The sequence below is a fragment of the Malania oleifera genome, chromosome 9 (genome assembly GCF_029873635.1).
Source record: "Malania oleifera isolate guangnan ecotype guangnan chromosome 9, ASM2987363v1, whole genome shotgun sequence".
In the NCBI taxonomy this organism is placed as follows: Eukaryota; Viridiplantae; Streptophyta; class Magnoliopsida; order Santalales; family Ximeniaceae; genus Malania; species Malania oleifera.
Genome location: NC_080425.1, coordinates 2,906,652 through 2,978,740, shown reverse-complemented (window position 1 = coordinate 2,978,740; position 72,089 = coordinate 2,906,652). Strand labels below are relative to the sequence as shown.

Genomic DNA, 72,089 nt, shown 5'->3' with positions numbered 1-72,089 from the left:
TTACTCAAGTCAATATAAATGAAAATGGGTGGTGTAAAATGCTTTGATTTAGAAAGAAAATCTCCCTTTTGTTTTTATTGAAAACATAAAAAGATAAGAATATGACATTCAAATGACCTTTTGTAAATAAAACAAAATGATTTGGAGGTTGAGCTTATTTTAGGCCCCTACCTTCATCCCATGGTTTATGCTTACGGACTAAGCAAAACCTCAAGTTTAGCGTCTCTTCCACTTTGGTAAATACATCTTTTATTGAAACCATGAAAAAGGTTTTGACCCCCTTTCTAGTCATCTATCTTTGAAAAATTGAGGTGTTGAAATTTTTAAGTGATTAATTATTACTTTGATCAAGATCTATGTTAAAAAAAAGGTTTTAAACAAATCTTCCATTTAAGAAAGGAGATTACTCCCTTCAACCCTATCTTAGTACCAAACCAACAAATTCATAATCTCAAAGTTAAAGGTAAAGGCCAAAACATTAACTTATTTAGAAAAGGACATAAACTTTATTTGAACAACTTATGCTCAATAGTCAATAACTTCCTCCACAAATCTTCAATTTAGGCAACAGTACCACCACTTGAGCATAGACTCATGGGGCTTCAAAATGATAGGTGGTAAGTCACATGGTTCAATTATATGAATTCATAATATGAGTCCAAATTTGAGTCTAAAAAATTGTCCATGAGAGGTGCTGTCCATGCTGCTAATTTGGATAGAAATGACCGTAACTTTACTTATAAGTGTCCAAATTATGCACAAAAAAAAATGATAAAAATGTATACTCTTAGAGATTTAAAATGATATATTAGTAAAATAACTCTAAGAAATGAGAAAATGGGATATGATCAAAGTCTAGTCAAGCTAGGAGATGGTCATGCATATTTTAGTTAGGTGGGAATAATTTCCCTTACAAAGTAAGTCCAAGTGCATAAAATGTAAGCTTAAAAATAAGGCCGTAGTGCCCTTTCAAAAAATCATCTTGGACTCCAAAATTCAAGCACATGGATCCAATGCAAAACTATAAAGTGATTGATTAAAAATATTATTTTTATGTAACAAACAGGTTTGTTTCATAAAGATGTTTTTTAATCACTTCGTGGACATTTTCACATAAAAAAGGTGATAATATTTAAAAATAAAAGACAAACAGGAGTGTAGAAGGACAACCACCAAGATAAAGGAAGAAATAAATAAATAAGAAAGAGGGAAAAAAAGCACAATACCTTCAATTCTCTTTATTTCTCCTTTTTGTGGAGAATTGGTTTCTTAGTATGTAAAATGAGGTTGGAACGAGTGGAAGAATGAGAACTTCACGTATGAATAAATTCTCCTTATACCACTCAATCTTTCTCTCACCTTTTTTTTTTTTTAACTTTTCCCTTGTTTCTTGCATGAAAACAATGATGTTCTTATCCATGGAAAATAAGATTAGAAAGGGTGGAAGAGTGAGAACTTCAAGTACTCTCTGGGGTATCGACACATGGAAATATGTGTGGTCACCTCCAAATACGAAAACAATGGGCAAAAGAGAGGAACAAACATAAATGAGATACGAAGTCACCACCTTGTTTTTTTTTAAAATATGGAAAATATATTAAGCCTTAAATCTATGAAAATTAGAGATTGAGTTCAAGAGTACATTTGTGCATTGGGAAGGTGAATGCTTAACCATCTTAACGATGGTTAACCGATCAGTACCCCTAACAGTATCTTTTCTAGAACAGTAACCGCAATTTCATGTGTGTATGTTTCTCCCAATTTTAAAAGTTATAAAAATGATAGAAAAAAAGCCCCTTTTGATCATCCAATAAAAACTATTGTCTATGAGAAGTCCAATATGGCTTCTAAAAGCCTAGAGTATAGCTCGTAAAGGGGGTTTGGCTTCAGAACCCTAATTTTGAAGAAAATATGATGATGATGATGATAAATATTTGGTTTGAAAAATATCAAGGTTATATTACTAATTTAAAAGCCAAAGTTTAGAAGCAGAGCACCAGGTTCATATTACCGGTCTTTGAAGAAAGTTAGTGAAAAATGTGAGTTTAAAAAAAAAAAAAATGCATGATGTTTATGAAAATCTAGGGCTTCATCATTGGCCTTTTTGCTTAAAATGAAGAAGACTTTAGAAACTAATTTTTAGTTTTTTAGCAACAAACATCTAATTAGGTGTTCTTAGATTTAATCTAACTCATCTCCCTCGACCATACAATCTCTGTGAGTTAAAAAATCTCCACCATGCTTAGGGACAAAAGGAAGAAGACATTACACAGCAAAATCTTCCCCATATCTCATCATAATCAAAGACTAAATCTTAAGAACTAAAGTTACATAATTAAAGGTGTAGCACGCTAATAAAATAGCTTGGAGCCAATTAAGAATTATTTTTCCTTCTTTGAATTTTTTCAATGTTCCATTTTTTGAGTTTTTTAGAAAGTAATGACAATAAAAGTAATAAATAAAGATCAACAATAATACTAGTAATAATAACATACAAATAAATAGCAATAATGCAACTTGTGCAATACACTTACCAATACATGCATATACACAAATCACATAAACTCCACTGTACATCACATACATACTATCGTGACGTCCCGGGAGCGAGGTTGCCCCGGGGTGGGCGAATGAAAAATGATTTGATAATTTTCAGGAGAAATTGGATATGGAATCGCCACTAACCTTTTGGAATGTGGTTAGAACATGTGATTACCACCCAATTAAGGGTAGAATCGGTCTGTGTTATCATGATTGGGAGTTTGGTTATGTGAGGGGAAGCTACTAGTACCCCCTACACACTCGTTTTATAAACGGTACCAAATTAATTGAAGATTATCCCAAATTAAATCTAATAGCCCTTTATTTTACTCCATTTGAAAAATTAAAAAATGCACATAAATAGTCCACACAAATATTCACATATATATTTAACATAGAGTACATAGAGTATCCCTCAGAACTAGGACACGTGAAGTTTGAAAAGCTCATGCCCCTTTTTTGAAATCAAAGGGACCAAAAACCAAGAAAATTCAACCTGTAACGACCTCAAAATCCTAATATAAAATGTAACATAATAAATAGAAAAGTCAACCTGAACTCGTGGGTAACGGGGACACCTATCATTCACAGCGCAAACCTACGCAGCAGTAAATATAAATCACATTCTCAAACCGTAGTATACATAATACCAGAGTTTACTACATCACTAAAATATTGTATGTATATACAACCTCCAAAACATCAAAATAGATCTAGAATCTTACAACAAAAATCTCCTGATTCTAGATCAAAGCTTACCCTTCTACCAGGGAAGCTCAACACACTCAACGGTGGTCACGACCTGTCGGTCTCTCAGGGTCTCCTGAAAAATTAATTAAGTTTGGGGGTGAGACACTTCTCAGTAAGGAAAAAGAAACTAAATACAGTTGTGTGGTAACATGAACATTTAAGGCAGTTATACATAAATAGTACATTTCATATCTCTGTAAACATTCATCATACCGTACTGAATAATCATATATTTTCATATTTGCTAATAAATCATATCGTACATAAAACATCTATTATAACTGATAATACTGGAAATATACCCAGGATGAATAGCTAGCTGATGTCATGTATTACCCCCTATGATGAGTTGTGCAGCCCGAAGGCGAGACCCGACAATGGCTGGCTGACCACTGCCAAGTCAAAAAAAGTGTCTGTAAGTACGATGGGCCCGCCGCACCTTGGTCTGGACTACCAGGTGGACGTCTACAACTCTATACTGAAAGTCACATCGACTATCCATCTCCCACCCCCTCGTGGGGTGGTTAGCACAAGTCTGAACATAGATATCTGATCTATATAGTTACGGTACCGAGCTCCTAAACTGCACTAAACTAACATCCGGGTTCTGATAACATATAGTACATAATTATATAGCATCTTTCATAATTACGGCCTCGTGTCGAACATTTCATAATTACGGCCTCGTGCCGAACATATCATAATTACGGCCTCGTGCCGAACATATCATAATTACGGTCTCGTGCCGAACATATCATAATTACGACCTCGTACCGAACATATTATAATTACGGCCTCGCGCCAAACATATCATACATACCGTTCTGAAATTAAATCAATTACCATGCATTTCAAAATCATCATAATATACTATACTCTTTCATAATTTCACAAAAGATATTTCATTCGTATCATCGTAGTATCATGATATTCTTCCATGGAAAAAAATATTCATGCCACACATTTGCTGTATAAAACCATATATTATATTCTAAAAAACATAATTTCTGGCATTTCATACATATATATACGTTTCATCACATTAGCAGTATTTTCCTCAAACGTACATTTATTCCATAATATTCAAATATCGTAAATACTTTCAGGAAATCAAGTTACTCATAAATAATAATAATTTGAGTGAAAAGTAACTTTTTTAGTTTATTCCCTTACCTGACTCCTGAGAAAAGCTCCTATGAACTCTGGTCTCACACCCGTAGGATTTCCTAATCAATACCCTAAAAATGAAAACTCTCAGAATTAAACTTCAGTATTTCTGCGTGTATATCATTTCCCATAACTATCGTAAGATCAAATTTGGCTTAAAAGGCCTTACCTCAACTCAGGGATGATTTCCAACTTGCTTCCACCAACAATCCGCTCTAGTAGATTTGGAGAGAACTTCCCCAGGAGCGTTGTGGTGACTTCGGATTGTCGATCCGATGTAAATCCGGCCCAAAATCAATGAGAGATAGAGAGAGAGAGAGAGAGAACCAAAGGGGAGAGAGAGAGGAGAGAGTTAGCTTAATTATGAAGTTAAAACTTGGATTTTTGATATTTATAGAACAAGGGATTCATCGACGAGCCACGTCATTCGTCGACGAATCCTTTTCTAATTTCGTCCACAAAATTCAGTAGACTCAAAACCTCTCTCGGTATTTCCTCATTGACGAAATTCAGTCTTCGTTGATGAATTCTCTTATACTCTCATTAACGAATCTTGACTTCGTCGACGAGTCCTCTGATAATCTTCTTTCCTCTTTATTATTTAAATTTCATTTTTATTCAGGTTGTCACATTCTCCCCTCCTTATAAAATTTCGTTCTCGAAATTTGCTATTCATGTAATTCATCATCCCTTATTAGGCAAAATGGTCTACTTATTTTATTACTTACCCTCACTTATAGCGGAGGAATACTGTAGTTACATTTCAAGTCTTGGGAGATTACATATACTAAAAGAAAATATCCCCCAGACTAAAATACTTCTTACTACTAAAACATTACATGTACCTACAAGAGAAAACTACATATTTACTCACATTTTCTAATTACATTTAAATTTCCTGAAATAATTGTGGATATTTTTGTCTGATCTGCTCCTCGAGCTCTCAAGAAGCCTTTTCTATCACATGATTCCTCCATAGAACTTTTATCAAAGGAATCTTCTTACTACGTAATTCCCGTTCCCTTCTGTCCAGAATCTGCACTAGTACCTCCTTATAAACTAGTGAGTCACTGAGCTCTATCTCACCATAGCTGATAATATGAGAAGGATCTAGAACGTATTTCCTCAACATAGATACGTGGAATACGTCGTGTATTCTAGATAGTGTAGGTGGTAAAGTTAGCTTGTAGGCCATCGGTCCCACTTTCTCTAAAATCTCAAATGGACCGATAAATCTAGGGCTAAGTTTACCCTTCCTACCAAATCTCATAACTTCTTTTAACGGAGTTATCTTCAAAAATACGTGGCCACCCACAACAAACTCCAAATTCCTGCGGCGATGGTTGGCATAACTCTTTTGTCGACTCTGAGCTACACTGATTCTTTCCCTGATAAGTTGAACCTTATTGTACGCTTGTTGTACCAGCTTTGGACCCACAACTCTCCACTGTCCTATCTTATCCCAATACAAAGGAGATCGACATCTCTTACCGTATAGTGCCTCAAACGGTGTCATGCCAATACTGGACTGGTAATTGTTATTGTACGCGAACTCTACCAATGGCATGAATTGAGTCTAGTTACCCCCAAAATCTAATACACATGCACGGAACGTATCCTCTAATGCCTGTATCGTCCTCTCAGTCTGCCCGTCTGAATGAGGATAAAATGTCGTGCTAAACAATAATTGAGACCCCAAAGCCTCCTGCAAGCTCCTCCAAAATCGTGACGTGAAACACGGGTCTCGATCTGACACAATAGATACAGGCACCCTATGAGAACGAACTATCTCCTGAACATAAATCTCTGCCAATCGGCTGAGGGAATAGCTAATCTTGATAGGGAGAAAATGGGCAGACTTAGTCAACCGGTCTATTATCACCCAAATCGCATTCTGGCTGTGGGATGTCGACGGCAACCTTGAAATGAAGTCCATGGATATATTATCCCACTTCCACTCTGGGATAAATAGTTGCTGCAACTGACCCGCTGGCCTCTGGTGCTCAGCTTTTACCTGCTGGAACGTCAAACACTGGGCTACATACTCGATAATTTCTCTCTTTATACCACTCCACCAATAAAACTCTCGCACATCCCTGTACATTTTCGTACTTCTAGGATGAACTATATACAAAGATCTATGAGCTTCCTCTAAAATCGTCCTCCTAATGTCAGCATCAGCAGGAACACACAGTATGGAACGGAACTGCAAAGCTCAGTCATCTGAAATGCAAAATTCCTCTCCCTGACCACTCTGCACTCTGTCCATCACCTCTACTAATTCTGGGTCTTCTTTCTGAGCAGCTTTAATTCTTTCCTACAGAGTAGGTTGCACCACCAAACTGGCAATACATACTGGAGTATTACTCTCTATCAATTCAATGTTGAGTCTCTCTAGATCCATCATTATCAGACGCTGGATCTCCATAGCTGCTAACACTGGGCTCGCGGTCTTCCTGCTCAACGCATCAGCTACCACATTTGCTTTCCCGGGGTGGTAACTGATGGTACAATCAAAATATTTAATTAACTCTAACCACCTTCTTTACCACATGTTTAATTCCTTTTGGGTGAAGAAATACTTTCAGCTTTTATGGTCGGAGAAAATCTCGCACTACTCGCCGTATAGGTAATGCCTCCAAATTTTCAATACGTGTATCACTGCAGCCAATTCAAGATTGTGGTTAGGCTAGTTCTTCTCATATTCTTTCAACTGTCTAGATGCATATGCCACCACCCTACCATGCTGCATCAACACACAACCAAGTCCCTTTAAGGACGCATCATTGTAAATAGTACATCCCTCACCCCCAGACGGGATGATCAGTACTGGTGCTGTGACAAGCCTCTGCTTCAGCTCCTAAAAGCTCTACTCACAGCTGTCGTCCCATTCAAATCTAGTATTCTTCTTCGTCAGTCATGTCAAAGGCCCTGACAAAGCTAAGAACCCCTCGACAAAACGACGATAATAACTGGCTAACCCCAAGAAACTCCTAATCTCCTAGACGTTCCTCGGTCTAGCCCAGTTTACCACTGCCTCAATCTTACTGGGATCTATAGAAATTCCGTCTCCTAAAATAACATGCCCCAAAAACACAACTTTCTCGAGCCAGAATTCACATTTGCTGAACTTGGCATACAGCTTCTTCTCCCTGAGCATCTGCAAAACCTGCCTCAAATGTATCTCGTGCTCCTCATAGCTCCTCGAATAGACCAGTACATCGTCAATGAAAACAACCACAAACTAATCTAAATATGGATGAAAAATTCTATTCATCAAATCCGTAAATATCGCAGGAGCATTCGTCAGACCAAATGGCATAACCAGAAACTCATAATGCCCATATCTGGTCCTGAAAGTTGTCTTCGATACAGCTTCCGCTCTCACCTTTACCTGATGATAGCCCGACCTGAGATTGATCCTAGAATACACCCGTGTACCCTGAAGCTAGTCAAACAAATCATCGATACGGGGTAGAGGATACTTGTTCTTGATCGTCACCTTATTAATCTCTCTATAATCTATGCACATCCTCATAGACTCGTCCTTCTTCTTTACAAACAGCACTGGAGCTCCCCACGAAGATACACTAGGTCATATGAAGCCCTTATCAAGCAAATCCTGCAATTGATCTTTCAATTCTGCCAACTCTGCCAACACCATTCGATACGGTGCTTTAGAAATCGGCGCTGTACCTAGAAGTAGATCAATAGGGAAATCTACCTCACGATCCGACAGCAAACCTGGTAATTCATCTGGGAACATCCGTAAATTCTTTTACCACAGGTGTATTAATAAGTTTCAATTCATTTTCTGACATTTCCCTTACAAAAGCCACGAATCCCAGACAGTCATTCTGAAGTAGTCTCCGCACCTGAACAACTGAGACCATCTGAGGTAAAGATTGCACTCGTGACCCTATAAATCTGAATTTTGGTTTCCCTAGAGGTCTGAATATCACTTCCTTTACATGACAATCTATAATAGCAGAATTAGCTGCTAGCCAATCTATGCCGAAAATGATATCAAACTCGTGCATATCTAGCACCACCAAATTAGCAGATAAAATTCTCCCCTGAACATCAACAAGACAACTACGGAGCATCCTACTACATCTCACTGCTGACCCAGTCGGTGTCGCTACTAACAGTTCAACATCTAATGATTGCGTTTCCGCCCCACATAATTTAACACACCCCTAGGACACAAACGAATGTGTGGCACCAAAATCAAAAAGTGCAATAACTTTAAATGAAAATACATTAACCATATCTGTCACCACATCATCGGCCGCCTTAACATCACCCGGCGTCAAAGCGAAAACCCTAGTTGGGGCCATATTCCTCTACTGGCCCCCATGTGGCGCCTGGTAGCCTCCTCGAGCAGTTATAGGAGTAGGAGCAGCACCAATTTGAGCCTGGCAATCCCTCATCACATGCCTTGGCTCCCCACATCGATAACAAACACCTCGCCCGACACGACACTCCCCTAGGTGCCTCTTCCCACAAGTCGGGCAAACTGGTGGTGGCTGCACACCCTGAAAACCGTGGTTCCCTGTCTCTTGTCTCCGATCTCTATAGTAGCCACCCCTCTTCCATGAACCACGTCCAATCCCTTGCTAGTAACTATAAGGTGTGGGCCTCTTCTTCTGTCTATACTCCTCAGCTTCTAACCGATCACCAATTTCTGCTATAGTGGCTCGGTTAACTAACTCGGCGAAGTCCTACAACTTCAGTATCGATACTTGCTTGTATATTTCTCTCCTTAGGCCTCTTTCAAACTTTCGTACCTTCTTCGCCTCATCTAGAATGATGTACGGGGCAAAGCGAGGTAGCTCGATGAACCTCGCTGCGTACTGCTGCACTGATAGTTGTCCCTATTTCAAATTCAGGAACTCCTCAATCTTAGCCTCCTTGGAAGAGGCTAGAAAATACCTGTCGAAGAATATTTCTTTAAACCATTCCCACGTCATCTCCACAGGTATAGTCCTCTGCTGCTCTAAACGTGTCAGAATTGACCACCATCTCTCGGCCTCTCCAGTTAGTTTGTAGGTGGCAAACAGCACCTTCTGCTCCTCTGAACACTGCAGCACTGCAAATATTTTCTCTATCTCTTGCACCCAGTTTTTAGCAACTGCAGGATCTATCCCTCCTAAGAAAGCCAAAGGATTCATCTTTATAAATTTCTCGATCGAACTATCGTGGCCTGCCGATGGACCACCCTGTTCCTTCGAACTCCTGGCAATCTCCGTCATAACTTGTTGTGCTACGCTGCATAAGACTGCATCTGAATCACTACCCGCAGCGTCTGAGAGTCCAGAACCCTCACTCCCACTAGCGTGGGTACTATTGCTACCAAGGTCCATCTTGAAAACAAATAACTTAACACAAAACCCCTTCACTATACATATCACTCAACTCATATAGTATATTCTCCTAATTAACTCGTCACTCTTGATCTCAATTCAAGACTCAATCCTACAACCTAGATACCCAACCCGACGATAGTTTACCATGAATTTCCTAAAATCGTCACCCCAAGAAAATCACACAAACCACTACGGAAGTCCTGCATCTAGACTACAAAACCAGACCTCAAATCCCCTTATCCTATACTCTAGTATTATTACTATTGCACTCTAGAGTCTACAGAACCTAGACTCCTAGGCTCTGATATCAAACTGTAACAACCTCAAAATCTTAATATAAAATGTAACATAATAAATAGAAAAGTCAACCCGAACCCGTGGGTAACGGGAACACCTGTCATTCACAGCGCAAACCTATGCAGCAGTAAATATAAATCACATTGTCAAACCATAATATACATAATACCAAAATTTACTACATCACCAAAATACTGTATGTATATACAACCTCCAAAACATCAAAATAGATCTAGAATCTTATAACAAAAATCTCCTGATTCTAGATCAAAGCTTACCCTTCTACCAGGGAAGCTCAACTCACTCAACGACGGTCACGACCCACCGGTCTCTCAGGGTCTCCTGAAAAATTAATTAAGTTCGGGGGTGAGACACTTCTCAGTAAGGAAAAATAAACTAAATACAGTTGTGTGGCAACATGAACATTTAAGGCAGTTATACATATATAGTACATTTCATATCTCTGTAAACATTCATCATACCGTACAGAATAATCATATATTTTCATATTTGCTAATAAATCATATCGTACATAAAACATCTGTTATAACTGATAATTTTGAAAACATACCTAAGATGAATAGCTAGTTGATGTCATGTATTACCCCCCATGACGGGTTGTGCAGCCTGAAGGCGGGACCCGATAATGGCTGGCTGACCACTGCCGAGTAAAAAAAAGTGTCTGTAAGTACGATGGGCCCGCCGCACCCTGGTCCGGACTTTCAAGTGGACATCTACAACTCTACACTGAAAGTCACATCGACTATCCACCTCCCACCCCCTCGTGGGGTGGTTAGCACAAGTCTGAACATAGATATCTGATCTATATAGCTACGGTACCGAACTCCTAAACTGAGCTAAACTAACATCTGGGTTCTGATAATATATAGTACATAATTATATAGCATCTTCATAATTATGGCCTTGTGTCGAACATTTCATAATTACGGCCTCGTGTCGAACATATCATAATTACGACCTCGTGCCAAACATATCATAATTATGGCCTCGCGTCGAACATATTATAATTATGGCCTCGCTTCGAACATATCATACATACCGTTCTGAAATTAAATCAATTACCATGCATTTTAAAATCATCATAATATACTGTACTCTTTTATAATTTCACAAAACATATTTCATTCGTATCATCGTCGTATCATGATATTCTTCCATGAAAAATAATATTCATGTCACACATTTGCTGTATAAAACCATACATTATATTCTAAAAATCATAATTTCTGGCATTTCATACATATATATACGTTTCATCACATTAGTAGTATTTTCCTCAAACGTACATTTATTCCATAATATTCAAATATCGTAAATACTTTCAGGAAATCAAGTTACTCATAAATAATAATAATTTGTGTTAAAAGTAACTTTTTTAGTTTATTCCCTTACCTAACTACTGAGAAAAGTCCCTATGAACTCTGGTCTCACACCCGTAGGATTTCCTAATCAATACCCTAAAAATGAAAACTCTCAGAATTAAATTTCAGTATTTCTGCATGTATATCCTTTCCTATAACTACCGTAAGATCAAATTTGGCTTAAAAAGCCTTACCTCAACTCAGGGATGATTTCCAACTTGCTTTCACCAACGATCCGCTCCGGTAGACTTGGAAAGAACTTCCCCAGGAGCGTCGTGGTGACTTCGGATTGTCGATTTGGCATAAATCCGACCCAAAATCAATGAGAGAGAGAGAGAGAGAGAGAACCGAAGGGGAGAGAGAGAGAGGAGAGAGTTAGCTTAATTGTGAAGTTAAAACTCAGATTTTTGATATTTATAGAACAGGGGTTTCGTCGACGAGCCACATCATTCGTCGACGAATCATTTACTAATTTCGTCGATGAAATTCAATCCTCGTCGACGAAATTTAGTCGGCTCAAAACCTCTCTCATTATTTCCTCGTCGATGAAATTCAGTCTTCATCAACGAATTCTCTTATACCCTCGTCGACGAATCTTGACTTCGTCGATGAGTCCTCTGATAATCTCCTTTCCTCTTTATTATTTAAATTCCATTTTTATTCGAGTTGTCACTAAAAGTGTTAAACCATTTTCTAACCTCAAAAATATTTTTCAATTTTTTTCTCTAATTTTTATAATTTTTTTGTGATTTTTATTAAGCTTTTAAATAAATAAAATAATAAGAAAATAAATAATAAAATACAAAATGTTGGTTTAAAACCGGTTCAGTGGGTCAACCGGTTCATAAAGAAATGGATTGGGTTAAGGGTCTGGGCCACGTGTCATCTCCGAGTGAGGACACGTGGCCTGTATATATATATATATATATATATATATATATATATATATATATATGTATATCTTCTCATTAAATCTTGCAACGAGTGACGTCAAGATGAGGTAAAGAGGCCATGTGTAGGCCATCGGGTGGGGTGGATCAATGCGGCACGGATTGCTAACGTGGCACGATCGTGTTCGTTACCAAAAAACAAAAATCAAACTGTTATAGAGGAGCCGCATAATGCCCTGAACATGTGGAATATGGAGCGCCATGTGTCGTCCATCGAAGGTGTTGGAGTCGAACATATAAAAGACAAAAATTTTCTTTTCTTGCCATTTTTCAATTTGATCTCTCTCTCTTCTCTAAAACTCCCTTCTCTCTCTCTTCTAAAATTCTCCCCGAGCGATCTGAAACCCTTGATCTCTCTCTCTCTTCTCTGAAGCTCCCTTCTCTCTCTCTCTCTTCTTAAATTCTCCCCGAGCGATCTGAAACCCCAGGGTTTTAGATATTCTTCTTCCCTATCTCTAAAACTCTCTCTTCTCCTTTTCTGTTTCCCCGAACAATTTGAAAACTTCGGTTCAGATCTTCGACTCCCTGAAACTCTCTTTTCTTTCTCTTTCTTTCCCTTTAGACCCTCGTATCATACCCCACTGAAACCCTCTGTTCTTTTGAGATCAGAAAAACCCTAAGCTTCACACCTTTATGCTCATTCACCTATGAGAAATCCTAACCCCTATTTATAGCTCTTTTCTCATTGACTTATCAAAAACCCTAACCCCTATTATATAGCTCCTTTCTCTCGATTTAAACTGAAACCCCAATTTGTTCGCCTTTACAATGGTGAATGATTGAACACCCACGGATGATCGAAGTGGTGAAGCTCAATGTAAGACCCAAGAGGGGTTTATTCATGCCTTAAAGATGCAATTAGCTAAGTTTTATTCCCCCTTACTTGATCTTTTTATTCTTCTGTGTGTGATTGGGTGCTTGATCTACTGTTGTGTGCTCGTGTTCGAGCAATTCTAGGGTTTCAGATCTGTTAGGGTTCGGGGACGAGTTGACTCATCCAAACCTTAACTTGGTGAGTTGCAATAGGGTTGACTTGCATGAGTCAACCCATGGGGTTGTGTGGACTCGAAGGTAAGAGGAATTGGGTTTGAATTTTGGAGGAGTAGGGGGTTTTTGGCTAGCCTTTTGTAGGTGATGAAATGAAGATAGGGAGCCTATGAAACTTTTTTTGTGCAAGATTCTTTTTGTATTTTTGTATTTTTATGAAAGACCCGATTTTGTTACAATTTTGAAGAATGGGCTAAAAAAACCCCAAAAAAAAACACAAAGCTTACCTTCTATGATACGACACATTAGAATAAAAAATAATAAAAAAAACAAAACAAAACAAAAGCAAAAAACAAAAAAACAAAATGCAAGCTTAAAAATGGTTTAGGTAAAATGGACCATCAACAAACTCGAGCAACCCCATTCCATCTTGATTCATTTTAAGCCACTACCAGACTTAAAAATGATTAGAAAGAAATCATGAAAGAAATGTGACCACCCATGCCTTTTTTATTCACTTTAAGCCACAATCAAAGACATGAAAATGATTCAAATAGAAGGAAATCATGAAATAAATTTAGAGAGAGAGAGAGAGAGAGATTAGGGTTCTCTCAAGTTGACCTAGAAAAAAATTAACTGCTAATAAAATTTATAAAGAGCAAAAAAAGAAAAAGAAATATTGAATTTGAGAAATGTACTTAGTCTCGTTCAATTTAAGACTCCATTTAAGAAATAGTTCTTATCAAGGTCAAATTTCAAATCAAAAGAGATAAAATATGTTTTTTTTAATTTAAATAAATAAATAAGGGTTTTTAATTCCAAATAATTTTATAAATGACCATTCCATAAAACCCCTTCAAAATATGGAGAAGTATAGATTTTATGTCACATAGGGTGTAAAAGGTTTTGGAATACAGGAGATCCTACCCCAACTCACTACTATTGGGGAAAATATAGGGGTTCATAAATAGATTTGCGTTAATAATTGGAGAAATTTTGGATCCAAGATGAATTCAAGATAGTTGATGGGAGTTAAAAAAAAATTAGATTTACATGAAACGGTAAATATTATGTTGTGAAAAACCCAAATTGCACAGCGGAATATATTTGTATCTAGGATTAAACACGCAGTGCAGTAATTTATGATGAGAACAATCCACAACCATAGCAAGTATATGAAACCAATAACAGTAATAAGAACAAAGGGAATAACGTGGTTCGACAATGCCTACATCCACGGGAGCAAATGACAAAGATTCACTATCTTTTTATCCAAATTACATGAACAATACATCAACCCTCTCAACCAACCTTACATATACATATGAGACAACATATATATAAAGTTCTTGGAGGTTTTCCCTCCAAACCTCAACCATATGAACGTCTCCATTTCAAAATTTGAAATCTATACTTGGTATCCCGAGTCAAACCATCGAAGGTTTGGGCCAAACTATCGACGGTTTTAGACAAAATGCATATTGTCTGAAATACTGCTCCAAAACGTTGACGATTAGAGCCTTTGTGTCGACGATTTCCTCTACTATTGCTTGATTTCCTTCATGCTTTCTCTATATTCATGTTTTTCACTCAGTATGTGAGTCACATTTTACAACAAATTAAAAATGAAAAATCCTAGTAAAATTTTAAAACTAAAATTTAATTGAGTATTTGGTGCAAATTTAGGGCATCGAGTCAACATTTGGGAGGGGATTCAAGGTATTGAGTTAACATTCTGGAAGGTAATTAGAAACCCAAACAAGAGGTATAGTTCCAAATATCGAGCAAGAAATATTAGGGTTGTTTGGTATCAATGTCAAAAATTAGAAAAAAGAGAACTAGAAACGAAAACCAAAAATCAAAAACAAAAATTAAAAATTAGAAAACAACAACCTATTTGGTTAACAATTATAAAACGAATTCAAATTAAAAACTTCATTAAAAAAAATGCTCATTTTCATCTTTAGATCAAAATATTATGAAGATATGATTAAAATAGTAAAATTACAAATAATATACATGAAAACAATACTATAACAAAAATAAATTTTATTATAATTATTTTACTTAATTGCTTTACGTTCAAAATTTACTTTACAATAAAAAAAAAATATTTAGACATGGCAATAGAAAAATAGTAAAAGCATTTTGTAATTGACTTTATTATTATTATTATTTGAAATTTATGTATATATTTCTTATAATTATATTTAAATTCATATGATCATTTAATTTTTAACTTAATTTAAAAGTGTATAAAATGAATAATCGAATTCAAAAAACTATTTCTAGATATTAAAATTTCTAGTAACAGATTGTCAAAATAATTAAAAATCATAATTTAGTTTTCAATTTTTTGACAAACAACTAAAAATCAATAACAAAAAAGTAACAACAAAAATAAACATATTTTTATAATTTATTTTCGCACTATGAATAGGAAATCGAAAACAACAATACTAAATACACCTTTAGTTTTCTCCCTAAAATAGAATTGGGTAGCAATGGAATAAAATGTCAACTCTATTTAGTATTAATTGATTCACTGTGTGCCCACACACCTTTCTTTTCTATGGCCTTGTTTTGTGTTCCTAGGAAGTATCTTTTCATTTGGTCTAAAAAAATAAAAACTTGAGGCCATGGGGCACCCACTTTTATGTGTGACCACAATCAATATACATAATTCATAATTATATTGCTTATTCTTAATCATCTCACTAAAAAGTATAATATTAAATTCAATAATTTAATTATTTGATTATTTTTTAATGCAACAATTAAATTCCATTCCAGTCAAAAAATTTACTTAAGAAAAAAAAATCATTATATTTTTATATACACTAAAAATACTATTAAAATAATATATATATATATATATATATAATATGATCAATTTTTTTAAAGAAAATGTCTAAAATTAAAGTTTAATTCATTAATTTATTAGAATTTTTTTTAAATTAATTTTTAAAAAAAATTCACATTTTTTATTTATTTTGTAGACAAAAATAAATTTTATTTCTAAATTTTATATTTCTTTGGGGTGGGGTTTGCAATATGGATAGCTTTTTGAGCCTTTTAGGTCCAAACAGGTACAGGTGCAGGCACGAGCACGAGTGCTCGAATCCGAACCACCACTCTCAATTTTTAAAAGCCCCATAAGGGATAACGACACGTGGAGGGAGGTGATTGGCGGGAGGGATGACCCAAGCGCCCCAATTGACAAGGCTGTGTTGCAGGATGGTTCATGCCAGGCCACCACCCACCATCAGCAGCCCCACTACATCCTCCCTCAAACCCATTTGTTTATTAAAAAATAGAAATTGTTTTTGCTTCTTTGTTTTTTTCCTTAAAGCAGTGGGAGACAGGTAAAGATGTGGATCTCAAAATCCACATATTAAATTTCACATTATCTTCATCTTCTATTTACTCTTTTATTGCTAGACATAAAGCATTGTTTTGTTTGAGGTTTAAGGTTTCTGATGCAGTTACAAAAGTTACTATTGATGTCTTATATAATTTTCGTGAGTCACTCATAACCCCTTAAACATAATGACGAGTCACCCATAACCCCCTTAAGCATAATAACAAGTCATCCATAACCCCTCTAAGTATAATGACACACTCATAAATGTCAAGGTGAAGGGGAGTCTGCCTTCACTATAAAAATGGGATCTCAGGAGGAGGTAAGCGTCTCATTCTCACTCACTCTTCATTTACTGTTGCAATCTAAACCTCTCATTCCCTAACTTAAGCATCAAAGTGATACATCGGAATATGCCTGGGAGCTCTAAAACATTATTATTCGATTCATTTCAAGTGGTTACGATCGAAGGACGATTTAACAAAAGTCGTACGATTCTTGGCAGCAACAGTTGGCGTCGTCTGTAGAAACCCTTGGGAGGTTTTCTATTATTGACTATGACCACATCGCATAACTCCAAGTAAGAACCCACTGGAGGAAACCAATCACCTTGGTCAATTCATTCCACTCCAATAGATAACCCAAGTGTGCCACTCAGTAACTTTCTAACCTTCCCAGAAAGGGTAGAATGCATGTTCACTATGATCTTTGTGTCAAAAAAAATATTATGAGGAACATGATCTGGAGGCTAATTGGATAAAAGCAGTGTCTGACGGGAAGACAACTGCCCCACAAGAAGTTATTATGAAGGCCTTAGATCTAGTAAATAAGATAGAAGATGCAAATAATGTAGGCAACTAATAGACTTACGATGCACGAACCCTAATGGCACAAACCCCAATGGCACAAATCTCAATGATGACGTGAATCCCAGCAACACGCATCAACATGTGTAGACCAACAACAACCCATCTCATGAGCACCGCTTATGAGGCCCTAAAGACCTGCCCATTTGATGAGCACAGCTCATGAGGCAACAAAGGAGTGAGCATGACTCACCCATAATAGCCCATCTAATGAGCACACCTCATGAGGCAACAAAGGAGTGAGCATAACTCACCCATAATTGCCCATATGATGAGCATAGATTATGAGGCACAAAGAAGTGGGCACGACTCACCCATAATTGCCCACCTAATGAGCATGCCTCATGAAGCCTTGAAAACTTTCCCACTTGATGAGCACAACTTATGAGGTATAGAGGAGTGAGAATGACTCATTCTATTGGCCCATCTGATGAGTAGAACTCATGAGGCCCCGTCGACCGACCTACTTGATGAGCACGTCTCATGAGGCATAAAGGAGTAAGCACAACTCACTTGAATGGTCCATTTGGACCACTAGGTAGTTACAAACCTGCATGGCTTAGGTAATAAGCCCTATAACTAGCTCTCTAAGTCACTCGGGGACTGGTTCGAATTACTACTCTCGAATAAGAGAAATTTATTTCAAATACTCGAGAGTTTTTTTTAGGGGGGGGGGGGGAATGATACACCCAAAATTAGTACAACCAAAATTGATAGGTATTCTCATAGGGGCGGATAGTTGTAAGGCCAACATTAAATAGCATCTGATATCTCGCATAACCGCCTTCACGTTATCCATAACCCCCTATGCAGTTACAAGAGCTACTATTGATGTCCAACATAGCAGCCTTAAGTCACCCATAATCTACTTAAGCATAATGGCAAGTCACCTATAACCCCCCCTAAGTATAATGGCGAGTCACACATAACCCCTCTAAGCATAATGGCATGCTTATAAATGTCAAGTTGAAGGGGGTCTGCCTCACCACTATAAAAAAAGGGATCTTAGGAGAAGGGAAGCATCTCATTCTCACTCACTCTTCATTTACTGTTGCGATCTGAACCTCTCATTCCCTAATTTAGGCATCAGAGTAATCCACTGAAGTACACCCCGGGTCCTCCAAGCCATTATTATTTTATTCCTTTCAGGTGGTTAAGGTCGAAGGACGATTTAACAAAAGTCGTACAATTCTTGGCAACAACAATATTGTATTAAATCATTCTAAATTTTGTTCATACTAACACAAATTTGAGATTAAGATTCGAAACTCATGTTTTCAAGCACAACTTTGTCTCATGTTTGGAAGCTGGAAATGCAAATCTTGGATTTGGGATTGTGTGGACTTAGGTAAAATGTAAGTTGGACTGTGTTAAGTTTCATACAAAATTGAAACAAATTCAAATTTGAAGCAAAAAATTTATGCGCTAAAGAAAACATTATCTTACTTTTGGGTATGTAGAGTACAAAACCTCAATTTGAATTTTGACAGAGTGTAGTATAAAACTATGTTAAGTTTGTTTTAAGTTGACACAAGTCCAAATCTATACCCCTAAAGACTACCTTACCTTACCTTTGAAACATAAATTTTGGAGTTTAGATTCGGATTTGTATGAATTTGAAATAAAACATAATAGAAAATTGTATTCAATTTCTTTGAAATTCGCACATATTGAAATTCAAGATCTAAAATTTGTACTCCAAAATACTACCTTAATGTTTTTCCTAACTACAAAGTTTGAAATTTTACTTCAATTATGAATTGTGTCTATACCTCACGAGTTACATACTTGTTGTGATATGGTTGGGATAAATACTAAGCATAGAGGAATAAATACAACAAGTAAATGAAACACAACCATAAAATGATAAACAACAAGATTTACATGGTTCGGCAAAGCCTACATCCACGAAAGGAATGACACAAGAATTTCACTAAGAAAATCTCAAAGTACACAATACACTTCTCAAAATGAACACACTCCCTCAATACATGCCCAAATGACATATATAACAGTGTTTCAGAGGTTTCCCTCCAATTACCCAACCACCCCAACGTTTAAATTCAAAATTCAAAAAAGCTTTTAACAGCCCAAGCGCACTCATCGACGAGTACAGGGGATTCGTTGATGATCTAGAGAAGGACACTCGTCAATGAGAACATGACACTCGTCGACGAGCCCATTTTTTTGCTCTCGGTATTTCCAGAACTCTGAGATTTTTCTGCTCTCGAGATCTACTCATCGACGAGCATAGGGAACTCGTCGACGAGTCCCTGCTGTGCTACCCCTTTATGTTTTTCTTCCTTCTTTGCTTATGAAATCCAAAGTATAAGAGCCACACCATAAACAACAATCTCCACCTTGGCGATTATACGCCCCTTAGGAGAATCTAAAAAAATATATCTAACTGCTCCACCTTGAACTTGAACCACTCAGTTGGGTTTGTCTTCCTTCTATCAATTGGAGACATGAAGTAATTCCAAGCAATACTTGAACTTCTTAAAAGTAAATATCTGCTGCATTTTCAAACGTGTGAACTTTCTCCAGCATAAGTTCACCCGAAGAAATCAATTCCCAAACCCTGTTGAACCACACATTAATGTGCGTGGTTCTAGCATGGTATATCTACTTCTTTGCCAAGTAAATAACACTCTAACTATCACAGTGCAGCACCACTCCATCTTTTTGTAACCCCAGCTCTCTGATTAAATCGGTAAGCCATAAGGCTTCCTTTTCAATTTTGGAAAATGTCATATATTCTGCCTCAGTCGTGGATACGCTACTAGATACTATACCACGGATCTCCAACATACCGATCCTCCTACAAGGGTAAATACATATCCTGTTGTAAACTTTCTGTCATCCATATCTCCAGCATAATCAGCATCTACAAACCCCATAACTGAAGGACAATCCTGCTGCTTGCCGAATATGATGTCATATCCCGATGTACCTCGTAAATATCAGAGTATCCATTTGACGGCTTCCCAATGCTGCCTTCCTGGATTAAAGAGAAACTTATTTACCACACTCACTGCATAAGTCAAATCTGCTCTCATACACACCATGGCATACATTAAACTCCCCACAACATTAGCATAGGGGGCCTTCGACATGTCCCGGATTTCCTCATCCGTACTTGGGTAATTTGCAATAGACAACTTAAAATGATTCACTAGAGGTGTACTCACCGGTCTTGCACCAGTCATGCTAAACCTCTCCAACACCTTATACACAACCACCCTAAGATAGCCATAATCTCTCTGCAGTTCTATAACGGCAAATCTCCATCCCAAGTATTTTCTTGGCCGAGCCATGATCTTTCATGTCAAATTCCTTATACAACAGGTCATTTAATTGATTCACCTCAGTTAAATCTTTTTTAGCTATCAACATGTCATCGACGTACAATAACAAGAAAATAAGAGAACCATCCTCAAGCTTGTTTACATATACGCAGCAGTCATACTCACACCTTTTGTAGCCAATCTTAATCATGTAGGAATCAAATCGTTTATACTATTGCCTTGGAGACTGTTTCAACCCATAAAAGTATTTCTTCAACCTACAAACTAGATTTTCTTTTGCCGGATCAATGAATCCCTCCGGTTGTACCATGTAGATTTGTTCCTCCAAGTCACCGTGAAGAAACGTCATCTTTACATCCATTTGTTCCAAATGAAAATCATAACAAGCTACCAACCCCAACACAATTCTGATAGAAGTATGTCGGACCACTGGAGAAAAGATCTCATCATAATCTATCCTCTTCTTCTATGAGTATCCTTTTGGCAACCTATTGGTCTTTTCCCATCTGGAGCTCCACTAAATCCCAAGTTTGGTTCTTATGTAGTGATTCCATCTCCTCAATCATTGCACCCATCCACCTATTTTTCTCCTGGCCGTGCACTGCCTCTTGAAATGTAGTTGGATCACTGCAACTAGTAAGGAAAGCATAAGATATTAACTCTCCAAATCAATACCTTGGTGGAGGCGTGTTAGTGCATCTAGATCTTCGTATTGTAATATCATTAACTTGTTGGTTTCCCAAGGTAGAACTCCCTGCAACCATAGGACCATGATCATTTTCTTTGCCCTAAGCTTCTAACTCCACTTGAACAACATGTTCATTACTGCCCCAGGTTTTTGGCACCTAGTTATGTTCATCACACTTTTGGGTATGCTTCACCATAACCTTCTCATCGAAGACTACATCCTTATTGACCACTACCTTGTTTTCCAATGGTTCCCATAGCTCATAACCCTTTACACCCTCTGGATATCCCAAAAAAATGCAACGACGAAACTTTGGGTCAAGCTTATACCTCTCCTCACTAGATACATGAACATAGGCTGGACACCCGAATACCTTCAATTTAGAGTAGTCTACTACATTTCCCGTCCAAACCTCTTCTACCACTTTACCCTCTAGTGACGCCCTTGGTGATCGGTTTATCAGAAAACAAGCCACACTCACTGCCTCGGCCCAGAAGTTCTTCGACAGCCCTACATTTAATCTAAGACATTGAGCCCTTTCAGAAAGAGTCTGGTTCATTCGTTCTACCACACTATTTTGCTAAGGAGTCCGGCAAACTATAAAGTGTCTCTTGATACCCTACTCCACACAAAACTCCATAAACCGAGAATCAGTGTACTCGTTTCCATTATCCGACCATAAGTATTTGATTCTCCTCCCTGTCAGATTTTCCACTTCAACCTTCCAAATCCTAAACTTGGCAAACGTATTTGATTTGTGACGCATGAAGTAAACCTAGACCTTCCGGGAGTAATAATAAATGAAACTCACATAATATGCATGTCCACCCTTTGATGCAACTCTAACTGGGTCCCCAATATCTGAATGCACATAATCAAGAATACATTTTGTCTTGTGTATAGCTGATCTGAACTTTGCCCTGTTTTGTTTTCCAAGAACACAAATCCTGAAAAATTTTAGGTGACGTGATTTCAAGCCCTTCAAAAGTTTCCTCGTGTAGTTCCTTCATACCGTGTTCCCTCATATGCCCAAGATGCATATGCCACAAGACAGTCTCATCTGATTCAGCATCTACAGCTGCAGCTCCACCTACAATGTTAGTTCCCTGCAATGTGTAAATATTCCCATCCAATTTCTGCCCTTTCATTACAGTCAGATTACCTTTCCATACCATCAAAACTCCATCTTTGGACTTGTAATTAAAGTCATTACAATCCAAAGTACCGAGTGATATCAAACTCTTCCTCAACTCTAGTATATGTCTTACATTACACAACATTTTTACCACACCATCAAACATTTTTATCTTTATATTTCCTATGCCAATGATCTTACAAGAAGCATCATTACCCATGAGAACTGATCCAGAATTCACTAACATTAAGTGCTAAACCACTCCTTATTCAGAGTCATGTGATAAGAACATGCTGAGTCAAGTATCCAAGAGTCCATTAGATTTTTCGACCCCACTGAAATTGATAGAACATCACCATCACTACACGTTGAATCTCTTTCTTGAACAACATTCGTAGATTTTGAAGTACCCTCATGTTTTTTAGAATTTCCCTTCTTCCAATCTGGACACTCCGGTTTCGCATGCCCCTTTTTACTGCATTTATAACACCGAATTTCTTTCTTCTTCTTGGATTGATTTCGGGATTTCTGACTTGATCCATGTTTGGATTTTCCTTTGCGTCGCTCATTATTACCCTTTACCACAAGTCCTTCTCCTTCATCACATATTTTCAATCTTTGTTGAAAATTTACCAAAACACTTCTTACCTCTTCAAGATCAAGAGTTTCTTTTCCCCACGTAAGAGTGGTCATAAGATTTTCATAGGTATGAGTCAAGGGCAAAGATTTTAACAACATCAAAGCTTTGTCATCCTCATCAAATTTAACATCAACTCTCATCAAATCACTATTAATTTGATTGAAAACATTAATATGTTGATCTAAATTTGATCCTTCAACCATCTTAAGTCAATACAAATGTTGCTTATGAAACAATTTATTATTGAGAGATTTGGATATGTATCGGCTCTCTAACTTTCGCCGTATAGAAGTTGAAGAATCTTCCTCCATCACCCGATAGAGTACTTTGTCGGCCAAACTCAAGCGTATTGTAGAAGCGGCCTTTGCTTGCGATTCTCTCCATGTTGCCTCATCCATTCCATCTGGTTGAACACCAAGTATTGCCTTTCCCATTCCTTTTTGCACAAGAATATCTTTCACTCTCCTCTACCATGAACCAAAATTCCCAATACCATCAAATTTGACAATGTCAAATCTTGCAGAAGACGATCCCGATGCCATAACAACAATCGCTCTAATACCAATTTGTTGTGATATGGTTGGGATAAATACTAAGCATAGTGGAATAAACACAACAAGTAAATGAAATACAACCAGAAAATAATAAACAACAAGAACAATAACAAGATTTATGTGGTTCGGCAAAGCTTACATCCACAGAAGCAATAACACAAGAATTTCACTAAGGAAATCTCAAAGTACATAATACACTTCTCAAAATGATCACACTCCCTCAATACATGCCCAGAATGACATATATAACAGAGTTTCGGAGGTTTCCCTCCAATTACCGAACCACCCCAACGTTCAAATTCAAAATTCAAAAAAATTGTTGACAACCCAGGCGCACTTGTCGACGAGTACAGGGGATTCATCGACGATCCAAAGAAGGACACTCATCGACGAGAACAGGGCATTCGTCGACGAGCCCATTTTTCTGCTCTCGACATCTCCATATGTAACGACCTGAAATTTTCATCCATTTTTTTCTATATTAATATATAATTTCTGATACCTCACATGAGCATAGCTGACATCGTCACGGCCCGAAGTAGGACCGTGGTATCCTGTGCATTTTATATAACACCTAAGTAGCAGAAGTAAATACATATCCAACATATTCCAAAATACAATACCAGAGTACTATATACCTGACTGTACACATACACACATATATATAACACTTCCCAAAAATCTCAAAATACTGTGGGCTCCATAGACCAATCCAAAAGTCACCCCAAAACTACGCCGACTCTACACCACCTCTACCTCTAAGCCGGCCCTGCTCACCTCTCTGGATTACCTGAAATATTTAATAATATTGGGATGAGACACCTCTCAGTAAGGAGAAACATATTATTAGCAGCGTGTGGCATATGAGTTAGTTGGCAACATATCATTTAATTAATACTGCATACTTTATACATCAAGTAAAACATATGTATAATAACACAAGCTTATATCATTTAGAATATGAAAATTTTTGAGTTATCTATTCAAAAGTACTTCTATCTATAATAAGTAATCTTTGCTTTCTGTGCGTACTATACATAAACATAAATCTGTAAACTTCCCCCTAGATAGCTATATGTCATGACTTACCCCCTCATGACTGGGTTGTGCGGCTTGTAGGCGAGGCTAAACACTGGTTGGCCCTCCAGTGCTAGCCTAACTGTATGCATATCTAGATGCCTCTAGCACGAAAGGCCTACTCCACCTAAGGGCACAATCGACTGTACCATACTTTGTTTGAGACGTATGGTTGCACTGTCTATACTGTATCGCAACGGTACCGTGCTCTATAAAATATTGTGTTCCATCAGGGTCTGATACTGTATAATAATATTTCTATATAAATCTAGCTGTTTTACCTTGATTCTGTATTTTTGTAATAACCATGATTCTATATCAACTGTATAGCCATGATGCTATAATAATTGTATATCTCTATATTCAGTAGCTGTAATTCTGTATTCTGTATGTCATGACTCTATATTCTACATAATCTGCATTTCTATACATCACAGTTCTATGTTTTGTATATCATGGTTTTATAAAATTCTGTATACTCATGGTTCTGTATATTTTTGTATAATCATGGTAATAAAAACACCGTATAATCAACTCTGTAAAACACTGTATAATCTTGTTCTGAAATATACTACGTAATCATAATTCTGTAAAATACTGTATAAACATGATTTTGTAAAATACCGTATATCATATCAACTGTATTTTTGTATAATTTTGTATAGCCGTAGCTCTGTATATAAAACTGTATAAGTTATGTTTCATAACTCTGTAAGTTATCTAATCATGCCTCTGTAAAACTGTATAACATATTCTATAATATTTCAGTATTTCTCATGCCACACAATTCAATAAAACTCTATAAATATGTTCTGTAAAATTGTTTAATTTTCACACCCTGATCAAATACTTTATTATATTGGTAAAATGTCTAATAACATTGGCATAACATGTATTCCCCTTACCTGACTATCTAGCTCTAAATACTATTTAACAATCTTATGCGTGCGGCATTCATAATTTTCAACACCCTGAAATAACACTCATATAACCCCCAGTCACACAACTGAATTTACCATAATAATTATCACATTCATATTTTCCCCAACTCCACATATCTAGCATTTCTAAACTATAATTTATTTGAACTCCTGGAAAGATACCCGCTAGGGTCCTCAACCCATATCTACAGGGTCCCAAAAACAACTTAATCCTAAAAACATAATACCCTATCTTTACTCCAAAGAACACCAGTATATTCTCATACAACACAGAATCTAAACTTGGATAAGACTGGTAATACTGAAAATATCCAAATAATCAACTTACCCTATTTTTGGGATGGTGCCCAAGTTGGCCTAACCAATAATCTATTCTAGCAAACTTGAAGAGAATCTTCCCAAAAGTAGCGTGGCGGCTTCCAATCGTCGATCCGATGAAGAACGAAGCTGGAATCGTAGAGAGAAGGAGAGGGGAATGAATTTTATAGAGAGAGAGAGAGAGAGAGAGAGAGAGAGAGAGAGAGAGAGAGAGAGAGAGAGAGAGAGAGGGAGCCTGCATGCAATCTCTCGCAGAAAATGTAATTTTTGGCCTTATATAAAATGTTTGTCCACGTGACCTCGTCGACGAGCCACGTCATCTCCTCGATCAGTCCAATAAGGGAGTTCATCGACGAACACCTAACCCTCATCGACGAGTTTCAGGCCCTAAAATCAGCCCTCTCGGTAAGTTCTCGTAGACGAGACATGAGTCCACGTCAACGAGCCCAAGAAGGCTTCTCATCGACGAGCACTCTACGTCCGTCAACGAGACCCTGCTGAGTCCTTCTTGAAATTTTCCTTTTCTCTTTTTTCTTTTATTATTTAATTACTATAATTCTTCGGGTCTCTACACCAGAACTCTAAGATTTTTCTACTCTCGGATCTACTCATCGACGAGCACAGGGCACTCGTCGACGAGTCCCTACTGTGCTGCCCCTTTATATTTTTCTTCCTTCTTTGCTTATGAAATCCAATGTATAAGAGTCACACCATAAATAACAATACTATAGTTAATTTTCTAGTTCAAAAAATATTATTTGAATTTCTTACCCAACAAAAATTCTCTATTTTTTGTTGTCATTTTTTTTATTGTTCTTGATATTATTGTAGCAAGAAAGACTTGTATACTAGCCTCCACTAAAATTGTACCATGTAAGTAGTTTGTCTCTTCATATATATACATTACATAGTTTTAATGGAGGGTACACTGTTAACACCTAACTCCCCACCCCCCTACCCCTAATTGTAGCTACTATGTTATAATTAAGGAGGTGCAAATTAAATGCACTTTACAACTACAAAAAAAGAAAGTAATTAACCCTTAGACACTTGCATTTTGGATGACATTTCACTAGACGTAGATATGATATATATCTATACTCTTCTGTCTAGCTGGAATAGACCTAGAGAAAAATAATTAGCATCATGACAAATGCATTTTTAATAGTATCCAACTAACGCATAGGTAGGGAGCCCACTCATTTATGTACTCAGAATATCATCCGATATGCATTGACTTGAAGATTGTGGTGCAAAGAATGCTGAGAGTTTATAACATATCATTAATAAGGTTTTTTAGAAATATATATACAAGTTTTTAGGAGATATCCTGGTAGTAAAGTTTTGAACTTTTGTATTGTAGGCCTTGAACATTCGAAATTTAAGATTCAAAATGAATATAGGATCGCATATTGCCGAGCAGTCTCTTGTTGTGCAACTTAGATTTGCAAGTAGTTTTTGCACTATGTTTGGTTTATGGAATCGAGAGAATGAGAATTGAATATAATAAAATTTTGAATGGGACAAATAACGAAATTGATAAATTAAATTCCATTCTACCTGATTCCATGCTATTCCTATATATTAACAACATGTTTAATATAAAAAAAAAAAAAATGGACTGCAATCGATTGAAAATGGGATCATATTTATCATTTAATTTCATTATACTCTCCCTTCAAACTTTATTTCATTTTATTTTTTATCTCATTTCATTATGTTAACCAACTCATGTGTAATTAATGTATTTATGTGCATTAGTTATTCTTTATGACCTAAGTAAACTTGAAATCACTCTCTTAAATATTTACAGCAGGCATTCAATGCAAACAGTTGAGCTTGTATCTAATATTCAAAGTATGAAATACATATAATTTTTAGTTTATTTTGGATTTTTCTCATTTGAAACTTTATTTTCCATGCATGTCAATAATAGATCTCCTGTTATGAGGCTTTCAACTTGAATTCAATCACTTCTCCTTGTTAGCATAATTAAGAATGATTAAAATCATGGTGAGTTAAAAAGACATCCACACAAGTTAATTAGAACATGTAATTTTTCACTTCTTAAAATTACAAATGTGATAATAAGAATTGATTAAGAAGAAGAAAAAAATTTTAAGCAATTTTGGATTTTAGGATCTCAAACATATGCACTACAACAAAGCATATCTTTTACAATAAGTTATTTAATGTAATTCAAGAATAACCAGTAACTGTCATTTTAAAAACTGTATCGAGCTTATACTTAAACAATGCTACCATTGAATTACTTTAATTTTATCCAAATTCATATAAATTTAAATTCAAACTTTAGATTTCAAGCTTTTATACACAAGGTTAATGGTATTAAACCATCTCAAATGCTTATCACTAAAAGCTTTTAATTGGAAGTTAACCAAGTAAAATTTTCTTTCCTTTGTTTTTCTTCCCAAACCTATAGCTTGCGCCCACTCAAACTTGCTCTGTCTCTCCCTCTCTCTAACAACAATAGGATTTCATAGCGATTTGCTTTTTGCGGAGTATGTAATTACTAATAAAATAATTGATGACAATTATAAATGTGACTAAAGGGTAAAATGATCACTATAAAGACATATTTTATAGGCAAGCTTAGGAGAAATATGCAAAATATTTGTTAGTATTGATTGATGTGAAACAAATTACTAATTTGTAATATATATACTGAAGTGCTTCTAGCTTGAACCTTGGGTTACTAAAATAGTAATCCCTGTTATATTGAATTAAATCTAGAATTATGAATGTAGAAATTGCTTAACATACATATTTTAGTATTCTATAAGTTATTTTAGTTTCACATGATCCTAGTTATAATGAGTAAAGAAACTTTTGTTTTCATAAGAAACGATCTCACTTCTACACTCCCCATAATACAACATCATATGATTCATTATTCCCATTTGAAATCTTTTAAATGAATATTCCAATTAACATAGGAACAGTATCCTCACACATGGTTTCATTCATCGCTAATTTTATGCTTTTCCCACTAGAAAACAATTAGATCTTTTAGTTAATTGAGTTCTGCTTCAATCTAGAAAATATATAATACATTCAACAGTATTTAGTTAGTAAAGCATGTGGCATTAGTTGATCTTACACAAGATTTTAGCACAATAAATCTGTGTTAAAGCAAAATCTTAGTACCTTAGCTAAGAGCTCCACCTTTAGGATAACAATTTATAAAACTAATGGGTAAATATGAAATTATCGGACATAGTACAACCATCAAACTGCTAATAATTCATTACTATACATTTATCACATAGAAACATCGTCATTGTTATAAACTATAGAATAAAAAACATATACATTGATATGCCCTAAATATATCAGCTTATAAGAGGAAGTCAAAATCCTGCAATCACCTAAGTCAAATCCTTTGGTAAGAGCAATTAACTCTAATTCAATAATGAAGGAAGAAATCCACGTTGGTACCTTAAAACACCTAGAGTGATCCACGCTGGCGCTTTAAACCTTCGGAGTGATCCACGCCCCCGCGTCATAATGACGGATCACCCCGAGGGTCAAACCTCGCCACTATAAAAAAGGATGATGTAAACAAGTCAAGGTAACAAACTCTTAACCCAATCTTATTGTTGCATTCAACCTCTTGGAAGCATTCCTTGACTTAGGCATCATAGTGACCCCTCGGAGAACACCCCGAGTCTTCCAAGCCTGTTTTGTTTTCATCCTTTTCAGGTCATCGGAAGTCAGAGAGCAACATTGCAGGTCATCACCATTTTATCCCGCAACATACATCATTATACATGGTACAACAAAAATCATAGTAATATCACTAATTGTATACAAATTTACAAAATATCATACTCTAACCCATTTATTGAAAAGGAATTTTATTTTTGATTTTGTTTTTGTTTTTTTTTTTTAAGCAGTGCAAGATAGGTAAAGATGTAGATATCAAATATATATGTTGCGTTTGAGAGTATGGATTTTGAATCTTGAATTTGAATTTGAGTAGATTTAGACAAATTTTAATACAGTTTTATATTAATACAAATTCAAATTCAAGAGGTCCCTATGCATAGAAATATTAAATTGCAAATTATCTTGATCTTTTATGTACTCTTATATCATTGTTAGTAGCAGTGAATCATTGTATGACTTACTTGTTATCCCACCTTGTGTTTGATGGTTTGGGTTTTGGATTCCAAATTCAGGTTTGTGTAGTTTGCCTAAAATACATTATGAAATCATCTTTAGCTTTGTTTATAATACACATATTCAAATTTAAGACTTGAAATTCATGTTTTCAAGTACAATTTTTATGTCATGTTTGTGAGCTGGGAATGCTGACTTTTTGGATTTGAAATTATATAGATTTGAACAAAACATAATATAAAATTATATTCAGTTTCTTGCAAATTCACACTAGTATAAATTCAAAGCCCAAAATTTATATTCTTAAACACTTATCTTAATGCTTTTCCAAACCACATATTTTTATAATTTTATTTCAGTTGCGAATTGTGTTTGCACTTCATGAATTATATTTATATACTATAAATAATTTTGTAACTTAAAAAAATATATATATCCTTTAGATTTGTTACTCAATGAAACTTGTCTATTTGTTGTTGATATTATTGCAGTCACTACTATATTTTTTAGGAAGGTTCAAATTAAATGTACTTTACAACTACATAGAAGGAAAGTAATTAGCGTCTATAAAAATGCATTGGGGATGATATTTCAAGTAGGTGCAGATTGTGATATAATCTAATTAGAATAAAATAAGAGAATAATAATTAATATATCAATAAACACATTTTAAATAGTATGTCAAGGTAACACATAGGTGGGAGTGTAACAACCCGAACCCTTAAACCTGGGTTCGATGCGTTATACCTGATAAAATCCCTGATAATCCATAATCCATAATATATGATCATATCCTGATAAATCATAATCCATAACATACGCAGCGGAAAATATAACCATAATCTCCATATAACATAATACCAAAGTTTACTAATTCTAACTACTAACCATAATAAATTAATCTTCTACCAGTATTCAAATATATACATGTCTCCAAAACATTATCTACTAATATCAGTATGTTTCACAACTTTCTATTCATAACTGAGTTAAAACATAAGATATAAAACATAAAATATACATATTAGAATTAACATAAAAATATACCATTTTTCTTATATCTTCCAAAAATGTTATAAAATCTCAAACTCTCAAAGCTCGATCCTGAGAAATCTTGAAAAAAATGAATTCATATTCGGGTGAGACACGTCTCAGTATGAGAAGAAACAATATATTAAATTCATCGTGTGGCCATCATAAGATTATACATATCATTTTATAATATTTGTAAATCATTAACATAATTTCCTAAAACCATTTTCTGATCCTAATCAAACACATACAAATGTTTAACCCACGAGATTACCCAAGGATAGGGGTGATTACCCACCCATACAAGTAGCACCCCTCTGTTCTGATACTTAGGTAACCCTAAGGTCACAATTAAAACATACCAGAGCACTCACCTTACTCAGTAAGCCCTCAAGTGTTAAATTGATCTCGTATTTACGCATTCAACAATAGTTTACCGGCAAAGGCCTTAAGGATAGGGAATTCTACCCGCCCATACAAGTAGGTTCCCTCTGCCCTAGTACGTTATGCGGCTACTGCCACATCTGTAACTACTAGTGCACTCGCCTTACTCAGCAAGCCCTCAGGCGAAGAGTGTGCCCTGCCCAAACGTAACATGTTCTACATACATAAATACTTCTAATATTATAATACACCATTCTTTCTGTCATTATACATTCATACACATTCATTCATGTTCATAACTTAACTTTGCATTTTGTTTCACTTTAAGTGGCTCTTTCTCATTTACATCATTTACCTTTGTCATTTCATTTCATTGCCATTTCATCGTCATTTCATTGCATAACATTTCATTTCATTACTTCGTACTATAGCTGGTCTTTAGCCATCATCAGTTAGCCTACGTAGAAACGTGCTAGATCTACTAATACAGCTCCTTTTAGCTGTCATCAGTTAGTCTACACAGAAGTGTGCTAGATTTGCTAACATGGCTGTCTTTCAGCTGTCTTACATTTACATGGTTGCATTTAACATACACAGACAACATTGTCCATATCATATTTTATTTTCATTACTTTACTTATTTAGCCTGCATTTCATGCATTTAACATATATTTGCACAGAATCTCATGCCACACAAGTTAGCAATAAAATTCATACACTGCTTATAAAATAAGCCAACTAACATTTAATGTTTATATACTAAAAATACCTTTCATTTCTTACTTAATTATTCTGAAAATATTTCCCACTTTTATCAGTTCATTTTCGCATATACATATCTAATAAACAGTCTTAAACTCAAAAAAAATATAATTTTAACCATTGACATTTGACCCATACTGAAACATATACACGTACATATAACACAATTTATTTTTCATTTAATTCATAAAAATTCTGATTTAATATATATTTTTTCCCTTACTTGGTTTCTTGAACTATGCCAACATGGACTCCGAAAAATACCTGCGGCGCTCACCCGGACCCTGAATCAAAAATTCCTAACTCCAATAAATTATTCATGAATAAAATATTATTTAAATATTTACTAGGGTCATAATTCCTAAATAAATAAATATACCCTTAAATTTATCCAAATTGTCAAATTTCCCAAATCTCACTCTTACTTTGGAGTAGGGTCTAGAAAACCCCAATGGAAAAATTACCTACGCCAAAATAACGACAACGACGATTAGGAACTGGTGGTGGTGCCTGATCGTCGATTTAACAACAAATTTAACAAAAAATTGAGAAATTTGGGAAAAATTACCTTTCCCTAGGAGCAGTACTTAGGTCGTTCCCACGACAAATTTGCTCTAGTAGAAATGTCGGTGGTGGAGTTAGGAACCCAATGGCACCTTCCGTTTTCCGATCAATCGAGTATTTGTCGAGAAATGATGGGAGAAAAAGAGGCGGAGACGGAGGAGTGGAGAGAGACGGACTGAAAGAAGAAGTAAGTTTAGAGAGAGAGAAAGAGACGCAGGTCTCTGGACTTCAGGTTTTTTTTTAACTTACTTACTTTAACTTAACTTTTATATATATATATATATATATATATATATATATATATATATTTATACATTAACTTATACTTTAACTTTTATATACATATATATACATTAGCTTATATATATATCTTTATTCCATTTTTTTTACTATTTATTTTTATTTGTTTATTTAATTTAATAAGGTTTAATTAATTCATTAATTAATTAATAATTACTTTTTTTTTCATATTATTTCTTTTTATTTGTTTATTTAATACATTAATTTAATAGTGTTTAACCAATTAATTAATTAATTAATTTTTTTCTGGGTTATTATAGGGAGCACACTCTTCTGTATAGAATACCACCCGATATGTATTGAATTGAAGATTATGGTGAAAAAAATGTTAAAATAATTACGGAGAGCCATTAAAGTTAAAACATGGTAAAATGGTTTGGTTAAAAACCAAATTATCAACAATTTCAGGGAAACCGTCTACGGTTTTGCCCTGGGACAGCAGCCTATAAATAGATCTAAGTTCATTTTTTTTTTTGGAAAAATTTCTCTCTCTCCCTCTCCCTCTCTTTAGGGCTATGACTTTCTCTCTCTCTCTCTCTCCTCAATTTCTCACCAAATCTTTAGCCAAATTAATAAATAAACACCATTACAGGGTCCCAACTTCAATCCTTAGTATTTTAATCGAAGCTAATTCGTTGTTTGGACATCCTACGCACCACTCCAGGATTAAGGTAAGGTGAATAAATTATGTCAGTTTATTTTCAAAATTTAACCGATTAAAACTGAGATTATGAGTACAGAAATGTTGTACACGATTTTTCTGAATGATTTAGGCATATGGAAAATAAATTATTATATATGTGTTTAGGGAAAAACCAAGTGAGTAGGGTAATCATCTCATTTTTCCTGAAAAATGTATATTATGTGTTAAAGTAAAATTGCGAAAATGATCATACTCTTGTTTTCAATAAAAATATATTTTTCCTGGGCAGTCATTATAATACGAATTATCACTCAAATTGAGTGGCATGAGAAATGGTTATGTTACTGCGTAAATAAACCTGTTAGAATATGTTATGATGATATACAATAAAGTTATGGTTTTATACTGATCTTTGGGGAAATGTTGTGAATATTGTGGATTCATGATATGACTGAGTTATGATATGATGGTTTTTCACCTAACTATGAATATGACAGGTTTTATACTGATTGTGAATATGACGCTTTTATACCAAATTGTGGAAATAAGTCTATACTGAGGCCGATGGGGAGGGATGCTTAGAATGGAGATTATGTTGTGATGTATGTATTGAGGCTGATGGAGAGGAATGCTCAGTATGGAAATTATGTTGTCATGTCTGTACTGAGGCCCATGGGGAGGAATGGTCAGTATGGAAATTCGGTTGAGAAGTATGTATTTAGGCCGATGGGAAGGGATGCTATGTGAACCATGTGTTGAGAAAAAAATATGCATTTTGTTTAAATATATAGGTGTGAGTACATTTTTACATGATATCTCAGTTAGGTTAATTAATTAATGGATGTATTCATGCTATACTAAAACTCATTTGCCACACACTGATATTAATTTGTTCCATCTTACAGAGAAGTGTCTCACCATGAATATTATCTTAACATTTCAGGAAATATAAGAAATCAAGCTTAAAGAGCATTGGGGCGGGGACTTAGATAGTTTTGTTTAAAGTAAGTGCTTGTGAGACACTGATATGTCTGTAGTGATGTTTTTGCATACCATAGGTTGTATTAATGTTTTGTAGGAGATACCTATGGAAATGAGAGGGTTAGAACTCTAGTATAACTTTGAGGTTTAAAATATTTTCCGCTACTTTGTTTAAATTAAGTTATGGACAGGTGTTCCTAGGACCCCACTTTGGGTTCAGGTTGTTTTATTGTTATTGTATCAAAGATATATGTATGGAGAACAGTACTCTAGGCCCCACCAGGGTTCGGGGCCTTACAGTCAACATATAAAAAGACCTTGTTTGAACCGTGTTGAATGATTAACTCTGAGTTGCCAAGGACCTTGAGAATGAATGGTGTCTAGAATAAAATATAGACAGTGTAGGCTCAACAAATCCTCGAGGGTAAGGTAAGACCTTTTACTGCTTATGCTAACTACCAATGAAAAGTGAGCCTCAGAAGTTTCCATCCTAAACAAATGGCTCCTAAAAGAAAACAACACAAAAACATCTTTTACTCTTATTGGCTAAAGATCAAGAAAACCCTCCTTGAGCAAAATTTTGAATAATACACGAAGAACATACGAAGAACACATAAAGAACATACCAAAAGTGTTGAAAAGTGCGTAAGGTACAAAACAAAAAGTATGTTGAGCAAAAGTTTAAAAGGTAAAGAAGAAAGGAGAAAGGGGCGTACCTGATGCCTAGAATAAACATTCGTTAGAGACAAGGAGAGAATGAATAAAAGAAGGCGTTTTTATAGAACCAAATTGACGTGAAACTGAGAGTGGCGCGAATCCTAGAGTGGCGTGAATCCGAGAAGTGGTGTGAATCCCAAAATGGCACAGATCTCTAGACTAACCCAATTGATGAACAAAGCTCATGAGGCCCAAAGAACTGGTCCAACTGATGAGCCAAGCTCATGACACCCAAAGATTGACCCAATTGATATGCAAAACTCATGAGGCTCGAAGATTGACCCAACTAATGAGAAAAGCTCATGAGGCTCAAAGATTGACCCAACTAATGAGCAAAGTTTATGAGACCTAAAGAACTAATCCAACTAATGAGCCCAACTCATGAGATCCGAATGAGTTCAACTGATAAGCATAGCTCATGAGGCCCGAAGACTAGCCCAACTGATGAGAAAAGCTCATGAGATCCGAAGATTGACCCAATTGATAAGCAAAGCTCATTAGACCCAAAGATCAACCCAATTGATGAGCACAACTCATGAGGCAAACAATTAAGCATCGCTCACCAAAATAAGCCTAATAGATGAGTGCAGCTCATGAGGCTCAAAAGGGCCCTAACAAACAAAGTTATTGGCCTATAATGAAGATCCAATCGAACAACTACTCAAATTGTTTAAAAATAAGGAAGATCCAACCAAACAGCTGCTCGGATTGTTGAAAAACAAGCAAGATCCAGCCAAATAGCTGCTCGGATTATTTGAAAATAATAAAGACCCAATCGAACAACTGCTCGGATTGTTGAAAAACAAGGAAGATCCAACCAAACAGCTGCTTGAATTAATGGAAAACAACAAAACAACTGTTCGGATTGTTGAAAAATAACGAAGATCTAGCCGAACAACTACTCGATAGTTGGAAAACAACAAAGGTCTAGCCAAACAATTGCTCAGATTGTGCAAAGTAGTTCAAATACAGTTGAATAGCTGCTTGGATTGCGCCAATGATTTGACCAGACAATCGCTCATATATAGACAAAAAATGGCTCGACAGAAGCCAAAATGGCTCAAACAGAGAAGGGTAAAAGGCTTGGCATAAGCCCAATCAGCTCAGATGATCCGACAATGACACGGAGCAAGCCGAGAAGACGACTCGGCAAAAGCTGAAGATGGCTCGGATGAATTGAAAACGATGCAGATTAAGTCGAGAGAGTGGCTCGATAGAAGTTAGAAAGATTTAAATAAGCTAAGAATAGCTTGGATTAAGACGGGTACACGGCTCAGTAGAAGCCAGAACGGCTCAAACGAGCCAAGAATAGCCACAATTATGCAACTTATAAAATTTTATTTAGATTACTTAACAATATTTTGTGAATGAAATAATTCTCATATTTTTTTGAAATCCCGCTATTAGATGAAATAAAGAAAAATGGCTTATAAAATTTCTCATGCTGAATTTTTTCAAAGTGCTTTGATTCATAAAATTAAAAATAAATAAATAAATAAATTATCATGAATTCATAATATTACCATTCCTCATTCTCATTGGTTGTCCGCGAATTCCATTATCAAGAAGTGTATCCACGACTTCTTGTATCAATTTCTCTTGACATATTACTAATTCCCCTGGTGTAGATCTACTTGTTATTAATAGATCGGTAAGAGTATTGTTCTAATAAATAACTCTTCTATATAGTTCATTAATATCCGAGCTCATTAGTTTACCCCCATCTAGGATGTCAGGGATAATATTTTGGAATGCATAGATATAACAACATGATTAAAACAAGGCTCAGTGTATTGAATTGTTATTTCGAATGGAACTAAAACTTGCAAAACAAGCAATCAATTGGTAGCAAGACAGAGATTGAAGTGTGAACAAAGTCACTCTTTTAAAATGGTGCATATCTTATCTATGTGTTATATTTTATGCAGTAGAACATGTGATTTGCACAAACGCCGACTAATATACAACAAGACTATCCCTATTGTCGGCTTTATACACTTCTGTAGTGTGAAGTAAGTCGAGTAACATATTTAATTTTTATCAAAAAAACTCAGATGTACACGTTCAATTTGCACAAGCTTGTTCTACAAATGATGATTTTCATGATAGATAATTTTGGCTATTCATGATCAATGATTGGAATTAGTTAGAAAAATATTATTATACTAAAGAAAATAACATTCAATAATTAAATTTTTAGGAACCACCAAGAGCTTTTAAGTTTTCTTATTTATATAATCTTACCTCAATATACGACAACTAATTAAATTGTTTGCAAACTCAAGAATCTAAATAAAACAGCCAAGGCTTATTTAAGAAAAATGAAAGAGGGGAAAAATGACATAAGTTTATGTAAATATAAGGTTTCATTAACTTTGTTTTGATGATAGCAAACTATTTTAAATTAACAGTTTCACATTTAAGTTGTGTTTTAATAAGTTTCAAGCTACTAGAGTTGGAGGATTAAGAGAATTCGAAGACCTTGTTTTTGTTATTTTTTTTATCTCTCAAATAATAATGTAATGTGTGCTAAAACTCACACGATTACCGTATTAAGACACAACAAATAAAAATAAAAGAAATCAACCTAATTTTGACTACTGAGCCGGTCAACTACCACAAAGGATTAGTTGACTGCCCTGTGGACTGGTTTACTAGCCTTGGCTACTCGATCATAGGTTGAATGTGTTTTAATGGCTAGTCATAAGTCGATCAACCTATAAAAGTGGTTAATCGACCAACAAGCTAATGAATCTCAATGAGCAGAAAACAACTAATTTAGCTCTAAACTCTACACATATTCTATCTAAACCCAAAGAATTAAGTGAGAGCCTTCTTGTCATCATATTAGCATATCCATATACTATCAATCTCTCATTAATCTCTTCATTTTCTAATCTTTTTTCAAATAGAGAATCCCAAAACTACTGTGCCTTAATTTGATATTCTTTAGAAAGTTTTTGTAATTTGGCTTGCATTTCATTTGTAAATCATTCCTTATTAGCAATGTTTCTTCATTCATAATCATATTCTTGTGGTGTCCTTGCTATTAGCCCCAAAGTTTCATCGACTTGATTTTTATGATAATAAACTATTTTTACAAAAAAAAAGAAAAAGATCCACATCTATACACATTGGTAGTACATCACCAACTTCTATTAAAGTAGGACATTCCCCTTGGAACACAATATACCCTCTAAAAAGTGCAATCATTCCTTCTATATTTCACGCATCATTCTGAAAGTATCATAGTATGAAATGGTTTAAACATAAAATAATCCTAACAACACAAACAAAGAAAAAAAAAAAAAACTCCCTCGACCTTTGAGCCACCCCTAACATTCTATGTTTTCTAAGTAATCCACTAATCATTCGTAGGGTGATATTGTACATGGAGTTCAACTAGTGAAAGAACCTATATGCATTTGACTTGTACAAGAAAGGAATCAAGATTTTATGATTTGCAAATAAGAAGAGACAATGTGTAATAGCAAATCAAATATCTTACCCTCTTACTTTTTACAACAAAAGACCTTCTTCTTATACTATTTTCTTTTCAAAATGTCCTCAATTATATTATCGAGCGATAGTGGCACAAAAGAACATTGATAGTGACACTAAATATAGATATTAGAGATCTGAAAAATAGAACATCTATCATCTTCTTCAACAAAATTTCAAAGATGGAACATAAAAGACATCAAAACCTCTCTAAGGAATTATAAATTGTTGCACATACATAAAAAAAAAAGAGTAGTAATGTTCCTAGTAAGCATTTTTAATGTAGGTGGAGTACTAAAATTTGAGTAATAATACATTTTACTTACTCGACCTTACGCGGTAAAAAACATTAGTGCATCTCCAACAAAAGTACAAATGTTGCTCGCAAGGCTTCGCGGCCCTTCATCTGCTTGCTCGAACGGAACGAACGAACCAGCTACTGATCGCCTGCTCCTTCGCAAGGCAGTGGTGACGAACTCGATTGCTCTGATCATCTTCCCCCTGCTAGGTTGGACGCATCTCTCTCTCTCTCTCTCTCTCCGGCAAGAAATCCCAAATCGCGAATTTGAAGTTTCATCAATGGAGAATCAATCGTGAGAATTGGAGGAGGGACGCCATGCATCACTCTGCAATCACTTGCTTTTGATTCTTCGCAGCCCCCCTCCTTGCAGGATAGGTACACATTTCATATTTTATTTGTTTTAAATAAATTGCGTTTTCTTTTTCGTTGCGATTAAATAATTTAGGTGCAGATTGCGTAGGACAGAAATAGTTCTTCATTTTTTACGAGTCTCACTTGTGCTAATACACATAAAAGCTCAGAACCATAGCCTGATACACTTTTATACGCTACAGCTGTTTGTATGTTGCAATTAAGTTTAGGACTTCTTGAGGAAGACCTAGGTTGAGACTCTTGATTGATTAATGGTACTTGTATATACTGCTTATTTTATTTTATTTTATTTTTTTGTGCGTCCATGGCTGAAATTTGTTGCTGATAACTTTAAAAACAAATGTAGATATAGATTCGAGGATTTTAAAAAGTCTTATTTCATCCCTTTTGACTGAAGGGTTTCCATGTTATATTAATCAAATGAATGATGTCCTCAAGGGTATTTTGGTGTGTCAACCAACCTGAAATGTTCCCATGTAATTGACTTCATATACCTGCTAGGCAAGTGATTCGAGACTAGGATCACTTGAAAGGAAAAGGAGAACAAAACCAAATGCAGCTTATCTTGTTATCCTTTTGCAGAAGGAGAACGACATTTTGGTAAGTATGGATAAGCTGTTGGAGTTTGGAAGAAAAGCTATGTTCTATGTCAGAGTCCTTTCAGGATATGAGGAGAGAAGAATCCGAGCTCATAGATTGCAGCTACAAAGACATCTTGAACAGGTTACTTAATTGAATATTATTTCTCTAATTTTCTGTAGTTTCTGATGCTGTATAAATTTACGTGTTTTCTAGACATTAAGCATGCTGATTCTCTATTTCATGCAGCGCATGTTTTTGATTTGTGCTTTGGTGAAATTGGTGTTGTTTTTGTGGACTATGGAGCTTTGGAATTGATTTAAAACCGAAATGTGGTCGAAGAATACTTTTTGTTGTAGAATGTAGAGGAATTAAAAAAAATGAAAAAGAAAGTTATCTAGATATGTTTTATACTTTTACATGTTCTGTACTTTATTAAGTATTGCATATAATTCTAGTGACATTGAAAATTTTTTTAGTATAAATTTGGTTCTTATGCCATTTTGAATAGATTCCGTGTGTTACATTTGAGATGCAAAAACATTTTAGATCTACTTTGGTGCTTGGAGCCCATTATTGTAATTTCTGGCTAAATGCAATCAATGCTGACCATGAAGAAGACTGATTAATTTCATCTTAATGGGAGGTATTCTTGTTAAATTTATTCAACAATTATGGCCCTTAAATAAGATATTGTTGAAGGATTTAGCAGTGGATCAAGTGAGAGAAAAATAAAACAACTCAAAAAGCCTGATGTGGTCCGTATTCTGAAATAAACTGAAGAAATTGATATTTTTCCCTTTAAGAACAGATTCTAACTCATGACTTGAGTCTTTGAGCTCGTTAGGAGTAACATTCTTATCCTACTGATCTAATTTGGTTGCATTATTCTCATGAAACTCTTTCCATGAACCCCTTCGTCAATACTCATCAATAATCCCACCTATCCTCCTTGCAATCATGCCTTTGTCAAAACTTGTTCCTGTTGCAGTTATCATTGCCACCAATCTTCAGACTAGATCCTCTTGCTTTACTTTCTAGCCGTTTTCAAAAATTAGAATTGCTTTATGTACAACAATAATCTTGAACCATAGCAAGTTTTGATGAGGGCATGATCGCAAGGACGATTACCATCTCAAACCAAAACTTTGCATAGTAGATATTAACACCAATTCCCTTTTGGCTTTTCGTTAGTTTTTTACAATACAAGAAGAACTTTTCTCATCCTGAACTATTTCAAACCCACTTTCTTGTAGTTTTCCAAAAAGCACTAGATGATTGAGACAATGGAGCCCCAGAACGTAGTACCAATCAATAGGAAACAATCCTTTGAGGAGCAAGTGAATAAATGGAGGGTGTTATAGAAAAGCAAGAGACGGTTATTTTCCGTTATGCTGACAAATGAGGAATGTATTTGGCTGTTAGAGGAAATGCAATGTTTCCTCTTCTCCAAAATCCCTAACCCTTTGGCGAAGACATTTAGTGCCCCCAACCATGTTATCTTGGTTCAATTGTGCCTCTAGGATATTTATCTTAATAGAAAGAATACCTATCAAGGGGGCTATCCAGAGGATTTGTGTACTAGGTGGAGTGTATGCATTAGGATGGAAGAAATTTTGGGAAGCTTCTCCTGGGAAAGTAGAGGGTAGAAATCTTGCCAATGTTACCTAGAATGTAGAAGGTTTTGGTTCATGGGACGGGAATGGTATCGTGATAGGGCACATGCTGTAAAATGTGGAATGCTAGGGGTATACTTATATGGATATATTGGTGAAAAATGTGTAATGGCAGTTGCATATTGAGCATGATGTTGAACTAATTCAAAATATAGAAGCAATTCTCTTTTGTGAAATAGATAAAAATGAATTAGGATGGAATTATAATGTGGTAGTTCTCTACTTTAACTAATAAAAAAAAAATTTATGTGAAAATTATTGAATTAAAATATGGGTTTGTTAGATTTAGCATTTTGGAATAAAAATGAACCATGTTTTGGAATGTTCCTACCTACATGTGGTTCGCTAGAGTGTCAGTGCTTTCTGGTAACTATGAGTCTAGCCGAACTATTCTAGAAGATGAGATGTTTGGACTTTGGCTCCAGGAACGTGGAATCGTGGATATTACTAAGTTGATCTTCTCAAGAATGGGACGTCTGCATCACTTGATAATGGAGGATTGATAATGGAGGATCTCCAATGAGGTGGATTGAGAATGAGGAAAATGCATGGAGTGGCAAAGGGGGATCAAGTAAGGAAAGTCTATACTCAGTTTGAGTAAGCTTTCAAGTTTCAAAAACTTACCCAACTCAAGTAGGCTAGGTTATCCATGTTTTAGGCCAAACACAAAAAAGACCTAGTTTAACTAGGTATTGCAGCCCAACAATAAGGTGGGCTTTAAGGATGCCTTCAAGTGGATCCAACCCAAAGATTAGATGAAAGGGGCTCGGATCAAGAGCATCTAAGTTACAAAGAGGCACTAATGTGGGGAGCTTCCAAGCCCAATAAGGATGGCTCACCAAAGGATTTGCAGACATGTTTTAACAAAGACGAGCAAAATAGAGCCATGCAATTAGCTGATTCAGAGGTTTGCAGGAGGGTGAAGTCGAAAATGGAGGCCAACAATTTAATCATGAAGTTTAAAAGGAATCAAATTGTGGAGACCAAAGGAGAAACATACTCCTTAGACTTCAATGGGGGCGATTCAAGTCTCTACTCACTATCCTAGTATTTTCCAAAATTTGGACTTATTAGAGGATGAGAAGGAAAATTGAGATTCATAGGATCTCCTAGATGAGTTGGGTTAGTCTCTAGTGAACTAATGGGGAGAGAGTCAAAAGGTAGTGGAGCTGAAAGTTAAGAAAAAAACTAAGAAGCTAAGTAAGAAGCTGGAGAGAGTCGTGTTATCCCTGAATTAGGAGAAAGGAGGAAGGTCATTTAAGGTCCCTAGGAGTTCGCAATGAAGATTATGTCTCGGAATGTTAGGGTTTTCTTGGGTGAGCAAGTAAAATAAGAATGGTTAGGAAATAATCATAAGACTAAATTTGACATTCTATTTCTCATGGTTAGGAGTTCGCAATGAAGATTATGTCTCGGAATGTTAGGGTTTTCTTGGGTGAGCAAGTAAAATAAGAATGGTTAGGAAATAATCATAAGACTAAATTTGACATTCTATTTCTCATGGTTCATGAAGTTGACACCTTTTAAAAAAAGGTTGAGGTTGGAGGGCTCGAAGTGGAGTCCCATCAATACTACTTTAGGTCAGTGGCCTTTCAAAGTTGAAGAAGTTATTTCAAAAAAAAAAAAAAGTGTTGAACATGTGTAGAGAGGAAGCCCTAGGCCTTGACAGTTTTATGGTAATTTTTTCAAGAAAGTTGGGAGACATTCCAAGAGTTATGAGATTTGTTGAGGAATTCCATAGAAACCGGGCAGCGGATAATAGTTTGAACTTTAATTTCTTGACCATCATCCCTAAGAAGGAGAGATCTTCAAGAGTGAGGGACTTCAGGTGTATCGACTTGGTCGCTAGTCCTTATAGGATTTCATGTAAAGTCTTATCCAAGAGGCAGAGAGAGTTATTGGAAGAGATGGTGCCCACGATTTAATTTGCCTTCACTAAAGATAGACAAATCTTGGATGTGGTTTTGGTGGATGGGTGGTTGAGGATGTGAGGAGAGAGGCAAAAAGGGGCTTAGATGGACTTTGAGAAGGCATATGATAGGGTGAATTTCAGATTACGTGATGAGTAGCAAATGTTTTGGGGATGTGTGGAGGAGATGGATGAGACGGGGTCTAAGCTCGACCATTATTTCCGTGTTTGTTAATGGCATCCTAGGGTGTGGTTTAGAGCTTCTCGAGGGCTTTGGCAAGGGACCCAATGTCTCTGTTTTTGTTTACTATAGTGGTAGAATTCCTGAGTAGCTCTTATATGCACAAGACCTAAGGATGATTAGGGGAGTATTTGTAGGTAACAAGGAAGTGGAGATGTTTCATCTCCAATTTGAAAATGACACTATGATGTTCCAAAATGACAACATTGAGAAATTTCTGAAGGCTCACATTTTTTTAAAAAAATCTTTGAAAGAATTTTGGGATTGAAGTCAACTTATCTAGGAGTGGGTAGTGGGCATCAATGTGGGAAGTAGGGTTTTGGAGGGGTTTAATGCCATGGTACGTTGCACTATTGCGTAATGGCCTCTATTCTATCTAGGCCTCCCCCATGAAGGAAATAGTAATACATTGCTTTTTGTGTTTCTGTGATTAAGGGAGTTGGAAGTGGAACCTAGGTGCAATGGTTAAGCTGTTGCTGTGTGACTTGGGGTTCATGGGTTCAAGACGTGGAAACAACCTCTTGCAAAGATGCAAGGTAAGGCTGTGTACTATAGACCCACTATGGTTCACCCCTTCTTGGTCCCTGCATACACGGGATCTTTGTGCACCAGGATGCCCTTTTTTTATTTTTTATTTTTTGGTGATTGAGGGAGTTGGAAGGAGGTTGGATGGGTGGAAAAGGGGGTACTTTTCCTTAGGGAGGGTCGTACCACCCTTATTATTGCTGCCCTATTTAACATGCTTTTTTATTTTCTCTTTTTCATGTTAAAGAGTGGCTAGGATTTTGGAAAGAATGAGACATGACTTTCTTTCACTGCGTTCCAAGGGGAGTATGAAAGATCACCTTGTTGGTTGTAGATCCAAATTGGAAGGGGGATTGAGATTTAAGGAAATGTGACTTCCGAAAACATCTCTTTAGTTGGGAAAAAATTGTGAAGGTTCCCCGTAGAGGTTATTTCATTATGGCACAAGGTGATTAAGAGTAAGTACAAGGTGCAGTGGAATGGGTGGGACTCTAGACGGAAGTCATTTTATTTCTTATGCTAGCCTTTAGAAGTTTGTGTGTTTGAAGTTGTTAGTCTTTTCTTACCGGTCACCCATTTCAAAGTCGGAAATGGCGACAAAGTTTGTTTTTGGTAGGATACTTTGGTGAGAGAGCGTTTGTTGGAGTCATGGCGCCTCACTTGTTTAAAATTTCTTCCCTCGACAATGAACCTATTAGAGTCGATTTTTTTAGAGGGGGGGGGGGGTGGCTTCCTTCTTAGGATTTTCACTTTTTTAGGAATCTGAATGAAGGAGAGGTTGTCGAGGTGACCACTTTACTCAATACTCTTAGATTACCACCTACCTAAAAGCTTATGGGCCAACAATGTATATCAAGCATTAGCACTCCCTGGCACATGGAGAGATGAACAAATGATAACACCCAATGTAGGGAATTAGATGATTCTTAACAAGCAAACAATAAATTGTGGCACAAGACTAGACCCGAAGACCTCTTGTCAACTATAGCTCTGATACCATGCTACATTACCGCTTACTGAAAAGCTTAAGATGTTAGGTTGTGGGCTAACAATATATCAAGCCTTAACAAATACTTCGAATCACTTTGTTCCATCTAGGAGGGATGATGAGAGAGTGTGAGAGAGCGATTCATCAGGACTTTTTTCCACCAAACCCTTTTTTTCTATATCTTCTCAAATCTTTGAAGACATAGCTTTTTCATTGGAACCACATTGTTTGGAAATCTATTCAAGATTCAGACCTTTGTCTGGACAGTGACCTTGAACAATTTTTACACACATGATTTGCTTTAGATAAGAAGGTGTTACTAGATTACTATTGAGGCTTGATACTCATGGTTGGCCACAACCTAAAAGCTTAAGCTTTTAGGTAAAGTGGTAATCTAACATGGTATCAGAGATGGTTACCAGGAGGTCGTGGGTTCTACTCTTGTTGTCTGCTTTTGTGTATGATATTTAAAAAATTATTATATTACCTATCATGGGCGTTATTTATCATGTGTTTATCTCTCCATGTGCTGTCGGGCTGCACGGTGGGGGAGTGTTGCAGCTTGACATAAATTGTTGGCTCACAACCTAAAAGCTTAGGCTTTTAGGTGAAGTGGTAATCTAACAATTACCAACCTTGATATATGTGTGCAATGTAATGTGAGTCCAATGAAACGAGTGTGCACCTTTTCCTACATTGCAGGGTTGCAATCCATCTTGGGGGTGCCCTCTTTTCCTGTTTTGGTGAAACCTGGGTGCCACCTCGGGCCATAGGTGAACTTTTGTTATGAGATTTTGGGTTTTGGAAAGAGCGGGAAGGGAGAAGGGCTGTGAAGTAGACGTAGTGTGATGCTTTCTATTTTGCAGACCTTTTGGATCAAAAGGAATGTGATGACATTCAACGATTGCATAATCTCCCTGGTTTTGTTGTGGCATACAGAAATCTTTTTGGCCTTGCTTTGGGACTGTTCTTTTAGGTTCTCTAGAGGTTTGCACTATCCAATCTTGTTAGGGATTGGCAGGCAGCACTGATGTAAAATCGAATTGGATCCCAATTTGACAGGTTAGTGTGCGCTTATCCATGCAGTTATGCACTCTTTGAATAGGAATCCATTTTCTGAAGGATCCTGGCTTTCTTCTTGGGAGGACTTCTTTTTCTCCTTTAATTTCACTTTTTGATACATTTTAATATAATTATTTTTTTCTTATAAAAATATTCTTATGAAAAAGGAAACTTTTTTAGATGAAAAGATTCATCATATTCAGTGATATCTATCACAATAAATAAATAAGTATATATATATATATATATATATATATATGCAAATCCTAAATTACTTTGGGCCAGGCCAAAGCTAGGAGCCTAGGGCCCTTGGAAAGAACCCTGAGCTCAATCGTGACTTGAACTTTTGCCTGAAATATGAGCCCATTTCAGCTCAATTCACAACAGGTGCAGCTAGCCCATCCGAAATTTGGGGTCATAGTGTGTTAAGAATTCCTTCAAAATTCAAATCAGTTGCTAATGCTGAAAGTAAATCTCTGAGGGTCTTCTTTTGATCCTTAGAATCATAACTATGCTTTTTTGTGTTTAAATTCTTGTGATGGCTGGTTAGCACATTTTTATGTGGTAGGAGACCTGGAATCTTATTGCATTGCTATAACTGTCTTTACCTCTGCTTGTTTCTCTCTCTCTCTAGGCACAACAAAGGAAGGCAGCCCTCAGAAGGGTTCCTGAACAGGTTATATTGGCTGAGGTTCGGCGCATGGTTGAGGAGATGCAAAGTTTAAACAGGAAGCTGGAAGAAACTGTAAGTTTCACTGTCATTCTTGGAGGATATTTTGGAAGAAGAATCAAAATTAGATCTTTTAAAAACTGAAATCTTAAGCACAATTTATCTTGATTGGAAGTTCTCTTGTTACTTTTACAGGATTACTATGTGAGATCCTCATAGAGGGAGGCACCTCACAAACAATTGTTTCTGTTTATTTTAAATTTATTTTTTTGCTTTGTTTTTTCTTCTAATTGAATGTCTTCTGAACCTTTAATTGTGTTAGGGTGCTAAAAGAAAAAAAAATTATCTTTATTGCAGGAAGCTGCCATTGAAGAGTACTTCAAGCCCATTGACAAAGAGGCTGAGATAATAATGAAAATGCAGCTTGAAGGGGAGGAGAATAAAATGAAAGACTTGATGAAAACCATTCATAAACAGGCTCTGCTTGAGGAAGCTGAGGCAGCTAAAATTGCGAATGTGCATGATGCAGATGTGAAACAACAGGATAAGGATACAACGCCTTCCCCCACTCATCGTGCTTGAGGCACCGACGACAATTTAATTATGTAAGAGTTCGTTTTATTTTGGCTATAGAAAGCATCTATCTTTTGGATGTTTATTTGAGATACTTATTTGGGATATCTTTGATATGATTTTGCAAATGTCAATGGCATACATTCTGCCTTCCCCTTTTTGAAGAACAATGGAAACATTCAATCATTGTTATAAAGTCATATAGCATTTTAATATGTACAACAAATGTGTTTTACCACGACTGGAAAGAAATAAAAATGCTACCTTTGCTTTGTTTGGTCAAGGTGAGTTTCCAAGTCCTTTTAAGTAGTTTGTATATGTTAATGGTTATTTTAGTCATTTAATATTATTAGTGTTTAGTGTTGTGTTAATAAGTGAGAGTTAGTAAGGGTATTATAGTCATTGGTGTGTACTTGACATATTATAAATAGAGGGAAAGACCTATTGTTGTGATTAGGTCTTCCGTTTTACTCAACATTTCAACATGGTAACAAAGCAAGATCCGACCTAAACTCTACTGCCAAATCAAACTCTAAACTTGATCATCCTATGCAAACCTGCCGTCATTGGAGGATTAGCCGTACCTTTAGAGGTTATAAACAAAACTAGAAGTCACCAGAAAATTCTGCAGTCGTCGGAAACTTCCTGGAAAGCGCCATGCCAACCACAAAACCCTCTGATCTGTAGGTGGATGAACTTCCGTCGCCGGGGGACCATCAACGTGCCCCATGCCCCGGCCAATTGCTGGCAGGTCCATCCCCATGCGCCAGCATGTGAGAGATTTTTTTGGCTAGTTTTGCCTTCGATTTCTTTCAGTATGCTTTAAATCCTTCCATAGACCGTAGTATCAAGTTGTTGGTCATGTTTTTCATTCAAAGATTCTACCTTTTTTGATCATTCAGTTGTGGCAATTCGTTAGTTGTTCTTCAGTATTATTAAGGTGATCAATTGTTGCCTTGTGGCAGTGGTTGTGTGTGTAAGCTAGTTTTTGGAGGGTTGTGGTAGTGCTATGTCCAATTATTGATGACTCATTTGTGGCTGAATCAGTGGTTGACTCGTTTGTGGTTGTTTTAGTTGGTTCAGAAGTTCACTCCTGGAATTCCAAGAGCGTTTTTTTCACTGTATATTTCTGATTTGCTTCTCTATCAAGGTTGTGTGTGTGTGTGTGTGTGCGTGTTGGGATGGTGTCCCCAAATCCCAAAAGTGTGTTTTGCTCGTCAGGCTCTTGTTTAGATGAACAACGCACTATAACTGTCTTACAGGAAAAGTATTCAAGGTTCTTACATTATCAGGCATCCCAACAAGCATCTCATCACTTTGCATCTATTGCTCAGAACTCTCAAGGGTAATACTACAGTTTGTATGTCATTTGCCATCTCTCCCACTAGTCCCTCAATTATCGACTTTGCTGCTATTGGCCATGTGACAGGTGTCACCAACTTCTTTTCTATTCTCCAGTATTGTAAAAATCTACCAAAAGCTACCCTTGTTGTTGGGTCCACAACTACCATTAAGGGGATAGGAATAGTAAATCCAACTCCCTCCAATTGTGGCAAGCTAGGAGCATATGATATATATGCTCCAGCTTGAGGGGGAATGCTAATGGTTATATTAGTGATTTTCAACATTATTAGTTTGTTAGGGTTATGTCAATGAGTGAGAGTTAGTAAGGTATTATGGTCATTAGTATGTAGTTGACATATATTATAAATGGAGGGAGAGTCCTATCATTGTGATTAGGTCTTCCGTTTTACCCAATACTTCAATAGTATACCCCAAAAAAAAAAAGTTACGAAAATAGAGAAGAGAACGGAGAACTGTATTTACTGTTCAAATACTCTAAATCTTCTCATGCAAGATAAAAATTTATGCTTTAAAATCTATTTTGTATTACCATGGCATGGACCTCTAGTTTTAAAAATTGGTGTGTAACATGTTGTACCTTCTCTTCTTTTCAATTAATATGTCTTCTTTTGTTATAAAAAAAATTGGTGCGTAATGGCCATTACGGACATTACATATTGGGTTTGTGGCTTTCAAGACCGTTATGGGATGATATCGCAGGGGTATTACGATTCACAACCGTAATGGCCATTATGGAACTTTACAGGCTGTTACGAGCTGTTTCAATGCCAGACTGGTTCTAAATGACTAAAACTGGTTTTTGAGTCCCTTTTTTTTTTTGTGTTTTCCCTTTCTTTTCCCTTTATTGAAGCTTGCAAATTCAATTTTAAGTTGGTTTGTTTAGTTGGTGATTTTTTTAATAATTCATTTTTGAGTTTATTTCCTTGATATTTAGTATGCATATTTTTTTTCAATAAATACTATTAAAATAGACCCAACTTTTCTCTCATTAAATTGCATATGTTGTATTCTTAATTCTTTCAGTTTTATTATTTTTATTTTTGTTTTTCTTATACCTAATTTGGAGACTAAAATACATTCTATTGTATGCATTTTTGTTCTTGTTTAACGTAGGAACATTTGATATTTATATTTCCGGATAACAAAAATTCCACCAAAGACTAAAGGATACAAGAGATGGCATTCTATATTTTACACTTCTTTATATTTGTGTTTTCTTATTTTGAATTTCACTTATAATCGATAAAGTAGCGAAAAAATTTGCAAATGTATTCTTCTTCTTGCCAATAGCAGCTAAAGCGTCCAACATGACATCTAATACTTGCAGTATATGTTGTATTGAAATTGATTAAAATTTACTAAAAAATATTTAAAGCATTAGTATAAGGATTATGGGATCAAAACATGTGAATGTGTATGTTTTTAAGAAGTTTTCTAATACAAAAAATGAATTCACAGATGCAGTGACCATTACCCATTACATAAAGTCTGCGATGGCCGCGACCATTACACTGCGATTATTACTGTTATGCTGACTATTACCGTTATTTTAAAAAAACTATGCCTCACGTAGTTTGTTCTCTACAATTTCAAAGACTTATGTCACAAGTAAATTTGTTGGAAATGTATTGATTCGTTGACTTCCCTGTAGATTTGACCAACTTTACACAATTAAAATTGCTCCCACAAATATTTTTGGCAGCTTTATATCAGTAGCTACATTATGCATCGCCTTTGTGGACTTTGTAAAAGTTATTTTAATTTTATGCATATTATCTGTTCTGAGTTTTTGTCTTTACTTTTTGTTCTTACTAGACTGTCACCCATCCTGTGCAGAGCATCACAAAGTATTGTGGTTTTCTTCCATGTTGGTCAGTGAACAGATAGTTGAAAGTTGAAATTAAGAACTAAAAGGGATAAAAGCATTTGTTTTACTTTCATAGGCAGGACGACCTGTGGTCAAAGAGTAAAGAATATATGGGCTAACCAAAAAAATAAAAATAAAAAATAAAAAATTTATACATTTAAGGCCTTCCTTATCCCCATGTGGGATGTGGCTCAACTACACTAAAACAGCAAAGGATACTTGGTAAAGGAAGATAATATTTGTAGAGGACATGTGGAAACTAGATATTAAAACGTTCTGCTTTAATACTTTAGTATTGACGTATTGATCTCATTGTCACTTTCCAAGTGATAGAGCCCCAACTTTACTGTACAAGGGATTCCTTGGGTGGTAGCAGGTTCAGTTTGGGGGAATCGTGGGCCTGGAAGAGTATCAGAAGATTCCGAACTGATAGAGACAGGAAAAAATATTGGGCTGATCCCTGTCCCACTTATCATTGTTGTATAATTTGGTGAAAAAGGAATCATAGGCGATAGGGCTTTTTGTTGCTCTAACAGCTCTCTAATGCTGTAAAGAATCTCAGGTCAAAACAATATTTTTTTGGTTAGTCTTAGTTTCCTCCCCCACGGGGTAGATTTTGAACAGGAACTTTTAAAAAAGAATTGATGTAAAGGAGCTGATTGATAAAAGTTGTTTTGTCTCCTGCAAGAAAGGAGCTGTTAAAAAGAAAAAAAGCTGGTTATGAGTATTTGGTAAAAAAAGTTATAAGGTGCCATAAAATATTTAAAATGACTGAGCTCAATATGTATTTTTAGGATATGTAATTAATGCATTGATAATTTTGTATTATTTGGGGGGAAAAAATGACACCCTTGGAAAAGAATAATTTTCTGGAAAAGGCTAGCTTTTAGCTTTTAAAAGTTTCAAATCCATGACTTTTAGTTCTTCAAAAAAGCTACAAGCTGGCTTTGTAAAAGCTAAGAAAGCTATTTACTGAACGTGTTATTCCCAGCCTGTACTTTAAGGAAGGAGAAATTGAGCCAGAAAAGGGGCGCCAAACTCACCCTAAGTGGGCAGAAGTCATCAATTGTTGACTTGTTGAGTCTATGAAGCTTTATAGTTGCTTCCTCTTGCCATGCCACTGGGCACTAGCCCTTCAATATGAGGGTGATATAAGGAGGCCAGTCAGTCCAGTCAGTCAGTACAGTAGTGGTTGAATAGTCCAATTTCCTAGCGAAGGAAGCCAAATCAGTAACCAAATGGATCAAATGAGGCATCCATGTCATGAAGGAAATGGTTCCAGCCATTGATCTGATCATGATATCTCCCTGTAAATTGCTTTTTGTATTTGGTTTACACCACCTTGGTTCTCCTAATGACTTTCTTATCTTTGCTCATGAAAAATGTGGTTGAGCCGTTGTTGGCTTTAGTTTAGCCCAAGCCGTTTAGGATTGGCCCACCATTGTGAATGGAGAGAAGATATAATGTTTAATCTATTATACACTCTAGTAAAATTAGATCCCCCAGCAGAGACTAATAGGTTTGGTCATGAACCTGTGGCCAAGATTTGTGGAGCTGAGCTAGCTAACATGTGATTTTACGCAACAATTTTTGCGACTTTGTTCTTAATCAGGTAAACAAGGGTCTTAGGAGTAGTTTAGGTGTAGGGTTCTGTGCCTCTAAAATTTGCCTAGGTTTTGGAGTATGACGTGCGTATAATCTTGTTTTCTATTTCATCTGATGCATGGCCCCGTGACTTCTTTCTTTCCCGTCCCCTCTCCACATGACAACAGGAGAGAGGCCCTGTTCGTCCAAGGGACTTTGTGCAACATAGGCAGGGAAGGTTATTGGGAGTAGTTTATAAGCAAGGTGCAGCAGCTCTTTAAAGTTGCCTAAGCATTTGGATGTAATGTGCCTATCAGTCTTGTATGCTGCCTTAATTAATGCATAATCCCATAACTTCTCCTTTCGAACCCCTCTCTACCAAAATATTCATGTGTGCTTCGTAATAGTGATGTGGATTTGTACTAGGCATACTCAAGACTTTCAATTCCCCATGTTGCCCGCCAGAAAAAGCAACTCTTAGTAGAAACTGAAAATGTGGAATGAACTCAACTTCTGGAGGCAATGACAGTTCTTGGTGGGTACAACATGTGTTGGACCTTGGCTATCATAAGAGTTTTTGGGATAAATTTTAAAAGTTGTAAGTGCCTTTTCAGGCAAGAGCATTTCCTTAGTACAGGGTTGTAGTAATGTCGGTGCTGAACTAAAATGAGCTAGATTATGAAAATGTGTTCTTTCGGGTCATCTGAGATTTTCTCTGCCAAGCAACATTTTTCATGACAATAAGATTGCACATTTGCTGAAGCCTGATGAAAGTTAGGTCATTCAGCAGCAGATTCGTTCATTAATGCAGAATATGCAGTGTGTTTCTCTAGTGAAGGCAGCTTATGAGGTCGAACAGGTGAACACAGAGCTTGGTACAAATTAGAAAAACTGGTGAGGTTTTAGGTACATGAGGGTTGTCAGATCATCAACCGAGGGAAAGATAGTGGTGATTTGAGGAGTTTGGGTGTTCATTTTGAGAGGGATGTAGCTTGATTGAGGGTGATGCAATCTTGGATTGAGATGCATAAAATTTTCAAGGATGTAGCTTTATTACTGCTAGTTGTATTGCAGATAGATTTGATAAGGGCGGAGGCTGGAATGGGAGTAAAAAATGAGGCAGTGAATTAGATGAAGATGGTGAACTTTGTGCACACAATGGCTGCAACTCATATGCATGTTTGAAATCACAAATTCAATTTGGAATGAGTTCCGGTTTTTAATAATGAGGATATTAGTTTAAATACTGCCAGGAATCAGGTGATAAGGAAGTAGAAGTGCTCTAAAAAGGAATGATATTTTACAAATGCTTATTTTGCCTGAAATAGAGGTGATCATTAGTACAATGAAGTGCAAGATTTTATGGACAGGATGGCAATTAAGTTTAAGCTTGGGGTTAGGAAATAAGATTGGATTGTGGCAAGAGTAACAAGATGAAGTGCCGGGGAGTTGGAGAATATAAAGTGTACTATAAATTATGAGGGGAAGGGGTTGAAGAATTGGTTTTAGAATAAGATACCTTTTTTTTTTCTTTCTTTCTTTTGAGAAAGGTTTGTCCACTCTAGCTTGTTTGTTTACTTTGCTTGTTTTGTGATATAAAAGCAGGCAACTTACTTTTTAGTAGAATTAGTTGCTTGATAGGATAGATTATGGGTCTGTTTGGGTAGAATATTGCTGGTGCTATTGTTAATTGCTGTTGCTGTTGCTGGTGGGAATTGCAGATTGGTAGCAGGTATTTGGTTGGAACAACGGTTGGAGATGCTTTTGAACTGTAAAATGGCAAATAAGGGCACTGGAATTCCTTACAAAATGCAGTCTATTTAACTCAATAAATCATTGGAATAATTAGTTAAATTTTGCTTAAGTATATGAATAAAAAATTGTGCGCAAGTGTATCTAACTAATTACAATATAAAAATAACTAGGAAAATTGTAATTAATATATATTTTTTTTAGAAAAAGAAGAAATTTTATTGCTGAAGAGAGAATATACAGAAAGGAGGGGCATATTTAGTTCTCCTTACAAGGGATCATAACCAAAAAAAAAAAAAATCAAAACAGATCCGCCCTCTAATCATGTTGAAGATCTGAACAAGACAGTAAAGTTCTAATTAACAACAACAACAACAAAATCAAGCCTTAGTCCCACTAAGTGGGGTCGGCTATATGAATCCCTTTCCGCCAATTTATGCGATCATGGACCATTTCTTTTGATAGATTCAAAGATATTAAATCCTTACTCACTATCTCCTCTCAAGTTATTTTAGGTCTACCCCTACCCCTTCTACTGCCCCCCACAGTAACTAAGTCACTCTTCCTCACAGGTGCACTATAAGGCCTACGTTGCAAGTGTCCATACCATCTGAGTCGTCCCTCCCTTATCTTATCTTCTATAGGAGCTACACTTAACTTACCACGAATATGTTCATTCCTTAATTTATCTTTCAATGTTATACCACTCATCCATCTAAGCATCCTCATCTCGGCAATTTTTACTTTTTGGATATTATGTTTCTTCGTCGCCCAACATTCTGATCCATATAACATAGCTGGTCTTATAGCTGTCCTATAAAACTTACCTTTCAATTTTAAGGGTATTCTACGATCACATAGAACACTTGAAGCACTTCTCCATTTTACCCAACCTGCTTTAACTCTATGCATTACATCATCTTCAATTTCTCCTTCAACTTGCATAATAGATCCAAGATATCGAAATCTACAAGTGCTATTTATTTCTTCATCATCAAGTTTAACTTTGTCTCCAATATTCCTCCTATCATTACTAAAATTACATTTCATATATTCTGTTTTATTTCTACTTATCTTAAAGCCTCTAGATTCCAAAGCTTCTCTCCATAATTCTAACTCAGCCTCTACTCCATCCCTAGTTTCGTCAATTAATACAATATCATCTGCAAACAACATACACCATGGAACCTCCTTTTGAATACTCTTAGTCAATTGGTCCATCACTAAAGCAAAAAGATAAGGACTCAAGCAGATCCTTGATGTACACCTATGGTAATTGGAAATTCTCTAGTTTCTCCATCTATAGTCTTTACACTAATCATTACTCCATCATACATATCCTTAATGACATCGGTATACCTACAACATACACCCTTTTTTTCTAAAACCCACTATAGAACTTCCCTAGGTATCCTATCATATGCTTTCTCAAGGTCAATAAATATCATATGCAAGTCCCTCTTCTTTTCCGTAAACTTTTCCATTAATCTTCTTAAAAGATAAATAGCTTCTGTGGTAGATCTCCTAGGCATAAAACCAAATTGATTTTCTGAGATCTTCGTTTCTAACCTTAATCTTTGTTCAACTACTCTTTCCCATAGTTTCATTGTATGACTCATAAGTTTAATTTCACGATAGTTATTACAATTTTGAATATCTCCTTTATTTTTGTATATAGGTATTAAAGTGTTTTTCCTCCATTCATCTGGCATTTTCTTAGTTTTTACAATTGTATTAAATAAATTAGTTAACCATATAATTCCTAAAGTTCTAATTAACATTTAAAATAAATTAGAATTTATTTTTAATTAATCAGATTACAATTAACTAGCAGGAGAAATTTTACTCTTTTTATATGATCAGAATTGCTACCATAAATGCATTACATAATTTACTAACATTACGTCACATATAAAAGCAATTTTCATTATTGTCAGTGGTCGTCAGTGGTCTGAACAAAAATCATAATGACAGTATAGCCCTTCAAAACATGTTCTTATAATTTTATTGACTACAATGCCCTCTGCAGGATCTGTACATTTCTCAAACATTTTACTTCTCTTCATCTCTGCTCCCTCTAACGTATGTGGATTCCAAAGGGAAAAAAGCAGTCATCATTCCCCTTTGGCCATCTTCTTTGATCTTCCACTCTTTTTCAACAAAGAAAAGCCTACATTGCTGCTGCTCTTGGGAAGGGGAAAAATCAGCAAATTGTTCCTTCTCCCTCACTACTCACTTCCCTGGATGGCATAGCAGACGCCACCCCTTTGAAAGGTTCATTACTATTGAAGATTAATTGTTTCTGAGTTGAATAACTTTCTTACATTCTTAGAGTACTGCCAAAGGAAGGAGATATTTAACTTTACAATATTTCTTGCCTACTTTCTGCACATGTTTCAAAATTTTCCACTTTTTCTATGATAAGCTTTCAACTTTACACCTACAGGCAGTTGCAAGAAGTACTATGTTTGTTTTCCCTATTCGAGCATATATTGGAAGATTATTTGCGGTTTTCTTTCATTTTTAGGTTCCTCGGATGAATAAATTGGCTGAGAGGTTCCTTGCTTGTGGATGTTTGTGGCGTAGTTGCTGGTGCCCAGTGAGTCAAGAAGGTGGGTGATGAACCCATTGGCCATGCTGCCTTTGGTGCTATGCAGCTCTCAAACTTTACATTTGGAGGTCTTTTATATTAATTTCTCTGATGTTCACCTTTAGAAACTATTGGTTAAAAGATAAATCAGACTAAGATTGGAAGAGAAGTTATTGTTTGAAGCAAAGGCTTTGAAATTGTTGAGCTTAGTTGAGTATATTTTTGGAACACGTTCCTCTCATAAACTTGAGTATGTGGTTTGATCATTCTCTTATGGCAAGTAGAGAGCTCTTTAACATCAATTGATTAAATGATGTTTATGTATAAAACCACCAAGACTTAAGTCCTACTACATGAATCCTTTTCCATCAATCTACTCGATCTTTGGTAATATCCTTTGACAAATGGAGGGCTGTCAATTACTCACCATATCATTCCGAGTAAATCTAGGTCTACCCCTCCCCCACCTATTGCCGCTAACACTGACTAGCTTACTCCTCACTGGGCATTATTTGGCTTATGTTGCTGGTGTTCAAACCATCTCGACCGTTCCTCTTTTACCTTATCTTGTACGAGTGATGTTTGTAATTTGCCATGAATATTCATTCCTTAATTTATCTTTTAGAGTTACTCCAACCATCCACCTTACCATTCTCATTTTAGCAACCTTTACATTTTGAATATATTGTTTCTTAGTTGCCCAACATTCTGATCCATATAGTATAGTTGGTCTTATAGCTATCATATATAACTTTATTTATTTATTTATTTTTTTAAATTTTAAGTGTATTCTATGATCACATAACATGCCCACAGTGCTACATTTTTACCTAACCTACTTCATATATTCTTCACTTTCTCCTTCAGCTTGCATAATAGATCAAGGGACCAAAACCTATTAGTGCTATTAATTTTTTGACAATCAAGTTTAATCTTTTCTCCTATATTCCTCTTGACATGATTAAATTTATATTTTGTATATTCTATCTTGTTTCTACTTATCTTAAAACCTCTAGATTATAAATCTTCTCTACATAATTCAAACTTTGATTCTATGCCAACTTTTCATCAATCAAGTCGATATCATTTGCAAACAACATACACATAGGGACCTCATTCTGAATATTCCTACTAAGTTCACCGATCATAATGAAAAATTTATGAACTCAAAGTAGACCCTTGTACCTATTGTGAGTGGAAATTCCTTGAATTCTCTACCTATAGTCCTAAAACTAATTCATATATGGTATACCTACTACATACTACCCCCCCCCCCTCCCTTTTTTTTGTAGAACTCACCATAGAACTTTTTGATGAGTTCAAAATGACTTGACCAATTGAAAATCTTCTGGTTTGGCCCTTGTCGAGAAGGGAACAGCCCTTGGGTGAAATTTATGAGGACATGGGGTGCTTGTTAATTTTGAGGCAGTTATTTAACATCAATGAATGCTTTCTGCATTTGGAAAAAATTTAAGGAGCCAGCGGTCGATCAAAATTTATTCCCTATACCAGATGGGAAAGAGGCTTCAGGCTGGTAGGTTTATCTTCAGGATTTAAAGGAGTTGGATGAGGGTAGGATGTGGACAAAGATGAAAAAGAGAAAGATTTTGATGCTGTCAAGGTGGGTCTTGGAATGTCAATAGGCTAGATGGTTCTGCCATTATTGGACAGCAAGATGGAGGGTGGGCTAGTGTATTCTAGAGATTATCCTTAACAGCAAACAGAAACCATGATTTTATGATCTCTTTGAGACTGCTCAGAAAATCCATGGAGGTTTCCCAGCCAATCTGTGATCCAAAATCAATGGAACCAGCTGTCATGGTAGAGAGGAATGTTTCTACATTTTGAACATAAGGTTTGGCCTATATCTTGAGAGTATGGTAGCAATTCTTTTAATCATTAAACAGGTTGGGCAGGCTGGCCTAAAAATTTTGAGCCTAGGGTGGTCGGTACTTCCGGTGAGTTCTGGCCAAATGGATCATTAGTCAAGCCTGCCACAGTGAAATGTATTGAAATGAATACGAATGAGAGGCCTTCGATTCAGTAGAGTGGATGACCCACTCCTCCGGTACTATACATTTGTTAGATAAAAATGGAATGGACCTGGGCAGGACGAAATAAAATTTGTTGTTTGATTTCTTCGTGCTCTCCATTCAAGTTTTCATTCCATTCCATTCTTACCCCATTCTGTTCTGCAAACCAAAATGATGTAAGAGTTGTTGAGGTCTATGGGCTAGACTGATGTTAAAATGACTGAGATCATGACTCACCAGGGTCGGTTTTAGGTTTGAAAATGGCAATAAGTGTTTATAGAGCAAACAAGTCTGCAGAGGTGAGAGAATTGAAGGTGTTACGACAGTTGAGAGTGAGGTTTTAGTGGAGATAACACATGTCAAAAGCATGGAACAACTGAGTTTGATGCTACGAATAACTAGTTTCAGGGAAATATTTTGACTGAGTTTTTTTTGGGGGGGGGGGGGGGGGTTGGAACTTCTGAAATCAAGTTCTGTCACTTTGGCAGCCTCCTTCCCATATCCCAATTCAGAAGGTCTTCTCAAATACATTCAGTACTTGAAGGGTCTTAGAAGTGTAAATTGTGATGGCTAGAAGAGTATTGAGCTATCTGATTCGAAGAATTCTGCTACTTATTATTAGTTAGAAGACATGGATGAAGAACTTGGAGCTTGGAAGTGTGTACGAGTCTGAGAAAAGGTTGTTGATCAATCAGTTAAGGGTGGGTAAAGATACTGGAGAGATGATTCTGTTATACACAACAATATAATTATTACTAATACGCAGTTGATTGATTTGGGAGCATGTTCTTTATGGTTAGCAGGATGTGGGGATTAATGAATTGATTAAATAGTGAAGTGACAAGGCACAGATTGGTGTTTTCTGTTTGAAGGACGATGCGAATTTGATAGATTTCTTGTTTGAGGAGTCGTCCTGAGCTGTATTCAATTTTGTGGGTGCCATTTCAATAATCAGCATTCCACCTTTTTTCCTGATTGTGCTGCTATTTCTCTTGTGAAGAGCTGGCTAAGGATTTATGGGATTCTAAACTCCATAAGCTATTCTACCAATTCCAAAAAACTTGTCTAAATTCATTGAAACACCTTTGTGCCAAAGGAATGTAATTGAAGGAGGGATCATTTTCCTTAACCCTCGGTTTGTGTGTGTTCGGGGCTTTGAGATTTGCAGGTGCTCTTTGAGGGTACGGAAATGAAATTAGTAAGGCCTTTGGGCAAAACATTAGGGTGTCAGTTATTCTTTTAAGTTATGCGAACAGAAAAATAGTCCAAAAAGAATTCAATAAATTGGTGTCTATTCTCTTATGATCTTTTTTTTTTTCTTTGGTGTTTTGGGGGGGGGGTAGTGGGGAGGGGGTTTTGTTTGGGTGGAGGTAGGCTAGTTTGTTTCTTTGACGGGGGAGGGGGGGGATTGCGTTGGCAAAATTGTTAAAGTAATGAGAATCGTTAATCAGATGTAGAGGTTTAGGCGACGGTAGGAAACAAGGGTAAGTTTGGGAGGTGTTGTGTAGGTGTTCTCATTACCTTTTATTTTTGCAAGAAACTAAGCTTGGTAGTGTGTATGAGGGTGTGGTTAGAAGCAAGGACTAAAATTCCAATTTTGATGGAGATTTTAAGGTTGTTCTACAGAAAATTTTCAATTTAAAGAAACACCAGAAACTTGTAATAAATATGAAAGTTATAAATGGAATGAAACTTTAGGAGATTTTAAAATAGATTATAGTGAATAGTTTTGGCTGCTACTTTGCTAGGTGATGAAGTGTTGTAAGATGTTGGTAAGAGGAAGGATAAGGGAGTGGGCAGGCTGCACACAAGTTAAGTTGACCCAATCTTTACTACACTCAAACTTGTTTATTAAAATTTTAACCGAGCTCAAACTTAAGCCGAGCTTAAATCGAGCTTGAATATACTTGCTCAAGCTTGTTCATTTATACAAACAAATGATCTGACAAGCCCTTTACCAAGTTGAGCTACCGAAATGCTCACAAATAATTTAGTTCTTTTAGAACCATTTATTTTCAAAGGCGAGTGGCTATTAGGGTTTTGTTAGACAAAAGGTGAAAGGGACTTAGTAATATTGCTTTATGATTTCTTTAACCCCCACCAAGCAAGCACCCTGGGCTTTGTCCTTATCACTAGATTCAGTTTATGAAATTTAAGCTAAACAAGCCCACAATGGATAGTCCCTACTTAAATGAGTGCCTACCTAAACTTATTAAATGGGCCCAACCAAGTGTGCAATTGAGCTGCTCACGAGTTGAGACAAGTAAAGCCCATTCGTGTTTAGGTTTGGCTCATTTATTAAATGAATCTCAAAATTGGGTTTGAGAATCGTTCATTTTTATAATGAACGAGCCTAAATGAGTTCTTTTTGAGCCAAGCTCCTGGGTCACGTGCGAGTTGAACCCTAGGAATGGTTTAAAGCTGGATTTGAAAAATATTACATTAGTGGGAGGTTTTTGGATAAGATTTTAGTTAAACTTAGGAAGGGCTTTTGTGATAGGTGGAGTGAGAGGTTGTTTGTCGAGTGCTTCCTTCTCACTCATTATAATTTTTACTTGGGTGGTCATACTACTTTAATTCGTACGTGTCTTGTTATTTTTCCTTATTTATTTATTTATTTTCTATTTTTAGGATTTGGTTGGGCGGTAGATAAAATAGAGAAGATTATGTGGGATTTTTTTAGCCTTGAATGGAGAGAAAGGGATCATTTGGTTACTTGGGAAGAGTGGGGGAAATTTGGGCCTCGGCCAGGTGGTTTCTAAAAAATGGGTTAATGGTTATGTGTCACTTGGAGGTGAACTCTCTTTGGCACAAAGTGACTAAAAGTAAATTTGGCTAGGAGAATGGATGGGACACTAATTGACAGATCATAAGTACTTATGAGAGTCCTTGGAATTTTTTTTTTTTGCAAATTCATCCTTTCCCATTTCATTAGCTATAAAGTAGGGGATGGTTCTCACATGTCATATTCATTTTTGGGAGGATCTTTTGGTGGCTGATGTTTTTTGTAGTCTTTTCCCTCGTCTTTTTCTTTTTACATGGTTCATGGTGCCGATATTTCTTCTTTCCTGTTAATTGCTGGTGATTCTATTTCTTAGAACTTTTTAAGAAGGAAACTCAATTGAATATTTGTCACCTTTGAGGTGGATGCTTTGGGAGTGTTTTCTTGTTACGTATTTTTGATCATTTGATTTGTTTTTCTATGTCTTTTTTTGTTCATTGTAGTATATGGAAGTCTAAATCCCCTTTGGAATGAAGGTATTTATTTGGTTGATTGTTCTTTTAGATGGTGATTATAATTCTTGATTTTTTTCGTAGGATAGCGACAAGGAGGAAGAAGTTGATCTGGGAGGATAGACAAATTATGGATGCCATTTTGGTTGCTAATGAGGTTGTGGAGGATATTCAGAGAAGGAAGAAGAAGGGTATTATAAATTGGATTTTGAGAAAGCTTATGACAGAGCTCAAAGTGCTTTTGTGGAGGATAGACAAATTATGGATGCCATTTTGGTTGCTAATGAGGTTGTGGAGTATATTCAGAGAAGGAAGAAGAAGGGTATTAATTTTAAATTGGATTTTGAGAAAGCTTATGATAGAGTGAACTGGGAGTTTCTAGATAAGATCTTTGTGAGGAAGGGGTTTGTAGAGAGATGGTAGTTGTGGATTAGAGGCTATTTGCTTAGTGTGAGCTACTTGGTATTAGTAAATAGTGAGTCTATATCTTGGTTTAAGGCTATGGGGAGGATTAGGCAATGAAACCCTCTTTCCCTGTTTTTGTTTGTTTTAATGGCTGATTTTTGAGTAGGATGGTGGATAAGGCAGTGGATAGAGGTTTGGTGAAAGGCTTGGAAGTAGGGAGAAAGAGGGTCAAGGTTTTGCACCTTTAGTTTGATGATGATATTATCTTTTCTCTAAAGGATCATAAACCATCCTTTAAGAATATTTTGGTGTCCTTCATGTTTTGAAGAAGGTTTTGGTCGTAAGATTAATATGGTTAAAAGCGGTACAACAACTATCAATATGGCGGTTGAGAATGTTAGGGAGCTATTTTTGAAGGTAGGTTGTAGTGTTTTGGATTGATTGTTGTCCTATCTTGGGGTTCCTTTTTTTGGGGGGGGTGGGGGTATCTAAGAGATTGGATGGGTGGAAAGGTGCTCTTTTTTCTCTTGGTGGTAGAATTATTGTTATCGAGGCCTGCCTTTCTAGTATCCCTTTATAGTTCCTTTCAAAAGGAGGTTTCATGGTGTATGTTGTTTGCAGATGATATTGTATTAATTGATGAAACTAGGGATGAAGTAGAGGCCGAGTTAGAATTATGGAGAGAAGTTTTGGAATCTAGTTGCTTTAGAATAAGTAGAAAGAAGACAGAATATATGAAATTTAATTTTAGTAATGATAGGAGGAATATTGGAAACAAAGTTAAACTTGATGATGAAGAAATAAATAGCACTTGTAAATTTCGATACCTTTGATCTATTATGCAAGCTGAAGGAGAAATTGAAGATGATGTAATGCATAGAGTTAAAACAGGTTGGGTAAAATGGAGAAGTGTTTCAAGTGTGCTCTATGATCGTAAAATACCCTTAAAATTGAAAGGGAAGTTTTATAGGAGAATTATAAGACCAGTTCTGTTATATGGATCAGAATGTTGGGCGATAAAGAAACATAATATACAAGAAGTAAAAATTGCCGAAATGAGAATGTTTAGATGAATGAGTGGTATAACATTGAAAGATAAATTAAGGAATGAACATATTCGCGATAAGTTAGGTGTAACTCCTATAGAAGATAAGGGAGGGACGACTGAGATGGTATGAACACTTGCAGCGTAGGCCACATAGTGCACTAGTGAGGAAGAGTGAGTTACTATGGGGGGGCAGTAGAAGGGGTAAGGGTAGACCTAAAATAACTTGGGAGGAGATAGTAAGGATTTAATATCTTTGAATTTGTCAAAAGAAATGGTTCATAATTGCATAAATTGGCAGAAAATGATTCATATAGTTGACCCCATTTAGTGGGACTTAAGGCTTGGTTTTGTTGTTATTGTTGGTAGTAGGGATCATCTAGTTAGTTGGGGAGTGGTGGGGTCTAAATCAGAGGGTGGTTTGGGTATATAGGAAAATTTGATGTTTAAAAACAAAACCCTTTTGGCTAAATGGCTTTGGATGTTTTCGCTAGAGAATTCCTATTTGTGGCATTTGGTTGCTAAAAGTAAGTTTTGATTATATGAGAATGGTTGGGATACTAATTTGAGATTTAGATGTTCTTTAGAGAGTCAGTGGAGCTATCTCCATTACTTCTTCATTCCCCATATACATTGTTGACCCAACTGCTAATTTTTTCTTTTCCCTCAAATTTTTTGTCTTCTTGGTTTCGGAGGTGTCTCTCGTGCCTTTTGGTTAGGTTTGTGTTGACCAGTGCTGCGTCCAACAATTTTTTTTTCCAATATTTCTGTGGCTGTCATGGGTCTGTTCTCTTCTGGGATTTTTTTTTGGTTCTCTGGTTTTCGGTATTTCAGAGGCTCGGTGGCTGTTGGCGCAACCTTAATCTTGATTTCTCGGCAACTCTTTGACTAAGTGGCTGTCGAAATAACCTTCTATTGTTGTTTTTGGTGACTCTCTGTCCTTGTGATTTTCGGAACAGTAGTTTGAGGGTATTGGAGATGTTGTGCGACGTCCCTTTGTAGTTTTCTTGGTTCGCGATTTATTTTTTTAGTGCAGGCAAGTCGATCTCGATTTTCTTTGCACCTGCGTTGATTTATTTTTGGGCTTCTCGATTTTCTGGTACTGTTTGTCTTTCGGCACAGTTTGTTTTTTGGATATTTTGTTTCTATCTCGACCTTTTTCTTTCTTTTTCTTTTTTTTCCTTTATTTAGCATGGATGCGCACCTGTGTGCGCCAAGCTTACGGGCAACAATTATTCTACGTGGGCTTTTCAATTTGAACTTTTCCTTAAGGGAAAATATCTTTGGGGTCATATTGATGGCACAAATTGTGCACCCAATCTTGATAAATCCAAGGATTCAGCGTCTTCTCCTTCATGGGCTGTGCTTGATGCTCGAATTATGTCTTGGCTTCTTGGCTCGGTTAAGCCACATATTGTCCCCAACTTGGGGCATCATTGCACCGCTCAATCCATGTAGACATAACGACACCCATCGTTTTCAGTTAGAGCATGCGATTGCCATGTTTCAACATGACAATTGTTCCATCCAAGACTATTATTCAGCGTTTCTGACTCTTTGGAATGAATATTTTGATCTAGTTACCGCGAATGTTCCTGCCTCTCTTTCCATTATTCAACGTCTTCATGAGACTAGTCGTCGTGATCAGTTTCTTAAAACTCCGCCCTGAGTATGAATTTGTTCGCTCTTCTTTGTTGAATTGCTCTCCTGTTCCTTCTCTTGGTGTTTATTTTGGTGGGTTACCTCGTGAAGAACAACGGCTTAGTACTCAAGTTACTCTGGAGCAATCTCATGGTAGTTCAAGGTCCGTTTTTGTGCCTATGTTGCTTAATGACGCCTAGCACCTTGCAATGTTTTTGCTGCAATGAATTTGGGCATATCGCTGCTAATTGTTCCAAGAAATACTGCTCTTATTGCAAGAAGGGTCAGAGAATCAAAGATTGTTGTATTTGCCCCTAAAATCGTAAAGCCTAGGCATTTCATATTTCTGTTATTATACCCCCCATAGTGACTCATGCAGCCCCCGACTCTTTTTCAGGTGACTCCTCTGTTCCTGTACCTCTTGTAGCGAATTACTGCTCACCCAAAATGGTGCAACAAATGCTAATTTTGGCACTATTGGGGTTCCAATGTAACAACTCTACTAAACTCCGGTACGTGGACTCGGGTGCCTTTAATCACATGATGAATAATCCCACTTCTATGTGTCATGTTCAACCCTATGTTGGTCAATCTGCTATTCAGACTGCCATTGGCAGTTCTTTGCCAATAGCTACTACCGGAGATGCCTTTTCTAAGTTCACTAATGTGTTTCTTGCTCCTCATCTTTCCATGAATCTTATTTTTGTTGGTAAATTAGTTGATGACAATTGTGTTGTTAATTGTTCTAGTGATGGTTGTGTTGTGCAGGACCAAATAATGAGGAAGCCGATCGCGAAGGGACCTAAAATGAGGCGCTTGTTTTCACTACTTTTGCCTGTTCCGACACTTTCTTCAGTTTCTTCTATTAAGTCTTTTGCTTGTAATAATGTTTCAGATCTTAGTATGGTGTGACATTGTCGTTTAGGCAATCCCAATACTCAGATTTATCTCATGTATTGAACTCTGGTTTACTTGGTAATAAAGAACGTTCTTCTTTATCTCTTGAGTGTGCTTCTTGCAAACTTGGTAAAAGCAAAACTCTTTCCTTCCCATTGCATGCTAGTAGAGTCTCTCAGTGCTTTGATCTTATCCATAGTGATGTTTGGGGACCATCCCCTGTTAGTTCACTTGAAAAATTTAAATACTATATGACTTTCATTGATAATCATAGCAAGTTTACTTAAGTCTACTTTCTTCACTCTAAATATAAGGTTTTCAGTGTATGTTGACAATGAATTTTCTACTTCTATTAAGACATTATGCACAGATTCCGGTGGTGAATATTTGTCTGCGGTGTTTCAAGCTTTTTTGGCTTCTAAAGGTAATAATTCATCAACATTCATGCCCCGCTACTCCCCAAAAAAATGGAGTAGCCGAACGCAAAAATCGTCATCTCCTAGATGTGGTACGCACTCTCTTGCTAGAATCCTTTGTTCCATCCCTGTTTTGGGTCGAGGCTCTAAAAACTGCTACTTGATCAATCGTTTACCTTCTCAAGTTCTACTCATGGAGTCTCCCTATTTCTGCTTATTTGCTAGGCAACCTAGTTATGATAACGTCCGTACCTTTGGTTGTGTATGTTTTGTATGTTTACCTCCTCATGAGCGACATAAATTGTCTGCTCAATTTGTTTGATGTGCATTCTTGGGATATAATGTGTGTCAAAAGGTATTTGTTTGCTATGATCATACATTACATCGTACACGCATTTCTAGGAATGTTATTTTCTTTGAAAATCAACATTTCCTTCCTATGTCCTTTGAGCCCTCGTCTTTTGCTGTGGTTCTCCCCTCATTTGAGTAGTAGTTCTCGGATCTTTACCAAGTCAGTTCTCGCTTTAAACCCGGTATTGTTTATACGAGACACTCCCGCCCACAGTCTCTTCCGGTGGCGCAACCGATATCTAATCCTACCACGCTCTAGATTCAGTCAGTTGTAGCACCTCCCGAGCCTTTGGTACGTCGCTCTCCTCAAGTGTCTGTACCCACGGATAGATATGGGTTTCCCTCTTCCAGTTCTGGCAATTCTATTTCAGCTATTACTGCTACATTGTCCAATTTAGATATTCCCACATCCTACTCACACGTTGGCAAGCATGATTGTTGGCGACAAGCTATGCAAGAAGAAATTGGCGCTTTAGAGGCCAATCACACCTGGGACATTGAGCCTTATCCTCCCACCATTGTTCCTCTGGGTTGCAAATGGGTTTACTCAGTCAAGGTCTGATCTAATGGAAGTTTGGATCATTGCAAAGCTCGCCTTGTTGCACTTGGGAATAATCAGGAATATGGTGTCAATTATGAAGAGACCTTTGCTCCTATGGCTAATATGACTACTGTTCGTATGATTCTAGCTATTGTTGCTTCTAGTGTTTGGCCACTACATCAGATGGATGTTAAGAATGCTTTTCTTCACGAGGATCTTAAAGAGTGTATTTATATAAAGCCACCTCTGGGCTTGTTTCCCTCTCCGACTTCACATGTGTAAGCTTCGTCACTCTCTTTATGGTCTCGAACAAGTTACGAGGGTTTGGTTTGATAAATTTTGTAGCACTTTATTATAATTTTCATTTAAGCAGAGCAAGTATGACACTTTATTGTTTTTTCGGAAATTAGAAATGGATATTGTTTTTCTTTTCGTTTATGTTGATGATATTGTGACCACTGGTTCTGATTCTGCTTTACTTGGTCAGCTCAATACTCATCTCTCAGAGTCCTTTCATATGAAAGATCTTGGGTCTCTCACATATTTTCTTGGTCTTGAGGTGCATCGTAGTCCCTCTGGTATTTCACTTAATCAACATAAGTATGCTAGTGACTTGGTGGCCACAACTGGCCTTCAAGGACTACTTCTGTTGATACTCCCAGAGAATTAAGTGTCAAGCTTCGCAAAGAGGAAGGTGACTTACTTGTTGATCCCAATTTATACTAGAAGTTGGTGGGTAGCCTTGTTTATCTCACCATTACTAGATCAAACATTTCTTTTGATGTATAGCAAGTTAGCCAATTTCATCAGACTCCTCGTCATCTTCATTTGGTTACTGTCCGTAGGATCATATGCTATGTGTAGGGCACTTATGCCCGTGATTTATTCTTCCTTGCAGGAAATTCTACTCGCCTTGTTGCTTATAGTGATGCTGATTAGGTTGGTTGTGTGGATATACGTCGCTCCATCTTTGGTTGTTGTGTGTTTTTAGGTGATGCATTGATCTCTTGGAAGAGTAAGAAGCAAGACAGAGTTTTCTAAGTCATCTACGGAATCTGAATATCGGGCAATGTCTCTTGCTTGTTCTGGAATTATTTGGGGTTTACTTGCCGAGCTAGATTTTTCTAAGACTGATCCTACACCTCTACATGCCGATAATACGAGTGCTATTTAGATTACGACTAATCCTGTCTATCATGAGTCACATGAAGCATATTGAAGTTGATTGTCACTCTTTCCGTGAAACATTTGAAGCTCATGTTATCACTCTTTCACATATTTCCACTGAATTACAAATTGCTGATATCTTCACCAAGGCTTTCGCTCGTCATCGACATTGCTTCCTAAGTTGCAAATTGATGCTTGTTGATCAACCCGCATCAATTTGAAAAGGGGAGGGGAGGGGTTGTCAATAGACAGCAAATGCTTTGTTGTCCACACTTCTTTCCTTATTTCAGCCCACAATTATTTTCTTATTTCTCCTTTCATTATTTTGTACGGTTAGCATACATTATTTGACAGATTATAGTTTACATGAATAGGGCTAGAATCATGCGAGAATGTATTTGCCCATTGACAGATTATAGTTTACATGTATAGGGCTAGAATCATGTGGGAACTTATTTGCTTTTCATGTATAGCATTCTTGTAAAGTCTATATGTAATATACAGAACTCAATGCCTGACAATTCAGCCATTCACACAATACTTTGACAGTGATATCCAATTTTGGAAAGATCCTTAGTTGGGAATGTGGTTTTGTCCACCTTTTTTTGACGCCTTTTTCACCCAAGTTCAGGGAGGATGAGTCCATTTCTTCTTTTGTTGTTGATTTAGGTTGTCCTTTACCTTCTTGGGATTTCCACTTCTGCAAATCGTTAAATGTTAGGGAGATAGGAGAGTTATCCTCTTTTCTAGTCTTGTTGAATAATTTTTGTTTTTTATTTAGAGGATAGGCTGTCTTGGTCTCTAAATCCTTCACTGGTTTATTTGTGTAAATATTTTTGTGATTTTTTGAATAAGTCAAAATTTGCTTTTCCGCTCCAGTTTGGAATGTCAAAGTCCCTTTTAAAATTAAGGCTTTTATTGGTTGGTTACGCTTGGTAGAATTAATAGCAACAACTTGCGGGCACCTTTGAAGGCTATATCTCCAGACATGTGTCCTCTACTTTAATTGTTCAAAATCATCATTGCATTTGCTCACTCATTTTTTTTTTTTTTTGAGTATCGCCGGGTGTCCACAACCGTCAAGGCACGTCCATTTTACGGTCCGCACGCACCGGTCATGACTAATCCCACGCCCTGTAGCGGTGGCCCCACACACACCACAGAGGCGTTAATTCAGGAGCCCGCCGTAGGAATCGAACCCGGGGGGGGGGGGAGAAATCCCTGACCTCGTGAAGGGCACCCTTGAAATTCGCCCTGCCAATTGAGCTACGCCCTGGGGGCTGCATTTGCTCATTCATTGCGACTATGCTTGGAGTGTTTGGAACAAGTTATTTGGTATTTCAGGCGAATTTTGGGTGAGTTCAGAAACAACGGAGAATTTTTTTGGCAGTGACTTGCTGGATTCGGCAAGTAAAAGGAAAGGGCGGCGCTTTGGAAATGTGATTTTTTTTTTTAATGTTCTTTTTGCAGTTTTTTTTAGGGGTTGTAGATGTAGTGTATGTAATATGCGCATTTTTCTAGGGAGGAAGTTGAACTTGTCTAATATTCAACGCGATTGGCATTATGTATTGGGTTGTTAGTCATTGGTGGGTTTTTTTTCTATTTTATTCATTTACTTTGTAGGTTGTTCCTTTGTGTTTTTTCTAGATTTTCCAGACTTTGTTAAGGAGATGTCTTATTCTTCTAGATGTATATTCTTATTCTATTAATGAATTCTTTTTTTATTATCCGAAATAATAATAATAATAATAATAATAATAATAATAATAATAATAATCTGTTGCATAAGGGTTGGGTCTTTCTTTTTTTATTTATTTATTTATATTATTTTTAATAATGTGGGAACTCTAGCCACCATCAGGCGACATTAGACCTCATGGTGTGGCACCAAACCTACGGAATGTTTAACAGGCCCCATCACCAACATTCCGGTAAATCTTCAGTCTGATCTCAAGGGGCAGCATGCCTGAACTCTTGACCATGTGGTAGACAAGGCCCTTACCTTGCCACCAGAGCAATCCCAAGGGGGCTTGGCTGTTTCTTACCCTACTCTTCCTTTCTCTAAATATATCTCTTTGCCCTTCTTTTGTATCTAATCTATCATACAAACTATTAAATGATCTGTATTTAGCTTTATTAAACGACCTTTTTTTCTCTATTTCTACAATTTTGCCAAGTTTTATACCAAATTCTTTTTGTTTTTACGACTTTTTGTACATCTTTATCCTACCTCCAACTTTCTTTACTATTCAAGAATCTTTCCCTTGATTCACTTAAAATCTCTTTTGCTGTCTTTTAAATAGAGGTAGTTAATCTACTCCAAAGAGTATTTGTATCCATCTCTTCCTCTATAGTCCAATTCCCATCTTTGATCATTTTATCTTTAAATTTTATTATATATTTTCCTTTTAGATTCCACCACCTAGTTCTCTTACACTGGTTTATTTTATCTATTTTCTTTCATTTTTTAATACATGTATCTAACACCAAGACTTTATGTTGTGTGGTTAGGTTTTCGCTTGGAATAACTTTACAATCCTTGCATGATAAATAATCTACCCTCCTAGTTTTTATATATATATATATATTTGACTTATATTTTGTCTACTTTTAAAGGTTATTAAGTGTTCTCTCTCTTCTTAAAGCAAGTATTCATTATACTAAAATCATATGACATAGTGAAGTCTAAGATCATCTCTCCAGACTCATTTTTATCTCCATATTCATATCCTCGATGTATCCTCTCATAATTTTTATTATCCCTTCCAACGTGTCTATTCAGATCCCCTCTTATAAATATTTTCTAAGTCTCTAATATGTCTTGTATAATACTATCCATATCTTCCAAAAATTGTCTCTTAAGATTTTCTGTTAGCCTACTTAAGGAGCATAAGCACTAATGATATTTATTATCTCGTCCTAATACCATCTTGATTTTTATAATTTT

At 36.3% G+C, this 72,089-nt stretch overlaps 1 protein-coding gene across 7 annotated transcripts; it reads left to right on the top strand.

Moving 5' to 3' along the window:
* The first annotated feature begins 39,731 nt into the window (after nucleotides 1-39,731).
* LOC131163921 (uncharacterized) lies at nucleotides 39,732-66,768 on the top strand. 7 transcript variants are annotated; one of them, XR_009139175.1, is made up of 7 exons: nucleotides 39,754-40,034; nucleotides 40,614-40,754; nucleotides 47,646-47,756; nucleotides 48,039-48,286; nucleotides 56,852-57,096; nucleotides 57,350-57,434; nucleotides 66,539-66,768. XR_009139175.1 is itself a non-coding variant. In XM_058120750.1 (5 exons), the coding sequence occupies exons 2-4, from the start codon at nucleotides 40,638-40,640 to the stop codon at nucleotides 48,261-48,263; spliced, it is 453 nt and encodes a 150-aa protein (XP_057976733.1). In that variant the 5' UTR covers nucleotides 39,732-40,034; nucleotides 40,614-40,637; the 3' UTR covers nucleotides 48,264-48,286; nucleotides 57,350-57,657. The 7 variants fall into 7 exon arrangements, 4 of the variants coding, with proteins under 4 accessions (XP_057976733.1, XP_057976730.1, XP_057976732.1 ...); XR_009139174.1 differs by lacking the exon at nucleotides 56,852-57,096; XR_009139173.1 differs by lacking the exon at nucleotides 66,539-66,768 and having other exon boundaries at nucleotides 57,350-57,657.
* Nucleotides 66,769-72,089: the final 5,321 nt, after the last annotated feature.

Bases quoted from the DNA above. Each gene is read 5' to 3' on its own strand.
- LOC131163921 (XM_058120747.1), top strand. From the start codon at position 40,638: ATGGATAAGCTGTTGGAGTTTGGAAGAAAAGCTATGTTCTATGTCAGA. The intron at 40,755-47,645 runs GTTACTTAATTG...CTCTCTCTCTAG, and splicing joins TACAAAGACATCTTGAACAG to GCACAACAAAGGAAGGCAGC. The intron at 47,757-48,038 runs GTAAGTTTCACT...TCTTTATTGCAG, and splicing joins ACAGGAAGCTGGAAGAAACT to GAAGCTGCCATTGAAGAGTA.